A 72,089-nucleotide genomic window follows, 5' to 3' on the forward strand; every position below is an offset into this window, starting at 1 on the left:
AGTTTTGTATCATCTGTAAACTTGCTGAGGGTACATCATGTGCCCCATCATCCAGTTATTATTGAAGAAGTTCTATTCCATTGAAGATGGAATAGAAGAATTCAGTCCATAAATGATTGGCTACAAGACCGGTGCTACAGACAGGGATTCTTTGATAATGGCTGGTTTTACAAGACACCTGTCCAGACAGGGATATGTGGGAAAGATTTATCTCACAGGGGCAAAAGGATGCTGGGACACGAATTAGCAGGGCTCATTTGGAGAGCTTTAAACTAGATTCAAAGGGGGACGGGGTTGTAGCTGGGCTCGCACCAGTGGGGCAGCACTCTAGAGTTGATGAAGGCTGGGAGGCCTCCCATACCCCTAGGGTGAAATCGGTGTTCTCGGCTCACTCTCTGAAATGCCTGTACACCAATGCGTGCAGCATGGGGAATAAGCAGGAGGAGTTAGAAACCTTTGTTTGGTCAGGAGATTATGATCTGGTGGCAATTACAGGGACACCTCACATGGCTGGAATGTGGTCCTGGATGGCTATGTCCTTTTCAGGAAAGACAGGCCAGCCAGGTGTGGTGGTGGAGTTTCTCTTTACATGAGAGAACAACTACAATGTACTGAGTACTCTCCAGGAGTGGATGAGGAGCAAGTTGAGAGTCTATGGGTGAGAATTAAGAGGCAGGCTGGCAGGGGTGATGCTGGTGTGGGTGTCTATTATAGGCCACCAGATGAGGTTAAGGAAGATGATGAGGCCTCTACAGGCAGCTGAGAACAGCCTCCCAGTCACAGGCCCTGGTTGTGGTGGGGGATTTTAACTACCCTGATAATTTCTGGAAGGACTACTCAGCCAGCCAGCCACAGTCCAGGAGGTTCCTCCAGTGCATTGAGGAGAACTTTCTGGTGCAAATGATGGATAAACCAACTAGGAGAGGAGTACTGCTGGATCTCATCCTCACGAACAAGGAGGGTCTGGTTGAAGCAGTAAAGGTTTAGGGCTCCCTTGACTGCAGTGACCATGAGATGATGGAGTTCAGAATCTCATGTGGCAGGAACAGAATACCAAGCTGAATTACAACCCTGGACTTTAGCAGGGCGAACTTTGGCCTTTTCGAACAATTGCTGGAGGAAATGTCATGGGCAAGGCTGTTTGAAAGTAAGGGGGCCCAAGATAGTTGGTTAGCATTCAGGGACTGCTTCTATCAAGCTTCTACCAAGCTCAAGATCAGAGCATCCTGACAGTAGGAAGTCAAGGAAGGGAGCCAGGAGACCTGCATGGTTAAACAGGGAACTGTTGGGTATGCTCAAGTGGAAGAAGAGGGTTTACAGATGATGGAAGGAGAGGTTGGCCACTTGGGAAGAATACAAGGCTGTTGTCAGAGGATGTAGGGAGGCAACTAGGAAAGTTAAGGCTTCCTTAGAATTAAACCTGGTGAGAGGGGCCAAGTAGAACAGAAAGAGCTTCTTCAAATACGTGGCAGAAAAAGCAAACACTAGAGGCAATGTAGGCACACTGATAAATGAGGTGGGTGCCCTGGTGACAGAAGATACAAAGAAGGCAGAGTTACTGAAAGCCTTCTTTGTCTCTGTCTACTCTGCCGGAGGCTGTCCTGAGGAGCCCCGTACCCCTGAGGCCCCAGAGGAAGGCAGGACAATGGAGGAGTTTGCCTCGGTTGATGAGGATTGGGTTAGGGAGCAATTAAGCAATTTGGACATTCATAAATCCATGGGTCCAGATGGGATGAACCCACGGGTGTTGAGTGAGCTGGCTGAAGTCATTGCTAGGTCACTCTCCATCGTCTTTGCTAAGTTGTGGGAATCTGGAGAGGTGCCTGAGGACTGGAGGAAAGCAAATGTCACTCCAGTCTTTAAAAAGGGCAAGAAGGAGGACCCGTGTAACTATAGACTGGTCAGTCTCACCTCCATCCCTGGAAAGGTGGTGGAACAACTTAGCCTTGGTGCCATCTTAAGGCATATCAAGGATAAAAGGGTCACTAGGGGCAGTCAACATGACTTCACCAAGGGGAAGTCATGCTGAACCAACCTCATTGACTTTTATGAGGACATAAGCAGGGGGATAGATGATCACAAAGCAGTGGATGTGGTCTATCTTGACTTCAATAAAGCGTTTGACACAGTCTCCCACAGCATCCTCACAGCTAAACTGAGAAAGTGTGGACTGGATGATCAGGTAGTGAGGTGGATTGTGAACTGGCTGAAGGGAAGAAGCCAGAGAGTCATGGTCAATGCGGTAGAGTCCAGTTGGAGGCCTGTATCTAGTGGAGTGCCTCAAGGGTTGATACTGGGACCAGTACTATTCAATATATTCATCAACCACTTGGATGAGGGAATAGAGTGACTGTCAGCAAGTTTGCTGATGACACCAAGCTGGGAGGAGTGGCTGACACGCCAGAAGGCTGTGCTGCCATCCAGTGAGACCTGGACAGGCTGGAGAGTTGGGCAGGCAAAAATTTAATGAAATATAGCAAGGACAAGTGTAGAGTCTTGCATCTGGGCAGGAAAACCCCAGGTTCCAGTATAAGTTGGGGAACCGCCTATTAGAGAGCAGTGTAGGGGAAAGGGACCTGGGGGTCCTGGGGGCAGCAGGGTGACCATGAGCCGGCACTGGGCCCTTGTGGCCAGGAAGGCCAATGGTACCTGGGGTGGATTAGAAGGGGGGTGGTCAGTAGGTCAGAGTGGTTCTCCTGCCCCTCTACTCTGCCCTGGGGAGACCACACCTGGAATATTGTGTCCAGTTGTGGCCCCTCAGTTCCAGAAGGACAGGGAACTGCTGGAGAGAGTCCAGCGCAGCCACCACGATGCTGAAGGGAGTGGAGCATCTCCCATGTGAGGAAAGGCTGAGGGAGTTGGGCCTCTGGAGCTTGGAAAAGAGGAGACTGAGGGGCAAGGTCATTCATGATCATCAATATGAAAAGGGGGAGTGTCATGAGGATGGAACCAGGTTCTTGTCGGTGACAACCAATGATAGGACAAAGGGCAATGGGTACAAACTGAAACACAGGATGTTCCACTTAAATTTGAGAAGAAACTTCTTCCTGGTGAGGGTGGCAGAGCCTGGCCCAGGCTGCCCAGGGACGTTGTGGAGTCTCCTTCTCTGCAGACATTCAAACCCGCCTGGACACATTCCTGTGTAATCTCATTAAGGTGTGCCGGCTCTGACGGCTCTGACGGGGGGACTGGACTGGATGAGCTTTCGAGGTCCCTTCCAAGTGCTAACATTCTGTGATTCTGTGATGTTAAACAGGAGTGGACCCACTATTGACCCCTGGAGTACACTGCTAGTTGCTGGCCTCCTACTAGACTTCATACTACTGATCACCACTCTCTGGACTGGATCTTTCAGCCAATTTTCAATCTATCTCACTGTCTGCCCATCCAGTCCAGACCTCAATAACTTCAGTAGAAGGATTTTATGGGAGACAGTGTCTTTGCCACACCTTTCTCCTCACATTCTTCTGCTCCGTCGTGGGGTCTCACCCACATGAAATAGGTCTTCATGAACTTCTCCAGCATGGTTCCTTCCCATAGACTGCAGTTCATCGTGAACTGCACCAGCATGGGCCCTTTCTGTGTGGTACAGTCCTTCAGGAATAAACTGCTGCAGCAAGGGTGTCTCACTGATCCACAAGTTCTGCCAGGAGCCTACTCCAGCACAAGGTCTCCATAGGGTCACAGCCTCCTTCACAGTACATCCACTTGCTGTGTTGTGAGGTCCTCCACAGGCTGCAGGGTGGATCTCTGCTCCCCTGTGGACCTCTATCGGCTGCAGGGGAACAGCCTGCATCACCATGGTCTTCACCACAGGCTGCAGGGCAATCTTAATTCTGGTACCTGGAGCACCTCCCTCCACTCCTTCACTGATTTTGGTATCTGCAGGGCTGTTTCTCCCACAGATTCTCACTCCTCTCTCCCATCTTCTGTTGCATACCAGTTTTTACCTCTTTTGAAATATGTTCTCACAGAAGCATTACCACCGTTACTGATTGACTCAGCTTCGGCCAATAGTGTGCTCATCTTGGAGCTGGCTGGAGCTCTGTTGGGCATGGGGACAGCTTCTGACATCTTCTCACAGAAGGCACCCCCGTCACACCCCATGCTACCTAAACCTTGCCATGCAAACCCAATACAGAGGTTGACCAGACTGCCTCTCCTGGACTCTGAGGGTTCCAGGGCCCACCATTAACATTAAAGGCAGAGGCAAAGAGGCTTCTCTCCAGAAGTTCCCAAAACAGAACCCAGAGACTGACTTCTCTGTGAACTACTGTGTCTGTTGGCTGCCTCTGATAGCTGAGCTCTCAGAGTGCAGCTACTGCCGAATGCATTATCCACTATTTGTCATGTCCAGTTGAGGTCACATTTTGAATGCACCTGGAGTAGGTCACACTCTGTGACTGAAAGACAGAGGGCAAAGTGGCTGCTGTTTTTGGGCAACTGCAGACTCTATCATCCATCTACATCCACCCCAAAAGGCTGTGCAGCAGTAAGCATGGCTGTAACCCTCTGTCAGCTGCAGTGCAGTACTGTAATGTGATTGAACACTTTGCAGGTGCTGTACAGATGAAGGTTTGCTGTTTGTATTCATGTTAACTGGGAATTTTTAACTGCATCCTTTGTCAGTGATAGCACTTCTGAGCTACATATTATGTTCAGTGTATGTATAGCATTGTATTAATAAATCCAGTTTGTCACAGGTTCTGTCTGACACTGTTTCAAGCAGCTATCTACCACATAAGAAACAGGTGCTCAGCAGGACAAGGAGTTGAATGACATACACACCTATATTACAAAAATACATATTTGTCTTCCTTTCCTGTTTTTATTCGGATTTATAAAGCATTTTTGTTAGTTCAGATCCATGTGCTTTTGGCACTTACATCAGTTCTGTGACCCCTTTAATAACTTTTGAAATTTGCTTTTAGGGCTTTTTATCTACCTTACAAAGTTCAAGTGTTTATTGCATATTTCAAGTGGTTAAGTTTTTTACTTCAAAGTGAATATACCAAAAGACACATCAGATCCCAAACTTTGGAGCTTTGTTTCATAAAAATGTGAAAAATACAACCAGGGTACAAGATATCTCTAGCAACAACAACAAAAATCATCTGACCTGGTGGTTAAAAGAGGCAAAGTGAATACTTGGAAGTAATCCCCCATCATTCAGCCTTCCTGAATGGTTCCTTTCTTCAGTGTTTCTTTCTTCTTTTTCAACTTTCAATGGCTCTTGGTGTAAACAAATATCATAAGGATTCCTCTAGATTTATAATACGGGCTTCTAATTCCAGCTTAATTTTGGATCTTTCCTCTACCTCAGGCAGGAGTTAGTTCAGCCTGATGCTGTGACTTTGGTCTTTCTTTTTTAAACTCTGCATGTCAAAATATTCTTGAAACCATATTCAGTTGTTATAGGGAAAGGAGCAAGGCCTTCCTCCCGCTCTTCTCATGTCCATTATGGTCAGTCTCATCCTGAGTGCATCTTTAATGATGTATAACTAATATGTTTAATACAGTATTTAATGTGATATCTGTTTGCTAATGCCAATTGAAACCATTATGTGCACAATGCAAAGCTGGACTCTCCTCAGTCCCGTATTAAAAAATCATAGTATAGGGTAACGTGAGCTTTGGTGTAATTATTTTTTCTTAATACAAAAAGATCCAGCTCTGATTCTTATCTAAAAATATTGATAAAAGCAAGTCAGTACAACATATAAAACTTCTCCATATCTCCTGGTGAGACTTTTGAACTTAAGGCCAGTGTTTTGCTTTCCCTGTGACTGCAAAAAAAAAAAAAAAAAACAAAAAAAACCTCCATCTAATATGTTTCTATATTCATTTTGGGTGAACTTGTCATGTTCTGATCTTCCATTCAAATGAAAACATGTTTTTACAATAGCAAGGTTTAAAGTTCAGAATATGGGAGGAGTTTGAAGATCTTTTTCATTGAGACCTTTTATACCGTCTTTATAGAGTAATAGTGACGTCTTCATTTGAGAAGCAATGAACCCCTACAATAAAGTCTGCTTCATCTAGAAGTAGCCAAGGCTTTATCATCTGAACTTCTAGTGCCCTCTCCTGTGATACATAAAACATAAGAAGGAGCAAATGAAAGTGAAAATATTGGAAGAATTCTGCTATTAATGTTCACTGTGGTGAACTGAATCCCCATCTCCAAATCCTGTCATGATTATAATCCTCTGTTCTGCAAAATTTTACCTTTGTTTTTCTCTCCATCATCTCTTCAGAATACTTATTCTTATTTATTGTTTTATTGAGCCTCACTGAAATTTTGAAACGAAGGAAGAAGAATACCTACTGCAAAATTGAATTTTTAGCTGAGTTTAGTGGATGCTCAGTTATACTTAGTGCATCACACCCCATATAATTCCTATTCCAGGAATTTCTTCTTACTAGTTAGGAGAAATACTTAAATGCAGTATGACTTTCAAATATACAATAAAGCCATAACTGAGGAGCAATTTTTCAACAACAGTGTTCTTCATTGTTTGGGTGGTTGTGTTTGTTGTTTTGTTTTGGTTTGTTTTTGTTTTTGTTTTGTTTTGTTTTTCTGAGGTTGCAAGGTAGTAAGGAAAAATCTATGAAATACGAGGAAAACTCTGCGGATACGACCTTGTTTTTAAACTGCATGCTAGCAATGTGTTAGATTATATTATTACCTCTTGCATTTAAGGTAAAGGCTCAACACTGTATCTCAGAAAAAGTTTCACTTTTTCGTGTCTTTACAAGACTTCTGTTCCTTGGGCAATTTTGTAGTCCTTTACTTTCCTGGGTCAGTAAAAACATTGTTGAGGAAACCATGGGTTGCAGTAACCTCTGTGTGTTAATGATGGAAACCCCTTAAAAGATAATTCTGTGATCTTCTCTGCACCAAGTGTCATGAGCACTATAAAACTAATGGTCTGAATACAAAGTCAGATTTTAAATATAAAGAATCCTGAAATCTCTTACTTTAGAGTTCTTGCTTTTACAGACAAACACATTATAAGGAAGGTAAAACATAGGAAAAAGCAGGTCTGAGTCCATTTCCTTACGACAACACACAGGGCATAAAACATGTTAAATCTACAAGATAGAACAGAAACTGCTTTGCTTTCCCATTCCACTCTATGCCATAACCTTTTCTCAGTCACTAGTATTAAGTGCAAAGCAAAATCTTCAACTACCACACAAGGAGGCAGAGGGGAAACCAAAATCACTTTCTCAACCTTGGCAGATATTGTCTGGTAAAATGTGTACCTGTTGTCTATTAGATTTCTTGCTTATACCAAGGAAGAAAAACTAAAACTGTCTGAAATTCTGCATCTGAAAATGATGACACTTCTCTCCTTGCCCCAAATTTGGTGATTAGTAAAATCCAAGAAAAATTTAAGAAGCAATCTCTAAAAATAGCAGGATGTGTTTAAACTACAATAGTGAGGGGTTTCTAAGCCTTGTCATATGAAAGCAATAAAAGCACAGAGCATAAAGAATTATCACAGCTTGCAATTATCAGGATAAGAAGATTAAACAGCTAAATTTGTTTCTTTTCTTTCCATAGCTGAGTTTATCTTCATTCACACAGTAGCTATAGAAGAAGACTGGCAGACTTCAAAGGCAAATGTAAGAGTTTTAGGTTTCATCGTTAATGTTATTTTACAGTTTTATCAGTTTCCCTCCTTATCCCTCATTATGTAAATGTTTTTTTCACATACAATAAATAGGTATTTGTAAAATTTTTGGCATGGGATTGAAAGAAATAAAGTGGAGCTTTTTTATTATCTGAGAATTAAAAATTTTGCTTTTTATATTTTGTTAGACTCTAATAGTGACTATTAAATCAATGGAAGAACAAGTAGTAACAGATTAGTTGTTTTAGAACAAACGTTTCAGTAATAGTTTCCTCCTTACTTATAGCACATTAACAGCTTTTATGCTTGTTGACCTCTGATTTCTGTTGTTGAGACTGAACATTTTGCAAAAAAAAAAGCAGTGTTTAAAATATGCAGTCATATTTTAATGCAATTTAAATTACTTTAGACTTCATAATTGGTTAGTTGCTTATAGGTACTTTTTTTTTTTCTGGCATTCTTTCTTCTTTTGAACTAACTAGTATCAAGAACTGTAGTGAATAGTTTTACTGTCAAGTTCTCTGTTGCTGAATGGATGTCCTTAAAACTTATTTCACTCAGGCAAATTCAGTAGATTTTGAGCGAGTTAGCCCTCTAAGGCAGTAGTGTGCATACGGAAACCTATATGCTGAGGAATTAATAAAAGACAAAAACCAAATTATAATAAAACAGGGAAATCTCATAATGGTTTGAATTCTTTGGAGGTTTAGAAAAGAAATATAACGCTACAGAAGTGGTGGTGTTTCCTTTTATTAATAATTAGATTGCAGTTACAACAATTTAAGTTCTCCTTGAGATGTGTCTAACTTTCTTTTATTCTCTAGCAGATGGGAACAATCTTTTTAATGACCTACTGTTAAACTCCATGCATACTCTGCTCATCTTTCACACCAATGTTAAAAATAATGGAACATCTATCAGTATGATAGTGATGTCAATATGACGGTTAGCGTTTGTAACCACTTGTGTCTAAACAATGCTAGTTAAAAATCCTACATATCTCTGTTGTAACACATGTTAAATTTCTACCCAATATGACCATATTAGAAATGCTTCCTTGCACTTCAGTTTTAATTCTTGCCCTATCAATGAACGTTTTTACATCTGCAGGAAAATTTTTCTGACTTTGAGTGCTGTTTTCTACAGTTAGGTTAACTAATGATGGACTGCCAGCCCAGCACAGTTAGAGTCCTGTTATTTTAGATATTATTGCAGCTTACCATTTTGAAAGATATAGCCTGCTCATAGACATATGTCCTGCCTCTTGGCCAAGTGTTGCCACCTATGTGGCAAGGATATCGGCCACATCATCTGAGTTGAAGTGTAGGGCACAGTACTGCAACGTAAGTTATTCTTGGATGTGGAGGAATCCTCAAATCCTCACCCTGGCAGAGGACAGGACACCTCTGCTGGCCAGCATGGTGCTGCCCCTGATGGCTTCTGCTGAAAATGGGGTTTACCTTCCCCCAGTATATTGCTAAGTTCCTGAACAATGATTTATTGCAGCTTTTGAATGGCCACGAGCTTTGTAACACCTTCAGCTGCTTGGTGTTAATCCCTTTGGCCCTTCTTTCCTCTCTAAGGTACTGCCAGAAAACTAGTGGGTAGGTATCAGCCACGTCCCAGTTCTGTTTTCCGGCAAATCCTTTTGCTTAACTCAAGTTCTTGCCCCAGTCAGAAGTTGTGAATGCATGGCATGCAGTCACCCTTGTTATGGACGTCAGCACCCAGATCTTGATGTTGGATCTGTATCCATCCCTTCAGGTTTGTCCTAGAAGTGATTTTATATTTCAGGAAGTGATGATGTCAATGATGAGCCCAGAGTTCTACATGGTGTTGTAATGTGTTTTCCCAGACATGACTGAGCCACTCCCTAACCTGAGTTGGTGGCCACTGGATAAAAACAGATACAGATCCTGAATTGTAATTTATTTCCCAGCTTCTCTTGTAGTAATTAGGCAGACACCACAGCATTCACCTCCTGTATACCTGTGCAGCTGATCCTTGACAGAGTTGATTCTATGGTTCTGCTTTGTTGCTTCCATGCATCCTATGTCCTGACTGAGGAGCTGCAAGTCCTGGCAAAAATTAAACTAAATTGAGCAACCACCACCTAAAACTAGTGATACATATTGAACGTCCCCATAGGTGTGTCCATCTTGTGATGCAACAGCTTTCAACCTCAGCCTCAAGAAGTTATCAGTGCCTAGTATGGAGAGTGTAGAGTTTGGCTATGTAACCTATACACTGTACATATCAGAACACCAACCTCACCTAGCTTATCCTATACACAACAAATCATCAAATAATACTCTAACCTACAAGTCTGTAGGAAATGTAGATTTATGATTTGCAAGAATCAAAGGGTTACCAGTGTTTCACTTAGGCTTTTTTTATTCAGGTTTGCAATCAGTGATTGGGTGACTTGCTATATGTGTGCATTGTTGCTCATCTTTCTCACTGCCTCAGTAAAGTTTCATTTCTAATGTGTTGTCAGACTGTTACTGTTTGGACCATGAATGTGGGTTTTTGCCTAAGTTAATTAATGAAGGGCTGACAGCCCAGTACAGTCAGAGTCCTGCTGTTTAAGATAGCATTGCAGCTAGACATTTTTAATGATATAGTCTGCCCATGAGTTTGTCAAGACGTTGAACACAATGTATCATCATCTGTATTAATATATTTCATTTATATTTTGTCACTCACTTGTGTTTTTTTCAAAATTATACTTAAGCACTTTAAATTTCCTAGTAAAAATAAGATGCTTTAAAGGGTAAGGTCTCAGAGATGAATTGATTTCTCTATTTAGGGAGTTCAGTTTCTTCTGAATTCCTATTGTTAACTTCTTTCTCATTAGAACAGATGATGAATCTAAAACACATCCTGTAAGTGGTTTGGTATTATACAGATTTTTCTATGGATAAATAGATTTGTAGCATCATATATGATTTAAACTGTGTGTAACTAAAACAATAAATATGTTTAAAGACAGAAAAGAATTAGAGTAGTAAGACTTTTAGCTGATATAAAATCCTGTTGACTTTGCTGAGAATATTCTGATTTTAGTAGCTAAAAAAATATATTTTAAAATATTTAAATGTCATTGTAGTATCACCAGTTTTCTTACTGCACATTTAAAAGGGAGTTTAACTAATAAACTACAACAAATGGATAAAAAATTGGAACTGACTTCTTATACAGATCTAGTTTATGCCTCCACGTAAATGCCTCTGGAAATTTTCCACAGAAGTCAAAGTTTTATTTCTAAATTCTTAACTCTTTCCTTAGCTGGTAAATGGGTTCCTCAGGCATTCCAGCCTAGGACTCAGATCTTTCTATACATTTCAATGTATTTGATTTCTAAATTGTAACTTGGAGGTTAATTACTCACTGATCACATGTTCTGTAGTCCATACAAGTTAAAAGCAATAAAACAGAAAACTAAGTCAGAATGTCTTTCAGCTCATCATCTTGACAACACCTGAGGTTCTCTTATATTTCTTCCATTACTAGCTTGGCTAATACCTCTGGTTTAGTTCTTCCAAAAGTAATAACTGTATCTTTAACAAATTCATCTCCAGACTCCCTGGCATCATCCATTTCCCTGACCTTCACTCTCACAATATTTTTAATGTCCTTATGCAGCCCCAAGACAGGGTCACAGTCCGAGATGGTTTGTATTCAAGAAGTTACAATGACCTAACTTTTGACATAATTAAAGAGTCACATTTAACAAAACTTTTTTTTTTCAGTGGGGTTCATTCATTTTTTTCAACATTTTTTCTATTTACTCAGGATGTCCACCATTCCCCTACTCCTCTCCAAGAAGGAGTTCTAGTAATCAGATATGTGATTTTCTTGGGAACACAAGATCTTATGTGGAAAGGATGGATTGTGAAAAGGGGGAAGAACTGTGAGAATCACGTTTTGGTTTGGAACCAGAACACAGAAAATTAGTCTTTCTTTGCTTCTGATGGAGGATCCTGTTTGTGCTGAGCTGGAAATTCTGATGACATCATAAAAAAAAATAATTCAAATGGAATCATCAATTGCTTTAAGACTTAAAAATACAGAGCCCTTTTCCCCACTAAGTGTATAATTCTAGTTACAGTCAAGTCTTCTGAGGTGCAGAGGAGAAGAATAAGTGTGGAAAGAGAGCAGAGAAGATGTGGTACAGAGTCAATTAAGGATATAAAAATCTCATTTGAAGCAGAAAAAAGAGTGGTGAGAAATGAGGGAGAAAACAGACCCTGGTGAGACTTTGTTGGAGCACTGATCCAGAGGAGCTGATACTACACTTTGCAGATATCTATGCAATCCGAGCACCTGATGCATGCAGAAAGGTGAGGTGGTTTTGAAAAGTGTAGAGTCTGTTCTCTGAATTGGATTGTAGCTTTTCCACAAAAATTGAAGGTTGAGCCATAATTAACATGGTACTCACCTGTGAAAAACAAAACGCTCAGAAATATCCTTTTTATATGTTAAGTCACCTTGAAACTAGTTCCTACTCTATGCTGGTAGCTGTTGTAAAAGTCTGCAATGACTTTTTCAAACAATCTTCACAACTAGCTAGAAAAAGGCAACTGAATTGTTAGCTGATATTCACTGAGCAGATTTTACTGCAGTAACATTTACTTTGCATTTTGTGTGCCCTTTCTGTATGCTTGTTCAGTATTAAGAAAAAAAAAAAAGAGAAAAAGAAAGGAAAGGAAAGGAAAGGAAAGGAAAGGAAAGGAAAGGAAAGGAAAGGAAAGGAAAGGAAAGGAAAGAAAAGAAAAGAAAAGAAAAGAAAAGGAAAAGAAAAGAAAAGAAAAGAAAAGAAAAGAAAAGAAAAGAAAAGAAAAGAAAAGAAAAGAAAAGAAAAGAAAAGAAAAGAAAAGAAAAGAAAAGAAAAGAAAAGAAAAGAAAGAAGACATTTGCTATTAAGGAATTGCAAATATAGTGCCATATATTCCACCATATAATGAGAATTACTCCTGGAACAGTAGTAGTAAAACACTTAATTGATCTTCCAACAACGTAAGACAAAATTTGACCCAATCTAAGAGTCAAAGTTTAATTTTTCTTGGAAACCTTGTCAAAAGAAATTAACAATATCTACACAGGGAAAGAAAAGAAATCTTGATGGTTTTAGATTCCATCAGCCTTTATCTGCTTTTGAGAAACCAGTATAGTTTCTTGTTAGGATGGCTGCATTGTGTTGAGATTAATGGAATCCATCCCCTTTTCTCTTGGTTTTAATAGGTCTAATAGTTCCTAGAAAATTCTCATGTCTCTACCAAACACTGCCTTAAGTTGTGCATAAAACAGATGTTTCACTTCAAAACCTGACTCTTCTTTTTTTTTTTTTTTTGTTTAACTCTTACAGACATTGTTACTGTATCAATATTTATTTGGTATGTGTAGTCTATATTTACTAGTCCCTGTATGCCCAAGAGACTGACATGCAGAAAAACTGCAGTGTGGTACACATCTACCTGAATTAGTACATTCCTGAGAATGGCCAGTGTGCCTTAATTACTTTAGGAATCTTCTGTAGAGGGTATTAAGCAATGCAGATTTTTTTCCGAAAAGTGAGCTAAGTATATAAATATGTCCTAAAATTGTGAAAGATATTAATTTTACATTTAAATCAGTAGATTTATTGATACTTGTCATTTTTAAGCCTATATTCAAAAGTGTTTTAAATTGGAGGCATTCTAGAATTAGAATGCATTTCTATCAGCTGTAATCTACCTGTACCTTATTAAATATTTTTGTGTTAGCATGTTGTTTCTAATGTTAGAATAACAGACATCATTATTGATTTCTTATAATCTATTTCATTAGGAAGGAGGCATAAAGATACATCATTCAACTCATTTGCAGGGGAATAAATAACAGAATGTGGAACATGGATGATGGATTATGTTGCAAGTTAAAATAGCTTAATATGCATCATAAAATACATTCTATTGGAACAGGTATCACTGAGTATGGTTGTACAGTGCTGCATGAGATTTGAACTGGTCATGGCACAGAATGTAGAAGGGAAAGTACTTCAGTGGCTTTTACTGGGGTTTTAAGAAAATTATGAGAATGTTACAATATCTTACAGGAAGAGCAAAAAAAACCATGCATTCGAAGTAAGGAAAAATTAAGAGAGTTTACATTTATTTCACTCCTACACAAGCAGTGAACTGAACTACCAGTTTGACCGGGTCTGTTGCTGATTTTTGCTTTGCAGTTCCATTTTAAAATCTCTGCTAGCTTTCTTTTTTTTTTTTTTTTTTTTTTGTTTCTCTCCTTTCTTAATTACTTTTCTTCTGTCTTTACATTTAGTTGGTCACTAACTTCAGTTTTAAACCAATCCTTTTACCTCTCATTTTAAAAATCACTTCCTCCTCTTCTTCTTTTAAATTCCATTTTTCCCTATTAAGGAAATACTTTGAGGTGAGTAACCTTTTCTTTGGTCAAAGATTTTACAATGTACTACTCATTTCTATATATGTTATTAATTATTTTAACAAAATTAGTTACCTTAAATTATTTCTCTTGAAGTTCATGTCTAGCTGTTTAAGGTACATGGACACCAAGGTACAAATAAGAAATGCACTGTCAGAGGAAGGTACTTACTCCAATATTGCTAGTAGTAGATCAAGATCAGAAATGTTTGCACAGACATTCATTAGAGTCATGCAAGTTGTGAGGCTCCAGAATTTTGTAGCCTTTCATTGAAGTGGGAGTTGTAAGTATATACCCAAGGCCCGTTTCTTTGGGTAAAGATAGAAATTATGTCTACAGTCTATACTGATGAGCACTTTTTACATATCCAGTGAACATTTTGCATATTTCTTCACTAGTTGTCCCATTACAGAGATGTAATGAAGTTATGCAGAAGTGGGAAGAAAGTGTATTTCGATAAGTGTTATGTGTCAGATTTACATTATTTAGACTACTGAAGCATTTTTTTTTCCAAGGCTAAATCAATAATTGAAGATGATTGTGTGCCAAAGATGCATTTAAACTGACTTGGTGCCCAGCGATAGGATGAGGGGCAACGAGCACAGGGGGAAGCAAAGGAGGTTCCATCTGAATATGAGGAAAAACATATTTCCTTTGCCTAGAACAGGCTGCTTAGAGTGGGTGTGGAGTCTCCTTCTGTGGAGACGTTCAAAACTGCCTGGACACCTTTATGTGCAAACTACTCTAGGTGAACCTGCTTTAGCAGGTGTGTTGGACTAGGTGATCTCCAGAGGTCCCTTCCAATCCCAACCATTCAGAGATTCTGTGAAAGGAGAATAATTACTAATTATTCAATACAGTGTCTCTGTGTATATGCAGGGGCATAACATACATGAGAGCTTATTGTTAATGAAATTCAGGGCACAGAATGGATGATGAAAAGGAAACTATTATCCTGCTACAAGAAACAACATTGAAGAAATGAAGGGATGGGAAAGTTGTTCTGTTGCAATTCTTACAGGTTTTTTCAGAACAAGGTAATTCAAAGGATTCCTAAAAACTGTTTCAGATAAGTGGTATACCTTTGTGACCTTTAGTTTATCTTTCTTATCAGGCAACTCCAAACATCTTAAGAAATATCTGTTGGATATTTGTCAAGGAAAGAGAGCTCTAAGACAGTATCCAAGGCTCTTTCGACTTGGTGAAAGCTCCTTAACAAGACATGGATGAAGTAAAATGAGTAATAACATGACAAAGCATTTAACAGGTATCTTCTGTATACCAAAAAGTGGAGAGTCAAGCATGACAGTATAGAGTGCTTTTTCTAGAAAAGCTGTGAAAAGGTGAGAGATACAGCACAGCTTTCAGGCATGTGAAAGTATTTTATCCTTTCAACATTTAACCATTTTTTCTTCTGTAACTTCCCTTTGTTTTTGATTAATAAGAATGATTCATCTTCTCTTTCCCAGGCTGAAGATATCTAGCTCTCTGATTTTAAAATTTAACTCTCCAATTATTTAATATTTTTTCTGTTTTTCCTGACAACCAGTATATTGCTGTGTAATCACTTCCCAACTAATGCTGAACAGAATGAAACTACTCTGCTAATTGTTTCAGGCATGTGACAGCCATCAGTACAGGTCTGGAACTGTTGAAACATCAGCACTGATTAATCTCTTACTAATGTGAACTGCTCTGTTGAAGGAGCAAATCACATGAGTGAGGCAAAATTCATCCTAGAGTTGGCCTCCATACCACAGGGTGAATATGGGCTGGCATAATTCATAGTCAATCTCTAAACTGATAAGAGCAATTAGAACTAAACATCAGTGTAAAATTGTTGGGAAAGATAACAAATAACTCTAATCTAGTGTCAAGCAACTTTAATTTATTTGTACATTTTCAGAAAGATCAGCTCTTGAGATTAATTCTGTATATCTTCAGAAATCTTAGTGTTGTTAATGGGACTGCTCACATTTAATGTGTAAAATCAGATTCACATTCTGTGTGATGTAGAGAATAAAAAGGGGTCTCACAGAAAAATCACTGGGGTTTCAAGCAGAACAATGGTGTGTTATTTTTCATCACTACTTAGATCATTGTTTGTGAAATCCCATTCTATTACAACTTGGCTTAAGCCAGGACTTTAATACAATATAAAAGGTAGACTTCCAATACTAAAGAATTTTATGGAGTCAAACGTGGACTCTCAGCCTTTAAAAAACCTTATAAAATTTTGATCTATTTAACTTTGTAAAGTGGAAATAAAAAAATCACCACTGTCTCTTAAAAATACACTTTTCTGTTAATGTATCTTCTGTGTACAGTTGATATTTAAATGTTCTAGAATCATATTTCTTAGAAAATAAATGTCCTTAAAATGGCTTCATGGTAATGAAATGCCATAGGTCAAATGATCTAATTTAGGTAGTCATAATCAGTTTATCAGCAATTATTTCTTTGAACTTTTCTTCTCCCATCAGATTCAACCATGTGAAATAACAACACTACATTGCTTCCAGGAAAACAGATTCTACCGCAGTCTGAGACAAAGTGAGGGATTAGCTACAGAGATATGTAATTCTTACTATCTCAACAGAAATCCAGTGAAGATAAATATAAGTTTGGAAAAATCATTAAATTTTCAGTGAACACAAGGATTCATGGCTTACCTTTCCAGATTCATGTCTCTTTGCAAATCAAATGTTACATTAACTTCCTTTGAGTAGGTAAAGAAATATATTTGAGTAAGCTAAAATAATTGAGTAAATATCTGCTGCTGGTTGTTCTCATTATTTCTATTACATTTCACTGGTTTGTGACAAAAAAGATTTTTCTGCCACTTATTAGCTTTATATTGTCATGTATTTTGCTTTAATAATGATTTTGAAGACTCTTGTAAATATTAAGTAGAATCTGGGACCTGAAAGTAGGAGAAGATAGATCCAAAGACCACTCATCATACTGATATTTTTCATTTCTCACTGAATTTATTTTTTCTGAAACCTTAAAAAACACCATAAGGATTCATTCTTGGGTGGTAGATGTTTAAAATGTTCATTTGATCCTCAGTCCTGCAATTAGGACTTCATCCTGCAGTTATCTGTCAAACTCAGTGGGGAGGTATACAGTGAATGAGAATCTCAGCCTTGGTGTTAAGTGGGAGAAAAATTCAATTCCTACCTAAATTCCTGTCACTAGTCTCCTAATGGAAATGAGTAAAAGAGGGCAGGCCTTCTGAAACCAGAGAATAAATTTTTATTTTATCTCATCAAATCCAAAAATGATATGTGCCTTCTTTTACATGTTTTTCCCTCAAAGTAAAAGCAAAATACAGACATACAATACAAAGATACCAGACAATTCATCCTTAAGGCTTTAATTTAAATCAGAAGAGATTTAGTAGTAAGGGTTTTCACACACAAAGCCAATGAGTATTTATGCTTTGAACTATGATTTTCATACGTGAGCTGTTATTTACCTTAAAAATACTGCTTTCTGTTCAGAAGAAACAAGAACAAAAAGTTGTGGATCCTAAGCAAAAGGAGGTGACTGAAGGTTGAAGACTGATCACATCTAGATAACAAGCAACCTCGTGTTTCTGTGGTGGAAAGAATTTGTAAAGGAGGAACACACATTTTTGTTTTCCAGTCTTTTAGTTCCAGTGGTTTCAGTCCTCTTCCCAGCTGTGAATCTCTGCATCAGCAACAGTTCCGTTCAGCTGCAGTTTCCATATGTGTTATGGCAAGCCATGTAATGTAAGAAAAACAGCAGGATTAATCCCCCATTTTATCAACTGATTACATGTAGTATAGTTTAAGAGAAATAAGAAATTATTGTAGCTTCATTTTGGTACTTGTGATTTTTTTCCTCTATTCCCGTTTGTTAGTGCCTTTTATCACCCTTGTAAAGACAGTATTTTCTTCTTGTCTTATGCTGATGAGAAGTACCCAGAAGAGTCAGTAGAAAGACCACACTAGGAAATTTTAAGGTGATCTCTCATGATAATAAATTTTTGGTGTTTCCTCCTTGTGCTCATAAATTACACTTATCATTGAAAAATGATTAAAAATTTGTGAGTTGAACTTCAACATTGTCCTTGTTGCAAGGAGTGCATTTTAGTTTTTACAAAGTGTAAACTGCATAAATGCTTGATGGTTGAACACACATTCTTTGTCTTGTTCTGCACTGAAATAGATCATGACTCTTGTTCCCTGCTAAGTTTAGGGTAAGAGTGTAATCACTTGAAATATCTGTGATTGAACTCAGAATGTAAAGTTCCAAAGTACTGAAGAAGCTGATTTTTACCTTAAGATATATACCACAAAAAAGCCACACACCTCTTTCTGTAGCAGACAGCCATAAAATATCTCTCTCTTGACCCATCACTAAAATGTTGGAGCTGCTTCTGAATTTCTGTCAAACAAGATGTAATATGATACCCTTCCTTAGGTGACTAGCTATGGGGAAGTTTATGACTGATTCTATATTTCATTTGAATGTGAATACATCAAGACCTACATACCCAGTGACACTATGTCATAAGTTCTACAGTGCTGCGAATCACTGATTTTAAAGTAGACCCTCCATAAATTCTAATTGTTTATTCATGGTACTGTTAAAATAGATCTTTGCGGTTTATTTTATTTTATTTTATTTATTTTATTTTACTATTTTCCTTTTGTAATTATGTGTAGAATTCATTTTGTCTGTACATGGATGTTCACAAAATGGTGCAGTGAACATATGCCTTAACATCAAATTTTGCTTAGGTTTTCTCCAAATCTTCTCTTTAAAAAATCAGAATTATTTTGAAACTCTTACAGTATTTATTTATTATTAAATTTGTGGAGCAATTTAAAGACAAATCCCATAATATATATCACCCTATACTGGTTGAAGTTAGCCTCTCATAAAACATTATTAACTCTAAGTAGATGAGTTGTGCACCTTAAAAGTTGGTTATTTTGCATTTTATTGGAACAGCAGTGGCAAATTATTTCTGTAACTGGAATTTCACTGATGACAACTTTACACCTCTTTAAGTTCAATGCAAGGGACTGTTCAACCATAGCACTGTAGATTTCAGTTCTTAGGTTCATTCATGGAAACAGAGGCACTAAATTAAAGTGTTAGAGATGATCATAAACTCTGAAAATACAGATAGCATTTTTTGTCTAAAAGTGTTGGCCACATTTGCCAGGTAGTGCCGTGCTGATAATTGTGCCTCTAGAAGTTTCATCTGGGGTGAAAAATTTGAATGTGTCTTCTGGTAAATGGAACAAACACAGAAAATTTCACTCAGCTCAAATAACTTGTTACACAAAGTCTTGCTGTTAGCCATTTTGACATTTTACTGTTCTTAGAGAATATTTCTCAGTGACATGTAAATGTAAAGATAATCTGCCTGATTCTTCTTAATAAATGTAGTCCTGATCCTGGTAAAATGAGTTTAATCTTCAAATTACATATATCTTCAAGTTTGCTCTTTTTACTAATTATCAGATTCTGATTTTTTTTTTTTTTTTATACTATTTTGGTCTGAGACATAACCTGCCATTAGAATTCAGTTCTACAAAGTTTTTCTGCACTGCATTGATTTCAGATGCTCTTACTTACTTTCATGATATACAGTATCTGTAATATTGAGTAACTTAACAACAGAATATCTCTTTTTAATGTCCAGGTCATGCTGAATATCTGTTCTCTCTGCTGAGCTGTTTTCAGGTGGGTGTGAAACATCCAACATAACATTACTCCACTGATGTCATTTCAGGGTTAACTCAAATAAAGCTAAACTTGTTTAGATCTTGAGGACACAAAAGAATCTTTGCTGTTTTCAGACAAAGCTGAACAGTTAATACAGGTAGTTCAAGAAGTTTTGTGAGTTCAAGTAACTGGCTGTGAGATAAAGTGTGATTTCACAGAATCACAGAATTGGCTAGGTTGGAAAAGACCTCAGAGATCATCAAGTCCAACCCTTGGTCCAACTTCAGCCCATTTACTAGATCATGGCACTAAGAGCCATGTCCAATCTCAGTTTAAAAACCTCCAGGGACGGTGAGTCCACCACCTCCCTAGGCAGGCCATTCCAATGCCTGATCACTCTTTCCGTAAAGAACTTCTTCCTAATATCCAGCCTAAACTTCCCCTGGCAGAGTTTAAGCCCATGTCCCCTTGTCCTATTGCTAACTGCCTGGGAGAAGAGACCAGTTCCCACCTGACTATAACTTCCCTTCAGGTAGTTATAGAGAGCAATGAGGTCACCTCTAAGCCTCCTCCTCTCCAGGCTGAACAACCCCAGCTCCCTCAGCCTCTCACCATAGGTCATGTGCTCAAGTCCCTTCACCAGTCTTGTTGCTCTTCTCTGGACCCGCTCCAGCACCTCAATATCCCTCCTGAACTGAGGGGCCCAGAACTGAACACAATACTCCAGGTGTGGCCTCACCAATGCAGAGTACAGGGGAAGGATCACTTCCCTTGTCCTGCTGACCACACTATTTTTGATACAGGCCAGGATACCATTGGCCTTCTTGGCCACCTGGGCACACTGTTGGCTCATGTTGAGCTTGCTGTCAATCAGTACCCCCAGGTCCCTTTCTGTCTGGCTGCTCTCCAGCCACTCTGTGCCAGCCTGGAGCGCTGAAGGGGGTTGTTGTGGCCAAAGTGCAGGACCCGGCACTTGGCCTTGTTGAACTTCATCCCATTGGAATCAGCCCATTTTTCCAGTCTATCCAGATCTCTTTGCAGAGCCCTCCTGCCTTCCAGCAGGTCAACACTGCCCCCCAACTTGGTGCCATCAGCAAATTTGCTGATGGTGGTCTCAATCCCCTCATCTAAATCATCAATAAAGATGTTAAACAGGACTGGACCCAGCACTGACCCCTGGGGGACACCACTAGTGACTGGCCGCCAGCTAGATGCAGCCCCATTTACCAGCACTCCCTGGGCCCAGCCCTCCAGCCAGTTCTTAACCCAGCAGAGAGTGCACTTGTCCAAGCCACGGGCTATCAGCTTTTGAAGGAGTATATTATGGGAGACAGTGTCAAAGGCTTTGCTGAAGTCTAGATAGATCACATCTACAGCTTTCCCCTCATCCACTAGGTGGGTCACCTGATCATAAAAGGAAATCAGGTTGGTCAGACAGGACCTGCCCCTCCTAAACCCATGCTGGCTGGGTCTGATCCCTGGTCCATCCTGGAGGTGCTGTGTGATTGCATTCAGGATGATCTGCTCCATCACCCTGCCAGGCACCGAGGTCAGGCTGACAGGCCTGTAGTTGCCAGGGTCAGCTTTGCAGCCCTTTTTGTGGATTGGGGTAACATTTGCCAGTTTCCAATCATTTGGGACCTCCCCAGTGAGCCAAGACTGTTGGAAGATGATGGAGAGCGGCTTGGCGAGCTCTTCTGCTAGCTCCCTCATCACCCTAGGATGGATCCCGTCTGGTCCCATAGACTTATGAGGATCCAGATGGCTCAGTAAGCCACCAACTATTTCCTCTTGGAATACAAGGGGACTATTTGGCTTCCTATTCCTGTCAACCATCTCCAGAGGCCAGTTATCCTGAGGGCCATCTGTTTGACTGGTAAATATTGAGGCAAAGTAGGTATTAAGTACCTCAGCTTTCTCCTCATCTTTGTTAACTATATTTCCCTCAAAGTCCAGTAGAGAATGGAGGTTTTCCTTGCCCCTCCTTTTGTTATTAACATATTTAAAGAAGGACTTTTTATTATCCCTAACAGAATTGGCCAAATTAACTTCAAACTGCACTTTTGTTTCCCTGATTTTTTTCCTGCACGATCTAGCTATTTTCCTAAATTCTTCATAGGTAGCCAGCCCTTTTTTCCACAGTCTGTAAACTCTCTTTTTATTTCTGATTTCCTTCAAAATCTCCCTGTTTAGCCAAGCCGGTTGTCTTCCCTGCCGGCTAGCCTTTCGGCGCACTGGTATAGCCTGATCCTGTGCCCTCAAAACCTCCCGCTTGAAGTATGTCCAACCCTCCTGGGCCCCCTTGTTTTTAAGCATTGTTTCCCAGGGTATGCTCTGAACTAGACTTCTGAATAGGCAAAAATCTGCCCTCCGGAAGTCCAGTGTAGAGGTTTTATTGGTGGCTCTCCTTGCATCTCTAACTATTGAAAATTCTATTATTTCGTGGTCGCTATGCCCCAGGCGGTCGCCAACCACTACATCTCCCACCAGCCCTTCTTTGTTTGTAAACAGTAGGTCTAGCAAGGCCTTACCCCGGGTAGGCTTATTTACCAGCTGATGAAGGAAATTGTCCTCTATACACTCTAGGAAATTCCTAGACTGCCTCTTCTGTGCAGTATTGAGCTCCCAGCAGATATCCGGCAGGTTAAAGTCCCCCACAAGAACAAGGGCTGTCGATTTTGAGACATCTGCCAGCTGCTTGTAGAATAATTCATCTCCTTCATCATCCTGGTCGGGTGGTCTATAACAGACACCCACAAGGACATCAGCCTTGTCGGACTTGCCCCTGATTCTGGTCCACAGGCACTCAACCTTGTCACTACTGACCTCAAGTTTAACAGAGTCAAGAGACTCTCTAACATATAAAGCCACCCCTCCACCTCTCCTGCCCTGCCTGTCTTTTCTGAAGAGCCTGTAGCCACCCATAGCAGCACTCCAGTCATACGAGTCATCCCACCACGTTTCTGTGATGGCAACTATGTCATAGCTTTCCTGCTGCACGATGGCTTCCAGCTCCTCTTGTTTGTTGCCCATACTGCGTGCATTAGTGTACATGCACTTCAAGTGGGCTGCTGATTTCACTCTTAATTCAGGCTTTTTGTCCTTAGGCTGATCTTTGGAGAGCCCAGTTTCAATCCCTTCCCCCTTCAAACCTAGTTTAAAGCCCTCTTGATCAGTGCTGCCAACTTATGGGCTATAGTCCTCTTGCTCTTCCCAGAGGGATGAAGCCCATCTGATTTCATGAGACTAGGTACCATGGAGTTTGCCCCATGGTCAAAAAAACCAAAATTTTTATGGTGGCACCAATCCTTTAGCCATCTGTTAATGAGATGGGCTTTTCTGTTTCTCTCTTTATTTGCCTCCTCATCCATTCCAGATAGCACAGGAACTGAGGCAAATATCACCTGTGCTCCTGTCCCATGAACTGACTGACCCAGTGCTTTAAAGTCTTTTTTAATTGCCCTGATACTTCTTCTGTTAATGTCCTCACTGCCAGCTTGGACTACTAACAGGGGATAATAATCTGTGGGCTGAATTAGCTCCGGCAGTCTTCTATTGATATCCCTCACCCTGGCCCCAGGAAGGCAGCAGACCTCCCTGTGGGATGGGTCTGGGCGACATATAGGGCCCTCTGTTCCCCTCAGAAGGGAGTCGCCGACTACAACCACCCTTCTTTGTTTTTTCCTTATAGTTGCGGTTGTAATTCTTTTTGTAAATGAGGTCTGTCTAGGAGGCTCTCCAGGCAGATCTTCTTGGCTGTTCTCTGATGGACTTTCTGGGTCCAGGGCCTCGTATCTATTTGTTAAGGGCACCAAGGGTGGTGATGGTGTTCGAGAGAGTGCTCTTTTGCCTCTCCGATCAGGGACCCGTTTCCATTCCCCCTCATCAGCTAGTTCTGCTCCATCCGCCTTATGGCAGGAAGGATGGGGCTTCACCATCTCTGGTTGCACACCCTTAGGAGCCAAGAGGGTTTGACTCCACCAGTCAATTTCCACTTCACTTTCCCTAATGCTCCTTAGTCTCTCCACCTCTTCCTTGAGCTCTGCCACCAGGCACAGTAAGCCACTGACCTGCTCGCATCGTACACAGGTGCCTCCCACACCATCCTCTGGTACCAATGCCAGGCACAGACACTCTGCACAGCCAGAAACCTGGGTGGCTGCATCCTTCTTGGAGGGTAGTGTCTGTGTAGACACCTCCTGTGTAGACACACTCTTTGTATCAGCAGCAGCAACAGCTTTCCTTTTTCTAGAAACCATTACTGCCTTTATTTAAAAACAAACAAACAAACAAAAAAGACCACCCAAACGAAATGAAACCCCCAACAAACTCACCTAAAAGAGCTGGTTGTGTCCAGCCTACCTGCACTGCCACGCCCCAGTCTGTGTCACCAGCAACAGGTGAGAGGTCTAACAGCAAGGGGGAACAGAACCTCTGCACCCCACTGCACGAGCTACCACCGTCGTTGCTGCGGCAGAGCGTGGGTAGCACCCTCCTGCCTCACAGGCTGGCTCACCTCCCAGCACCCGGTGGGCAGCGCGTCGCTGCCCTCCCACAGGCTTTTTCAAGGCAAAGTGGAGGGGGCGTAACCACCGTCACCGTGGTAACGCCCACGCCACGTCAGCCGCCTCCGCAACGGCTGCCGGGGGCTTCCGGGTAGCGAAATCGAAAACGAAAACGCGACCTGAAACCCCTTTCTTTACCCTCACCCACCTCTGTAGCGTCGAGATTTCGCTCGCACTCCGGTCGAGCTGGCTTCAGGCAGCTGATCCCAGGAATGTTTGCTAGAGGTAAAGATACAGATGTAAAGGTCAAAGTTGTTTTCTTGAAGGCTCAGTTTCATAAGCTGCTGATGACTCAGAGATAGTGATAAGGTGTACATTAACTCTTCTGTTTAATTACATTTAATCTCTTGAACAAGAAAAATTACTGTAAAGCTGTGAGATGTGTTCTCATACTGTATAAACAATTCTTGTTCATCCTGGCACTTACAATAATATAACACTGATGTTTTTATGAACAGTGAAAGGAAAATGGGAGATCACTACCCAATGCACCACAAGAATTAATGGACCATGTCACTGCTAAAATTTAACAAGTACTGGCATAAGTATTCCCGCCATGCAGAGGAATCATTTAGAAAACAACTTGTCAACCCCACATGCTTCGGAGTATGACCTGTTAGAACATTCATTAGGCATTTGCTTGATTATTTCTGGTAGGAACAAACTCCTTATGGAAGATGTGAAAATGCATCATAAAAATAAAGAATGCTTTATTCGTACATGTTAAAAATCACATTCATGGATGCAAGTCTGAAAGCAATTTGAGAATACTTCATTTTTAATGGAAACATGACCTAAGCCTTTGAGCTGTAGATAATGCAGGCTATTTATTAATCTGAACACAAGCTTCAATGGCTGATCATCATTTAATATATTTACTGTTTTTTCTTACTGATCATTTTTTGCACAAATTGTAGTGTTACTTTTTAAGACAGTTTTGTACTTTTATTTGAAATATTGTTTATTTTTTTCTTCAGTAGAGCAGTCATCCATGAAATGGTGAACTTGGTAAATACTGTGTCTTTGGGACATCAAGCTTGAAAAGCTTGTCAGCAGAATCAAGTCTTCCAGTTTTCAGACTGTTCCAGTTCATTGACTGGATCTGTGAGGAAAGAACAATTTGAGCACAGGTCAGGATCCTGCTGTCATTATTGTTACAGCAAGTTTCACCATCGTGCTTGATCTAAAGTGATACTCTGAGAACAATAGAACTGGTGTGGCACAGGGCTAGTGTGCATGCAAGGAATAATTTGACTGCATCAGATGTAAAGGGAAACACTTGGACAGGTAACGTATGTGTTAGGAACTAAAAATTTTCACGTGGTTAACTGTTCAATGCATAAGAAATTCAGGTTATTTAATTAAATAAATGTTTCATATGAAATAAAGTTAGGGGGAACAAATAAAATAATTGTGAGATAATGGAAAATATGTTTGAACTGTCACATTGAGTCTTATCAACAAGAATGGAAATTACTAACTCTTACTGAAAATGTGGTAAGACGAGAAGAGAATACTCTATCATATTTCATATAATGGATTCTGGGTACTCAGAGAGAAATATTCAGGTTTCTCCTGGTACATCAAAGAAAATGGGAGACTCTTATTATGGAATATTACCTGCACAGAATATATTCCACATCTGCCTTTTAAAGTAGACACATCAGATTCATGACAATAGTATCAGATTTCTCACATATTAGATTAATTTGAACCTGAACAGACAGAGTTTAAAAGAAGGAGAAGGTTTCATCTGTTTTGGCCGTATTTGCATTGACAACAGTATTATCTCCGATTTCACTTTCTTCAAAGAAAGTCTTCAAAAATGTGTATATTTCCAGTCTGAAGAACTGATAAAATGGATATACTCAAACAGGTCTTGCTGAAGTTAAAAAACACCAAAGCTGTGTCAATGTTCATTTTTTTTTCAGTTGACTGAATCTTGGTAGAAATAGGTGAATGATGTAGGTGCAAGCAAATACTTTCTCTTTCTTGTTAGTCTCTGCTTGTTCTTAATCCCTGAGAGCACTTGCAGATTTCTGTAAGAATGGCTTATGTTTATCTCTTTAAATGGCAAGGTGGAATATGTCTCTTTTTGCAAAGCAAATTTGCCTGTCATTAAGACCAGCTGCAGTGTTTGCAGAGTCAAAGACTACCAAACTGGAACTGTCAAGACTGATGGTGCAAGGAAGGTTGGCAAAGTCATGGATGATGGCCAAGCTACGTGCTATTCACAGGATTGCTTCAAGCTCTGTTTACTGGCAGACATCCTCCTGCTATTACTTTCCTCATGCCAAACCATGCCACCAGCCAGCTTCCCTCTTCCTTTCCAAATCCTGCTATATAAACAAATTTTATTGTGCTTCTGGTGCTTTGCAAAATTATATGCTGGGTTTTGAGAAGCAGGCCAGAACAGGTGTGGTGGTCTCACTCTTGGATTCACACCTTTTCTCTCTTCCAAAAGCAATTTTTCTTGTGGTTGAGTCCCACATGTAGTATTTATAGGAAGCTCCAGGTCACCTTCACATTTTGTTTTGTTTCAGACCAATACCTTTACACCTTGATTGGTGTTCAATTTTACACTTAAATACTTTTGAATTATGACAAAATTTGCCAAACAGACCTTGCAATGAGGAGATGGGTAGTACCATTATTGCCATCAAGGAAAGATGATTACTGGAATAAACATGGCAACCATCTGACGATAAGCTATTTATGTACAAAAGGACATAATATTATTAAGACGTAGTGAGAATAATGGAAAATGTATGTGCAAAACTCATCTGTTCAAACCAAATACCCAGTCAATAGTTTAATACCCAATTGCTTGACAATATATAATCTCGCATAGGTTCATCTACTATGGGTTTTATTTCTGTAAAATCAGGTTTATTGTGGAGGCATATATATGTGTGTATGAATTAAATTGTCAGAGACTAAAAGCACAGTTAAAAATCAAAAAACTTAAAAGTTTAAGATGAGAACCTGTAAATGAAATCCAGAACAATACTTCTGCCTGCCTTCTCTTTACAGGAAGTCTCACAGCAATAAAGACAAGCTCCTCCAAGTAAGGAGGCAGGACATGCAATCAAAATGAAAATAACCAAAAACAAACAAACAAACAAACAAACAAACAATTATGTCAGTCATAAACAAAGGACCATTGATCCCTTAAATCTTGATCTGGAAAGAGGACTGACATAGTTTATTGGTAGCTTAGACTGAGGAAGACAGGTGATCAAAAGCTGATTTTAAATGGTCTTACCAACTTTGTCAGGTTTATAGTGTAGAATCATAGAATTATAGGATTCTAGAATCATTTTGGTTGGAAAAGACCTTTAAGATCATCAAATCCAACTGTTAACCTAATACTGCTAGGTCTACCTGTTATGTAGTAGCATAATTAAAACAAAACAAAAAGTATATATAAAAAATTTATTTTTTTACAGTAGTTGTTCACAGCGAGAATGGTAAAGACCTGAAACAGTGTTTAGAGTGGTTGTGGAGTCTCTCTTTCTCTCTTGTAGATTTTTGAACCTTGACTGGACGAGTCCTGGCAAATCTGAACTAACTCAAAAGTTAACCCTGCTTTGAGCAGGGCATTGGAAGAGAAGCATCCAGAAGTCCCTTCTAAATCAAATTATTCTAGGATCCTAACTTCTATTCTTTTGCTCCAGTGTGGTAGATTATCGCCAGCTTGATAAATTTGTATGTACACGTATAAGTCTACATATACATGGCAGATATTTTAACCTACATACAATTTTAACTTTCTTATATCTTCCAGTAACTAATTCAGATATCGAAAAGACCACTATTGCAACAATTTAATCAGTTTCAAGATTATCAGTGAGGCAAAATGTAACTTTAGTGACTCTAATGGACTTAGATGACCACCACAGAAATATCTGCAAAATATTTCATAGATATTTTATGTTGTTTGCAAGCTGACAATTTGCATAGCATTAAGGTCTGTTCATACTTCATTCTGAAGCAGTGACTGGAGCTTTGGGAGTCTGGCTAACGGAGTTTTCAAATATTGTCTATCCTTAACTAACCTGTTAGATTAATTTTTTTTTTTCTTCCTTTGACACATATGAAATGAAATTTTAATCCACACCCTTTCTATTAAGCCAGAAGCATTACAATCCTGTATGTGTTTTCTACTAACAGTTTGGACTTTGGATTCAGGGAGAATCTAGTTTCGCTGTTAGTGGCACATAGTAACTTCTGCAGTGTTCCTTTGTCCCCACTTGCTTGTTTCTCAGATCTCCACTACACCAGAAGAGATTTTCTTTGTTTGATTGTGGGGTTTGTTTGTTGGTTTGGTTTGGGTTTGTTTTTTTGTTGTTGGTGGTGGTTGTTTGGGGACTTGTTTGTTTGTCTTAATCCTATACCTGAACCAAATCACTTTAAAAACAGTTGAGTTCATAGCTCTGACTGTTCATAGTTGGCTCCTCTGGTTCAGTATGAGCTACATATAGAGTGGTCCTGCTACAATAGAGAATATAGTCATGGGTAAGAAGGAATTGGAGTGAAGACAAGGTATTTTAGGATGGAAGTCTCGAAGGAAATGAAAGTAAGATTGCAGTCAACAGCAAGAGGCAGTTTCAGATATGAAGAGTGAAAGGATAAAAACTTTTTTATTACAATGAGGATAAAATTATTGATAAAATTGACAGTAAGATTTAATAGGGATTAGTGAAATCAGAATTTTGCCAAATTCTCCGGAGTCAAAACTGGCTATGTTTATTTCTTTTAACTTTTTTGAGATACTTAGAAATTAAAATTTGACTTGCAAAAACATTTAAGGTAGGTTGGCTTATAGGTGTGTTAAATCATTCACTATGCTATATTTGTGGAAGTGTTTCAAAATAGTTCTCCTGATTTAACTTTCAGGTGAAATCCTCTTCTAAACAAAACAAAACAAAACAAAAATGCCATAAGGAACAAATATGCATATAAGGAGCTACTGAAAATACATGCTTTGATTTAAACTTCTGCATGAGTGCAATTAAAGTCACATGTAGGCATCAGCAGACTCATACCTGAACATCACATGATTGTATTCTAATATCTCAGTTAGTTCTTGACTTTTTTTTTTGCCAAAGTTTTGACTGCTATACAAAAATTGTTTGGAAGGCACTGACCTAAAGAATGTCACATGAGAAGAGTTGCCATGGACAAAACAGGATGACTTGGGGAAACTAATTTAATTCATTGCAAATTAAAATACAATTGGATGGTAAGAAATTAAGACAAAACCTAAAACTCCTCATACCATAACAGTTCCTCTCTCTCGCTCCTTCCTCTTCACACTTTTCCACTGCTCTAACGTGAGTCTTTCCCACAGGTTATAGTCCTTCACAAGCTGTTCCAGTGTGGATCCCTCCACAGGTTGCAGTCTTCCAGGATAAACATGCTCCAGTGTGGGCTCTCCATGTGTCACAACTCCCATAGGAAATATCACCCTTCTCCTACATGGTCTCCTCCAACCTCTCAATATTTTAGCTTGGTTTTTACAGAAGATTATGATGTAATATATTTACAATTTTTTATATTCCACAGTAATGAAATATGACCTACACACACCTCATCATCAGGGTCACAACATGGTGTTTCTTCCAAATAATCTCATGGAAGAGGTTCTACTGAGACTGAAGCTGGTGAAATTCTGTCTTTACACCAGAAGCACATTTACCCACTTCATTGTAACAGAAATTAGTTGCTTTGGGATGTCAGATCTTTCTCTGAATGAAAATGTTAATTCAAATGCTAGTGAAACTCCATTCTCAACATGAGTCTGTTATTGATTTTAATACTGGCAACTGCTCAACTTAAGGTACTTCTCTGATCAAGCTTGTGTTCACTTTATGCTTGCTTCCTTCTTATACTCATTCCCAAACATTACCTTCTGGCCAGCATGTGAAGTGACTGTTCAAGCTGAAGCAGTTTGACCATTTTGAATTTCATTACAAATATTATTTCCTATGCCTTTTCAAACATAATTATCTTTATAGTTGTACAGAAAATAAAGAAATTATGTGTTAGAAGATGCTAGAAGATCATTGGGACACGATTTTAAATAGTCAAACCTTCCTAAAGCTTTGGGAAATTGGTGACAGTAAGCATATTTCAAAAAGCTAACTGCACTGTAGTGAAAAAAATTGCCCTTTAAATTCTTGCAAGTGTTTCTCTGAGTTCCTCAGAGTTTGTCAAGGGGGCAAACACTATCCTTCTTTTAGCAATTACTTTATATGACAGGAAAGTCTTGCTTGACAAACTTAATTTCATTCTATGACAAGGTTACCCATCTAGTTGATGAAGGGAAGCCTGTTGATGTGATCTTTTTGGATTTCAGTAAAGTCTTTGATACTGTCTCTCACAGTATCCTCTGGACAAGATGTCCAGCACACAGCTGGGTAAACACATAGTGCAGCAGGTGAGCAATTGGTTGACGGACCGGGCTCAAAGGGTTCGAGTAAATGGAGTCGTGTTGGGCTGGCAACCAGTCACCAGCAGGTTCCACAGGGATCCATCTTAGGGCTAGCACTCCTCAATGTCTTAATAAATGAGTTAGACTCAGGACTTGGGGGATTGCTTAATAAGCTTTCTGGTGACACAAAATTGGGGGGAACTGTTGACTTTCTCTGCTGCAGAGAGGCCCTGCAAAAGGACCTAGACAAACTGGAGAACAGGACAATCACCAACCACATGAAGTTTGACAAGGGCAAGTGCCAGATGTTGCACCTGTGACACGACAACTCTGGCTGTACAGACAGACTGGGGGACAAGATGCTGGAGAGCAGCTCTGTGGAGAGGAATCTGGGAGTTCTGGTCAATGGCAAGTTGAACATGAGCCAACAGTGTCCCTGGCAGACAAGAGAGACCTGTGTCCTGGTGCATCCCACCAGGGCAACTGGGGAAGGAAGGTGAGTGTCTTGCTCAGCACTGGTGCGGCCTCACCTGGAGCACTGTGTGCAGTTCTGAGCACCACAGCGTAAAAAAGATATTAAGCTACTGGAGAAGATCCAGAAGTGGCTACGAATTTGGTGAAGGAGAAGCCGTATGAGGAGCAGCTAAAGTCATTTGGTTTGTTCAGCCTGGAGGAGACTAAGAGAAAACCTTATTGCACTCTACAGCTTACTCACAAAGGTGCCAAATTCTTCTCTCTGTTTACCAACGACAGAACCTGAGGGAATGGCAGGAAGATGTGTCAGGGGAGGGTCATGAGGAAAAGGTTCCTCATCCAGATGGTTATGGACACTGGAACAGGTTCCCCAGGGAGGTGTCACGGCCCCAACCTGACAGTGTTTAAGAAGAGACTGGATAATGTCCTCAGACACATGGTGTGAACTGTGGGGTTGTCCCGTGCAGGGACAGGAGTTGGACTCCATGATCCGTGTGGGTCCCTTCCAACTCAGGACATTCTGTGATTCTATGACTTCTACAAAGGTTTTTATATGATGGTGCATTTTGTATAATGATTCATGACCAGATTTTTCTACTATAAAATTAATGAGTAATATCTGTTCATCATCATATGTGAGGACACACTATAGTTTCTTCAACTGCATTGCCTTTGGTGGGAGGCCAGCAGACACAGCAGATTAATGAACACCTTGTTCAGAATAAAAACACTGTCCTAACCATACCATCTGGATATCTGTTGGAATCAACTTGAGTCCAACTGATGAGAGCTGGAGTTTGGTTGATGATTAGTGTCCTCTACCAGAGTCTTTAAAAAGGGCAATTAATCAGCTGGATGGATGATTGGTTAGTATTTATCACATAGTTTCATTAGGTCAGAAGCTTGGGTAGCAAATGCTTTAAAAACTCATCACAGTGAATATAGGCTTTTTAGGGTTTTTTATTTCAGCTAATAAACAGTGACCCTGACAATCAACTTCCTTGTTCTGCATAAATTGCAGTCCTATATAATTTCATCAATTTAAATCCACAGGCATAGGCTCATTTGTGCAATCATTTGGTCTTTTGTTTCCTAGGTAACAGACTTGTCAAGAGACAAAACATGGCCACCCACTTTCTTATCCTCTATTACTTGTTCTCATTCTAATCCATACAATTCATTAGTTTCTTTCTCCTCTTCCTCTCTCTCCTCTTCCTCTTTCTCCCTTTTGTTTAGTTGAATGTTGTGTAGCACATTAATTTAGACCTTCATTTGTATAAAAAATAGGTAAACCGAGCAAAACTAAGAAAATTGAAAATGCTGTGTTTTTACCTATGTTCCTTTTTAATATAAATTATATAAATTTATATAAATTATATAAATTTAGAACCACCGTTTCTCTACATTAAATTTTAATTAGTATTTGCACTTGAAAATAATAATAAACTAAATTTAGTAATCACATTCTATATTGTCTAAATGTTTTTATTGCTTGGAAAAATGATTTATCTTCTATATCCAGATAAAGATATATTTGCTATTCTGTATCAAACAAGTGTAATTGTCAAGTTTACATTAGTATCTCTGTTGGTGTTGATACTTTTGAAGAAGATGATGCTCTCCATAGTTTAGAAATATCCCTAAACGTTTTCATTTGCAACTTTTTATTCCTTATCAACACTTAGAATTTTCCCCAGAGAACACTGATTTTTTACTCATCATTTAAAAGCTCTTATTCTCACAACATGAAGTCTGTAATTCCTTTTCTGATACGCTGTTTTCACAAGGCCATGTTAATTGTTCCATGATAAATCTACAAGAAACTATAAAGCTATGATAATCACAGCATCACAGAATGTCAGGAATTGGAAGGGACCTGGAAAGGTCATCCAGTCCAATTCCCTCACCAGAGCAGGAACACCCAGCTGAGGTTACACAGGAAGGTGTCCAGGCGGGTTTGAATGTCTGCAGAGAAGGAGACTCCACAACCTCCCTGGGCAGCCTGTTCCAGTGTTCTGTCACCCTTACTGAGAAGAAGTTTCTTCTCAAATTTAAGTGGAACCTTTTGTGTTTCAGTTTGTACCCATTACCTCTTGTCCTATCATTGGTTGTCACCGAGAAGAGCCTGGCTCCATCCTCCTGACACTCCCCCTTTCCATATTGATCCCCATGAATGAGTTGCCCCTCAGTCTCCTCCTCTCCAGCTCCAGAGCCCCAGCTCCCTCAGCCTTTCCTCACACGGGAGATGCTCCACTCCCTCCAGCATCTTGGTGGCTGTGCTGGACTCTCTCCAGCAGTTCCCTGTCCTTCTGGAACTGAGAGGTCACAACTGGACACAATATTCCAGATGTGGTCTCACCAGGACAGAGTAGAGGGGCAGGAGAACCTCTCTCAATCTACTAACCACTCCCCTTCTACTACACCCCAGGATGCCATTGGCCTTCCTGGTCATAAGGGCCCAGTGCTGGCTCATGGTCATCCTACTGTCCACCAGGACCCCCAGGTCCCTTTCCCCTACACTGCTCTCTAATAGGTGGTTCCCCAACTTATACTGGAACCTGGGTTTTTTCCTATCCAGATGCAAGACTCTGCACTTTCCCTTGTTATATTTCATTAAATTTTCCCTGCCCAGCTCTCCAGCCTGTCCAGGTCTCTGGATGGCAGCACAGCCTTCTGGCATGTCAGCCACTCCTCCCAACTTGGTGTCATCATCCAAATCATTGATGAATATATTGAATAATACAGGCCCCAGTACTGACCCCTGAGGCACTGCACTAGATACAGGCCTCCAACTGGACTCTTCTCCATTGACCATGACTCTCTGGCTTCTTCCCTTCAGCCAGTTCACAGTTCACCTCACTACCCGGTCATCCGGATCACACTCAGTTTAGCTGTAAGGATGCTGTGGGAGACTGTGTCAAATGCCTCACTCAAGTCAAGGTAGACCACGTCCACCGCTCTGTCATCATCCATCCATCTTGTTATGTCCTCATAAAAGTCAATGAGGTTGGTCAAGCACGACTTCGCTTTGGTGAAGCCATGTTGACTGCCCCTAATGACCCTCTTATCCCTGATATGCCTTGAGATGGCACCAAGGATAAGTTGTTCCATCAGTTTCCCAGGGATGGAGGTGAGGTTGACCGGTCTATAGTTATCCAGGTCCTCCTTCTTGAGCTTTTTGAAGACTGGAGTGACTTTTACTGTCCTCCAGTCCTCAGGTACCTCTCCCTCAGGCACCTATTCCGATGATAAACCTTGGATCATGATTGTTGAGAATCCTTTCCTCAGAATATATAATTATAACAGTTGTTATTTATCACCAAATGATCCAGCTCATCAGTGCAAGTTAAGTTCTGTTCAGCAGTTCATTTAGTATAGCTTCATACTAGTTTTCTGCCGGTCATGGAAAATCAGATGGAACTAAAAAATCACGAACATTACACAACACCATGGTGAACTAGACCTTTTAGTTTTCTCTGCTTTCTCAAGCCTTTTCATTTTGGGGTGCAATCCAAATACTTATAATGTAAGCACATTAATTACAAGAATGAAAAGCCAAAATGATGTTCTTTAAATTTCTTTGAGGAGAGTGTCTCACCCAAACCACATTCATCTTTAGCACAGAAGAGACATAGAGAACATTTAGCTAATTTTAGTATTTTTTTATTATTATTATTATTATTATTATTATTATTATTATTATTATTATTATTATTATTATTATTATTATACTGTGAAGTGAAATAACTTTTAAAAGGTGGAAACCTGGGAATCAACAAATGATAGCCAAAGAAAACATCCTCTTTCAAATATTTTATTTTTCATATAGATATTCTTTCAGAATGTATAAGGAATAAAATAATATGTCCAAAGAGTATAGGACTGCATCAAGACTTCCCCAAAAGAAAAAACAAAGTTTTCATATGAAAATGATTTCTACTTTATTGTATCATGTTTATATAACATTCTGCCCATGCTTTTGAGCTTTCATTTATCATCCGTATTTAAGATTTAAGATTTTTTTTCCTTGAAATATAAGCTTTTTTCTCTGTGTTCTCTGAAACACCACCAATTGTCTTTTAAGACATAGGATTCAGAGTTGGGGTAATAACTGGTTTGAATGACACTAAAATATCTCTACAAGCTGCTTAGTGCATCTGGTTTGCAGAGTCAGCATTCAGAGCTGCAGATTTTGATCAGTCACAGATTATAGAGTATAATTTGTTGTAATGTAGAGTTCATAATGTGATCCACTTCCCAAGGTCACCTGGAAGTTCTTTTTAACACATATTCTGATAGTCCAGGCTCTTCAAATACATAGTCAGTGCCCATGACCTTGGATGTTTGTAGTGTACTAGTATTTTGATATTTTATTAAATTGTGTTTATCTCAATCCGAGTTTCTTCCTTCCCTATTGATTCTCTCCCCTATTTGGGAGGTAGAGAGTTGGATGAGCAAGCGGCTATCATGGTTGTATTGCTAGCACAGGTTAAAACATGACATAAAGTCATCATTTTCGGGTAAAATGTAAACTAGTGAGATGAAGGAATTTGCCTAGTGATTCTTGAATGAGTCAGCAGTACAGGACAGCAAGCTACTAGACTCTTGACTTTCTATCTGTTTCTGCTACATTCTAGCTTTCCCTCGTGTTTGCTTTTTTTAATTATCAGAGTTTTAAAATTTCACCTCACAAGGACAGATAAAATGTTAAGACAAATAATAACATGAACATAGATTGTTTTCGTCGGAAAGAAAAGAATACAAAATAGTGAACTGTACTCACTCCCCTTCAGTAATGTGCTGAGAAAATAATAAAATAAAATAATATAAAATAAAATAAAATAAAAAAATTAAATTAAATTAAATCAAATTAAATTAAAAACCATGAGGGTGTGTGAGGAAAAAGCATTCCCTATTCACCACTGTGTTGCAAACAGATGAGTAGATTCACATACTAAAGATGAATATACCCATGTCTATACTAGCAGGGAGCTGTCAGTGTTCTGGCTTGAGAAATAACCTGCATTCAGACAAAGAGGGTAACAAACATATGCTCTCCTGTGGATTTTGTAGATATGAGTCTTCACACTCCCTTCCAAGAGACACTTTCCAACACATTCTGGATTTATTTTTTCCATTGCAAATTCATAGTTGTGCCTGTCATTTCATAGTTTAAGTCTGTCTTTGAAGCTCTAGACCACCTCCTGATATGATATGCTGTTCCTAAAATCCATAAAATCCAAACTAAGTTTATGACTTTTCTCCTGTAGCTGATGAATTGAAACTGTTTAATCTATAGAAGGCTATTTTATCTAAAAAAGACGTTCTTCTAATTCTTCATCTTTGTAAGGTGTTTGCTTAAAAGCAAAATATGTAAAGTTCATATGGGAGATTGAGATATCAAAATATTTTCCCCCATCTTTTCTGCCTGTGCTGGTTTATCTGAAGTTGAGTTAATTTTCTTCAAATATTTAGAGTCTTTTCTCCTTTACAGCTAGCACAGTCTTTTGTTTTGGATTTAGTATAACACTAATGAGATGATGCTGCTTCTTCCCTGGAATAGAGGTAATGTTTTCCTTCTAGTGACTTTCTAGTGTTTAGGATTCAGTTCAAAAAGAATATAAGAACTCACCGGTTGTTGCTGTTGGCTGTTGCTAAGGAAACCAAAGGCTTTCTTTCATCCATCAAAGAGGACAGAGGGATTCTGCCTGTGTGCAAAGTGAAGGTGCCCAGTATGGCAGGGAGAAGCACCTGCCACCTTGAGAAAGTAATGAAGCTCCTTGGGAGCTTCCGTAAGTTGTGCTCAGCAGTACGAGGGTGGTGCTAATGAAAAATTATTTGGCTCAAAACCTTTTGTCAGTTTTTAGATTATTGGTTTGGTTATGGATTAATTTCCCTGTAGATATTTTGAAGTCACTGTCCTGCAGTAGACTCGAGTATTATCTTCTGTTGCAGTTAAAGTTCATCTGCAGTCAACGGCTCGGATATAAGTCCTCCTTTTTTTGGTTTATAAATTAAATCACAGGGTCTTTTTATTCCTTCTTAACAGAAATTGTTATGTTCAAAGTTTAGGAAACACACCACTGCAACTTTTTTTTTTTTCTTTACCATGGTGCAGTTTCACAGTGACATTTATTTGTCACTTTCAAAGTAATGATCAGAATTCTTTACATTTGTTCTTCCCCTCTGGTGACTTCTGCTTAGCATTGACAGCTACATTGAGTCTTTCATGTAATGATAAACAATAAAATCTCTGCTGGGTTCCTTATACAATAATCTAAGGACACTTCATTATAATCCTGCATAAATGTGACTGAATTATGAAAACTGTGTCTTTAAATAATTTTAAGTCACTATATAAAAGAAAAGTGTTGAAAGAGAAGACAAAATCTGAAGGAGCTTTGTATATTTTTCCTCTAGTGGGAATAAATCTACTAATGATTACCCTTCAGATGAAAATTATAAAGTCTATTTTAAATTGAATAAATTAACTCAGACCATTGTGGTTTTGGGTCATTGTTTGTTGTTTTGTTTTGTTTTGTTTGGTGTTTTTGTTCTTGTTTCTTGTTTCTTTGTTTTTATACAGAGCCTCAGATGTGCTACTCTTTTTAACATTATCCTGTTCTCATCGAGAAAGATCATCTGATACCTTATACCATATCCTGCGCATTTTCTGCTATCATCCCTCACTAGTTGATGAGTCTAATTTTTAATTATTCAACCCTGGAAATTAATTGTGGACAACTCTTGTGTTGAGAGAGAATAGGGACCATTAGTGAGGCAGAATTAAAGTTAGCAGTGTGATTGGCTATTTTTTTAAGGACACAGTCTTCCATTTCTATTCTTTTCCTCTCTCTGAACCAAATATAATGCATACAGGAGTTAGTGAAATTATTTCCACTATGTCTCTACTATTGCTAAGGTTGTTTAAGCAACTCCTCTGTATTTTAAGTTTATTTTTGGTATGTCTTTTCACATGCCAAACAATTTTTTGTGTGCACATGAACTTCCCTTTTTGAATCTCCCTCTCTTCTGATTCAGAGAATGTAAATGTCATGTTTTTGTGATTGAAGATGCTGGAACTCAATGTATCAGAGCAAACATATGTCAACGTCTGTCGTGGTTGAGACGGACAAACAACACAGACCAAGTTCTTCCAGGATGAAAGTAGTAGATGCCATTTATTGCCACAAGTGCATTTTTATACAGTTTTACCAATTCATGTGTCTCTTCACTATTGGTTACAAGTTACAGCAGTAACATCTCATTGGCTAATTTTGCTATCATCAATGTTACTCTTCTACTCCCTTCTCTCTCACGGGTACATCCTTAACATCTCCGGATACTCCTTTACTCCCATCTTTCTCATGGGTAGGCCTTCATATCTTCAAGGCTAATTTCTGTTCCCATACCCTCTGTCAGGGAATCCGCGGACCCACCGTAGTCCCCCACAAACCTCTTAACTCCTAAACTTTCAAAATGTTATAATTACAAGAATAATTCTACTTAGAATACTGCTGTTAATAAACTGACATGATATTCTTTGCTGGACAGTAACTATTAAAAGTATTTTTTTGTATATCAGTTTAAATTTAACAACTGGGTTAATTTTAGACCATCACCATGACTGATAATGATCACATCACTATTTACACTAAATATACTTACTTTCCATGAGCAGATCATACATTCGCCATAGCAGTCTTTTGCCCCAGCAGAACGATGTGCAATTGTATTTGTATCCCTTCTTACACTAGCCTTTTTACTTTAAACAAGAAGAAAAGTTAGCCGGATAAAAATTACACTAGAACTTTAGGGTTTAGAAGATTTTTGTCCATTTTCTGATTTTCTGCTAGTTGCTTTGTGTGGCAGTTGCACACCCCGCTCTCTCTCTGGCTTCCCCCCACCTCTTTCGATGTGGAAGGTGCATGCACACCTCCACCCTCTTCCCTAACACCTCCTGCCTCTCCTATATAGGTTTTTGTTTAACCGCCTGTCAGTTAGCCAGGAGAGGGGAAGAGGCGCTAGAGAGTCGGGAAGTTTCTGGATGCCCACAGCCAAAGTGGGGGGTGCCAAGAAGTTTCTGGGCGCTTGCCGATTTCCTCACAGGATTTGTGGGTGTTTTTCCTCGCTAGACAAAGTGAAGATATTCCATGCTTAAACATGAGCACGTGTATTTGTTTCCTGAAGTCAGGGACGGCTCTGATTATTTTTTTGGGGATGACGTGTATGCACACTGTGGATCTCCATTGTTATTATTTGATGTACCCCAGTAATATCCTCAACTGATATTTGAACCTGTATTTATGTTATTGGAGTGCTAAAATCCCGTTCCTTACCGGTTAATTTCCTGCACCTTTTTGACCAGAATAAAAGCTTGTTTTGGACCTTGTTGTCTGCCCAAAACTAACTTTGGGATGCCTCTGTGACACCTTGGCTAGAGGACACTTTTTTTTTTTTTAACTTGTCTGTCTATTTTTTAGTTTGTTTGAAGGTTTTCCTTAGTCATTGACAATTAGGTCACAAATATGCAGTGCAGTATATGCTTATAGTTGTTAGAGTTCAGAAGGAAATTACATCTCATGATATTTTTTGTCTTGCTTCATTTTCCATCCCATGGGGTCAGGACTTCACATGGCAGTGTCTGTTTGCAGATTTGCTTACTCACATCCTTTCTGGACAAATTTAGATAGAAAGTGAAAATAGATTTCACAAGGAGTAAGAAGAATGGCAGACTGTTTTAGAGTAAAATTTGTTTCAGTCAGTATCCAATGCCCAAGAATAGGGAAAACAAACAAACAAACAAACAAAACCAAAACCAAACAAACAAAAACAAAAACAAAACAAAACAAAAAAAAAAAAAAAAACAACCAACCAACCACCACCAAAACCCAAAATCAAAACCAGAAAAAAAAAGCAACCAACAGGGAGGGGATTGTCCTGCTCCGCTCTGCACTGGTGCAGCCTCACCTGGGACACTGTGTGCTGGTTTGGATGCCACACTATATAAAAGACATTAAGCTACTGGAGAGTGTCCAGAGGAAGTCTGTGAAGCTGATGAAAGGTTTGGATATGAGTCTGTATGAGGAGCAGCTAAATAATTTGGTTTGTTCAGTCTGGAGAAGGGGAGACTAAGAGAAGACCTTATCGCAGTCTACAGCTTCCTCACAAGGGGAGGGGAAGGCATAGGCGCTGATCTCTTCTCTTCGGCAACCAACAACAGAACCCAGGGAATGGCAGAAGATGTGCCAGGGTAGGGTCAGGTTGGACATGAGGAAAAGGTTCTTCACCCAGAGGTGCTGGACACTGAACAGGCTCCCAGGGAGGTGTCACAGCCCCAATCTGACAGTGTTCAAGAAGAGACTGGACAACGTCCTCAGACACACGGGGTGACATGTGGGGTGTCCTGTGCAGGGACAGGAGTTGGACTCCATGATACATGTGGGTCCCTTCCAACTCACGACATTCTATGATTCCATGATTCTTGAAAATTAAGACAACATTTGCCATCTTTCAGTTGACTACGACCTCTCCAGACTCAAAAGACTGTTGAAAAATAACAAAGACAGGTCCTGAGATGACATCAGCCAGTTGTTAAGAAACATTATATAATACAAAATATGATAAAGAAAATGGAATCAAATAATTCCCTAGATATGAGCCAAACATAAATATTAGAAGGAAAAAAGAAGTGTTTACTTCAAAAGGCAAGTAGCAGAAGTAAACAAAAAGAGGAGAACTGTTAGGGTTCCAGTCAGAACACTAAGCCAAACAGTACTGTGGAAAAGATGGATACAATTTTAGCTTTTTTATGCTGTTGAATGACTCGTTGTTGTTTTGTAGACTCTATTAACTGTAGCCTAGTAAATATTTTTTTTCACCATTACTAGGAGAAAGTCATTAAAAATGAGCAGAACAACAGAAGATAGGAGTAGGTACTAGGAAATTTCTGTTTAACATTTCTAACTGCATTCCTAGTGAAACTTCTTTGTATTAAGTAGATAATTCAGAAATTTAAACTGTTAAAACATTGGTTGGGTTTGTAGCAGATTTTTAGCTGTGTTATAATTGGTTTGCTCACTTTTCCCCTGTAAGAAACTCTTGAGCATAACGTAACATTTAAAAATTGTAACAAAAAAAAAAAAAGGAAAAGAGATGTTTTAGTTAAAATGTATATACACAGTAAAAACTGTAGTGGTAAGCTATTAATTTTTCTTTATTACAAGGTGACATTTTGTCTATTTAGGCCTTAAGGTGTACCTACAGTGTTTAGTAATAGGTAATTTGTTCAGGAACATCTTTATTCTAAACAGTACGGTTCTATATTCACCCCAGGCTGTAGGCTGAGTCAAATGCATCACTGAGTTGAATGGTACACATGTAGATCAGAAGTGAATATGATTTTATATTTCAAAGAAAATATTTGATTGCAGCATTTACCAGTAGATTAACAACTGAGAAAAATATTAAGCTTTATTTTCTTCTTAGTTCCCACTGAACAGCTGTTTAGTTACCACAAGAAAGAAAAAAAGAAAAAAAAAAGATTTTTTTTTTTTTCTGAAAGACAGTATTATTGTGTGAAGCCTTGTGGACCATGCTGCAAGTATGAAACAAACAATATAGTATTTATTCTTAACTGATATGACTTTCATAGTGGTTCAGTTCGCAAATGCTTTTTCAGTGTAGTCAGATTTTAGGAGAAACAACCTTTGACCTTTCAGATTGTCTGTACGTATAGCCAAATATATGTAGTTTTACTTCTGTGAATGGTTAAATAGTAGTATTCTGAAACTAAGAAACAAGGAAACCAGGAGAAAAGTAAATATAATAAGTGCCTACAAAATTAAGATCTGTACTTGGAATACAAAAGATTTTTCACTCACTTCCTTGCAAAAAAATGTTCTTATCAGATAACAACTTATGGAATTACATGTAAGTGTACTGGTTATTATGAAAGCAATTCCATGTTTTAAGCTATTTGTTTTATCCTACGAAGATAAATTTTAAAGAAATTTTGCAAAACTGTGATTTTTTTTTTTTTTCTTATTTTTCATGTAAGTATCTGTGGAAATTCATGTTAATTAGTCAACAATTCTCTTGTCTGGACAATTCAGATGCACTGATATTTAACAATCATCTGAATACAACAGAACCAAATTGTTGTTATGGAAATGCATTTTATTCCATAATTAACACGTGAATTCTATAAATAAAATAAGTTTCTATAGAAACACTGGTGTTGAAGGTACGTCAGCATTTTCTATTGAAAGATTTTCAATTTTGCAACCCAGATAACCTCCAGCTACAAGTCGGATGTTAAATTCTGAGCTCTCATGAAGTTTTACTTAAAATGAAGACATTAAAAGACAAATTATATTATTTTATATATGAAATTCTTAGGAGGTTAATGTCTCTGCAGGGCTGCACTTATTTGTTTGTGAGTCCTAGAGACACCTGGAGAGGGAAATTACTTTGAAAATTTCTCTTATTGAGAAATGTCTCTACAGAGGTTTTCTTGCAGGTAACTGTTTTGTCATAATAATATTTTGTAGCAAGGACTACGAACTTCTGTCTGACCTGCTGTTTAAAATTATGACGGTGAGATGTACATAAAAAGTGTTTTCAAATGTTGATCTAGCATGACACATGTTCAAATAGTAGGAATGTAACTGTAGTAAGTTATGGTAGAGAACACAAAGCTGCCTCTGGTGAGCTCAGTACCATGGTCAATCTCCTTTTCGCTCAATTTAAAAATGGCTTGAAACTCTTTATTCACTTCTGCCACGGAATATTTTTAGATTGACTAGGAGGAGAAGATGAGTATGTGACATAAAGTCACTTCAGTGCTATCCAAGGATTCCTTTTGGAAAGGGAAACACAACAAAAGTTTTATTCAAATTCAGAGGTTACTCCTACAATGCACTCAAAAGGTTGATTTGTAAATGCAATATAATTTTATTATAAACATGCTTTTAAGTCCAAGTTTTGTCAATCTAGTGATACTACAGTGAGGAGAAATTGCACAACAGTAGCAGGGCAATATTTTAGCATTGAAGTAATGTTTCAACTTCATAATATGGTCTACATTTCTTATAAATTACAGATAGATCTTTAAATTCACATGACCCAATTTGATAAGTTTATAAAGCTGTGAAATTCTATAAAAGCAGTGTCTAGTCAATGATATGTCTTTAAAAAATTCTGTTCATTCTAGGATTCTTTAATTAAAATGTTAAAAGCAGACATTTCTCTTAAAATTACTTTGGTAACAACATGCTATACCTAAAGATTTAATAGTGTAAGGTTTTGTGTTTTGTGGTTTTTTTGTTGTTGTTGTTTGTTTTTGTTTTTGTTTTTTTTTTTATGAAAAAATTGGTATCATTGTATTAATTTCACACAAATAAGGCAAATTCTTAGCTCTAAGCCATACAGTGATTTGGACACAAACTAGAAACTAAAAAAGCAGGTTCAGAAACCCTGCCCTTAGAGGGTCACATTGTATTTCTTTATTTGATTGCTTGTAAAATTCTTACAGTCTATTTGGTTAATATTACATATATGATTTCCTGTAAGGTTTTAAAACGTAATCACATGATGATGTATTATATCATTGTGAACTATTTTGAAGGGAAATATATACATGAGCTATGACTTTTCAAGGTCAGCTTGAATTACTGGCTTTGACAAGATTATACAGGTTTCCTGACTACTTGAAATCCATCCGTTTCATCAAAAACACTCTTTGAACTTTATGTGTTGGTTAAATATACAGCCTTCTTTTTATAGATTACAAAACTTCTTGAAGGAAACTTGTATACATGTACATTCTGACAGTAAAAAAGCTTGAGAATCTTAAAATACCACACCTGCTATGGATCTTTTCCTGTTCTGTGTGGTCAATGCAACATGTCAGATTCAACATTTTCAACTATTAAAAATTGTTCTATTATGCATAATAACACTACAAGACATTTCTAGAACTGGCTCCAGCCACGGAATAACAGAAAACGGAAATGGTATGGAGGTGACATAATGAGGCTACTGTGAGAATATGACATCTATTTTTGCTCTTTTTCACTTCAAGCTGAAGAGTACATCTAATTCTCATCTCAGTCATCAAGTATTTCAACCACATAGACTTAGTCAATACAAAAGATCTTAAGAGTCCAAGGGGGAGGTAGGGATCCCACCGAAATAGAAAATTCAATGTTAGATTAGTCCTTGTTTTTTTTTCCTTTAAAGCAATAGAAAGCAATAGTTGAAAATCTGGACTTCAGCTTAATTTATTTAAAGTTTTAGTTGTTGAAAACGTAGGTATGTTTTTCCACAAGGTCAGGTGATACAAAGTGAGATTCGAAACTATCAGACAAACACCTCCAGAACAAGATAAACAAGACAAACTGAGAATGCACAGCATCCTATCATACAAATCATAATAAAATTGTTAGCTAATATTGGCTCCAGTTATCAGTCCCAGAAAGACATTATTGGAAACTGATCCCTACTTGGATGCTTGGCTACTGATCACCACCCTTTAAGCTCTTAAATCCAGGCAAATTTCCACATGATTTATATTCTGCTATTCTAGTCCCCATCTCGCTAACTAAACCCCAGTTACTATGGGATACCATATGTCAGAGTCCAATATTCTTAGACTAGTTCCTTTTAGACACTTCACACATTAAGTATGTAATGTTTAATATCAGATTACTTATTTGAAGACAGTTGATACAAAATGTACTGAAAAAACAATACAAATATAAGTTGTGTTTAGGGAAACACAGCAATTGCAATATCCAGTTCAGTCACATTCCCAGTGTGATCCTCATTACTGGTGTCTTTAATGCGTTCATCATCGTGGCACTGGGCATCCCGAGTCACGAGGAAGGAATACATCGGTTGAAGTCAACTCAAGCCCAGTGCTCTCTTCAGAATTCTTTTACTAGTTGTCTAGTTTTTATACTCTAGGTTGGGCTGAACCATGTATCCATCCTGTCCATGTTTGTCTGGTTAACTCAGGGAGACATCCACACTACTGTTTCATCCACACTACTGTTTCATCCACTCAGCTGTTGAGAGGTCTTTATCTAAAACAAAGGCCACCCTCTAGTCTCCTTTGTGGTAAGAAAAAGTCAGCTCCTCTGCATAATTTTCTGAGCTTCATGTGCACATCACCCTTGCCTTTCTCCTCTGATCTTTCTTCCATTGCCAGGGTTTATTCAGCAAGTCACATTCCACCTCTAGGGGTTTAAACAGGAATACCACGGCACAGGCCTTGCTAATGTCAAGGTGTACAACATCAGTTGCCCTCTCCTCAACCACAGAGACATTCATATCATTGTAGAAGGCAATGAAGATAAGCGATTCACCAGTTTGCCCTTGGTAAACCCATGTTTGCCATTTCTAATTCACTTCTTGTCCTTCATGTGGCTATGCACAGCTTTCAGAAGAATTTGATCCTTAATTGACTGAAATGAGTGTGAAAAGATTGTAACTCTCAGGACCCTCCTTCTTGTTTTTCTTAAGGAGGGCTGTGATATTTGCCTTTGCCCAGTCACAAAAAACTTGTCCTGATCATTGCGAGCTGTCAAAGATAACAAGAATGTGAACAGTCTCACAATGACATCTGAGAGTTCCCAGAGCACCCTTAGATATATCCCATCTACTACCAGGGATTTGTGTGTGGCCAGCTGACTTAAGTATTCCCTGACATCTTCCTCATCTGTGAGTACTGCTTCAGGCCAGAAGGCAATGTTTACCCATATTAATGAAGGCAAAGACAAGACTGAACACTTCAGTATTTTAAATTTTCTTTTGTCTATCAGTCCCTGTATTGGGATTACATTGTCAAGTTTTGATAGTGATAGGGGGAAGGTTGGGGGATTTACAGGGGTGACTTTTATGAGAAGAAACCAGGCAGTGCCCCCATGTCCAACAGAGACACTTTCAGCTGGCTTCTAGCCAGTCCCACTGCTGGCCAAAACTGAGTTAATCAGCAATGGTGGTAGTGCCCCTGTGGCAACATATTTAAGAAAGGGTAAAAAAATACTGTGCCATAGCAGCAAGAGAGAAGCAAGAAAACGTGGGACAAACAGCTGTGCAGACACTAAGGTCAGTGAAGAAGGAGGGGGAGGAGGTGCTCCAGGCACCAGAGCAGAGATTCCCCTGCAGCCTGTGGTGAAGACCATGAGGAAACAGGTTGTCCCCCTGCAGGCCATGGAGGTCCATGGGAGAGCAGAGATCCACCATGGAGGCCCATGGAGGAACCCATGCCAGAGTAGGTGGGTGTGCCCTGCAGGAGGCTGTGGCCCCTTGGACAGCCTGTACTAGAGCAAGCTCCTGGTAGGACCTCTGACCCCATGGAGAAGAGCCCACACTAGAGCAGGTTTTCTAGAAGAACCTGCAACCCTTGGGGGACCCACACTGGAGCAGTCCATTTGTGAAAGACTGTACCCCATGGAAAGGACCCATGCCGGAACAGTTCTTGAAGGAATTCAGCCAATGGAAGGACCTATTTGGAGAAGCTCATGAAGGACTACATGCCATGGGAGGGACCCTACGCTGGAGCAGGGGAAGAGTGTGAGTCAGAAGGAGTGGCAGAGACAAAAGTATTATGAACTGACCACAACCCCACTCCCCATTCCCCTGCACTGCTTAGAGGGGAAGTAGAAGATCTAAGAGTGAAGTTGAGCCTGGGAAGAAGGGAGGTTGTATTTAGTTTTCTTCTTATTTTTCACTATCCTACTGTGTTATTAACTGACAGCAAGTTAATTTCCCCAAGTTGAGTCTGTTTTGCCCATGATGGTAAGTGGCAAATGATCAGAGTGTCTTTATCTCAACCCACAAGCTCTACATTTATTTTCTTCCCCTGTCCAGTTGACGGAAGGAGAGTGATGTAGCAACTTGGTCGGTACCAGGTAGCCAGCCAAGGTCAACCCACCACAGTCCTTTTTTTCCATCAATCAGCAGGTCTCCATTTTCTTTAGTCTTCCTTGCAGTGCTGATGTTCTCACAGAAGCCCTTCTTATTGCCTTTCCTATCCCTTATTATTACTACTTGCAATTCCTGCTCAGTGCTTTCTTAACTCCATTCCTGCACATTTAGGCAATGTCTCTCTGTTCCTCCTGGGTAGTTCATCCCTGCTTTCACTTGTGTTTTTACCACATGTGTTTGAACTCAGGCAGGGTTTTCCACTTCATCCACACTCACCTTTTTCCACACTTACTTGACTGCTTGAATACTGGACAGTACTTGTATTCTGAGGAGGGATCCCCAACCTCTGCTGATCTTTTTCACCATCCAAGGAAGCTTCACATAGGATGCTGCAAACAAGATCACTGAATGAGAGCTATTCTCCTGAAATCTGAATGATTCATGATCAATCTTTTTGTCTCGATCATTTATGTCAGAACATGAGGTTTCACAATATTCTGGTTCCTAAAGCCAAGACTGCACCCATTTTCAAATCTTGAGTCAGTTCTTCCTTTAGTTGAGGAGTAAGTCCAGCAGAATATCTCACCTAGTTAATTAGTTGATAATGAAGAACAAGAAGTTATCTTCAATGTAAAGTGTAAATCTCCTATGTGGCTTGTACCCAGCCATATTGTCCTGCAACTGTGCACAAACTCCCTATTCTTCCTATATGCTTTCCATGCTGTATGAACTTTTATAGGAACTTGAAATAGATTCCAAGTCATTCTGGTTTCACAAGGAAAGTGTAAGAGTCTTGGACACTGAGTTGTCTCCCAGACACTTCCTCACTGCCTATGGTGCATTAAGTTCTCCTTAAAGGATGATGCACCTATGTAAGTACTTCAAAGCCCACCTCACACAGTTAGTGAGACTACTGGCAAAACCAGTCTTGGCCAATCCCATCATCTGCTCAGTAGTTCATGTTCCTCAAGGAAAGATCACATTTTTAAAAAGCAAGTTGTGACACCAGCCATGCTGCCAGGTGTTCACCCACTCCAGCTGAGCCTTTCCCATTTACTGACAGAAAAGACACCACCACCTGGTTGCCCATGCCCTTCACCCTCACTCCAGAACTCTTTAGTCCCTCTTGAAATAGCTCAGGTCTCCTCAGCACTGTCATTGGTGTCTACATAAATGAACAGCAAGGGATAACAATCAGTGCTCCAGACAAACCAGTTTCTCCTTAACTGAATCTGAGCACGCAGGAAACAGCGAAGGTCCCAAGACATCAAGTTAGGTCAATAGGTGGTTTGCTCTGTACCTTTCAGGAGAGTCTTTAGTAGCAATCACCCTGCTTTTCTTCATGTGGTAACTTGTTTGAGAATCAGCTGTCTCTGATGTTTTCCTTGACAGAAGGTCATCTTCCTTAAGAGTTCCCTGGGAAGGACATTGTCTGTTTGTCAGTTTTTCCTGAGACTGAGATGTAATTAAACATCTGGTTCCTAGAGATTATTTTTTCAAACACAATTAAGAGATTATATGTGCAGTTTTTTTAAAGCTTCTAAATCCTCCAGGACTGAAAGGGTAAGGAGAATTATAATTCACAAAACAAAAATATGCAAAATTATATTAGTTACACCTATGGAATAGCCCTAATCTACAGTACATGCTCCACTGTGAACAAACCAATGGCAAAATACATACAAGGCATCAAATTTTATAGAACCATTTCACTTCTAATGGAAAGCATGGCTGTAGATGAAAGTCACATAAAATACTGTGTTAACAACATAATTGAATTTTCTGGACAGATAGAAGAAACTTATAATAACTTCATTGTAAAAAATCATGACATTCAGTGAATAATTTTTGTTGTTTTAACTGAGCATACATAACCTCTGCACATTCAAACAAGCTAAGCCATAAACAGAACTTGCTTTTATTTCTGTATGTGCCAAACAATATATTTAAAAGCTTAGCTCTGGGCTACCAGCTTAGAAATTCTCTGTCCACAGGATTATAAATAATAAAACTCAGGAACAGAAATCCAGTCCACTTGAGAGATTAAAAGCCCTTCCCAGCCATGGAAAAATATTGGTAAATTTTTATGGGGTAGTATTGGTTTGGATGGACATAATCCGAAGCCCACGAAAATTAGGGGAAGTATTGCCAATTATATCTGGTTTAACTACACGCAAATTGGATGAAAGCAGTAAAGGATATATTACAGCATAAGTTGCAGAAATGGGAGAAACAGATCATATAGCCATAATAGGCGAAAAAAACCCACATTGATAAGCAAGTTCAAGTACTGTCCAAAGCAATGCACATTTGTGCAGCTGATGCCATTGTCCTTTGCTGAACAAATTGTATTAATACCACTGTGTGATAAAAGTAACTGATGTCTAAGTAACAGTGGTTAGCAGTTTCTCTTCCTCTAATGGATCACCCCCTTCACCTGCTCTAAATAATGAATCAAGACACAGAATATGCAAAGCTCAGCAGCAACTCTTACATAGTACATGGAGCTCTGGCATGCACAGCTATGGCGTGCTACAGGGCAAGAGGATAAATTAGCTATAGCCATAGGGGAAAGAGGACGTGGAAAAGAGATTTATTCTATTCACTGAAACTAATGGCAATATGCCAAATACATTACAGGCTCAGTGATTCATCCAGGGTAACTGTTCTCTATTTCCTTGAACTTTAAGACTATTAAAAACAAAACAAAACAAAAACCAAAACCAAAACAAACAAATTAACAAAACAACCCAACAAATAAACAAAAAACAAAACAAACAAACAAACAAACAAACAACACAAAAGTCAAAACCAACCAAACAAAAAAAAAAAAGGAAAAGGAAATAATGACTTGGGATTCATATATAAAGAAAACGGGACATTTACATGCTGTCTCAATCTTGCATAGCTTAGGAGAACATGTCGCATTCACAGAAATAACCAAGTAGACTAGAAAATTCACACAATTTTGCAAACGTTATAAAAGGTAGAGGGAGCAATTAGGAGGCTATCTTTGGTCTCCACTTCCTGGCCAATTTCCTTAGTTTGCTTTCTGTTTCTTGATTACTCAACCTGGATTGGCAATAACAGCAGTAGGCAGAACATGGTTTAAATGTAGCTCACAGAAAAGAACTTATTGTGATGGTTTGACTGAAAGCAAGTTAATTTTCTTCATGCATTTAGAAGCTTTTCTTTTTCGCAGCTAGCATGGTCATTGTTTGGATTTAGTTTGAGAACAAGATTATAACAGCCTGGGACAGAATTAGTGTTTTTCTACAAGTAACTTTCCAGTGTTTTCGAGTTGGAAAGAAGAGAATGTAAGAACTTACTGTTCTCTTAGTTGTTTTCTGGGAGACCAAAGTCTTTTGGGGCCTTTTATCTGCAGGTGTGAGGCAACTGGGAAGGGGACATGGATGGGACAGACCTTGACTGACATCCAGATTGATCAATGAGAATATTCCATCCCATTAGTGTCATGCTTCATATTTAATGAGAATTGAGTTTTCTGATAGGGGAGACCCTTTCCAGTTCAGCTCCATTTTAGTTGAGTTCTTTTCAGGAGTCCCTTTTGTTCAGCCTTTTGCCATTCTGCCATTTTGCAGAGGCCTCTAGGCCTTTCTACCTCTTTGACCTTTTTCTCTCTCTCCCTGGGATCAGCTGTTCGGGAGCAGGCTGCTCTCTCTTCCCAGGACTGACTGCTTGGTGTGAACAGAATTTGTGAGGAATTGAATTGAGTATCTTTTATTTTATATCCTATTTCCATTTTACATATATTAGCAGTAGTAGTAGTATATTAGTATTATTCTGTTATTTTATTAACCTATTTTTATCCCGGTCCTTGAGTTTCTCCCTCCTGTTTCAATTCTCTCCTCTATTTGCAGGAGGAGGCGTGGGGAGTGAGTGAGCAGCTGTCGTGGTTTTGATTACTGACTGGGGTTAAACTGCAATGCTTATTTACCAGAATCATGTTTTTTTTTTCTAGGTGATGGCCCCAGTTACCTCTTTGTGAGACCTTATGACAAAGTACAGCTGTTAATTAGCAACTGGACAATCTACTGAAAAATATCTCCAGATTTTTAATAATTTTTTTGAGGGTGGGAGATTAGGTTACGGGAGGTGCAAAGATTCTTAATGAGTTAAAGATGAATTCAATGGGCCTTGTATACACAGGTGAGGAAGCATTAATTTCCTAAAGATTGTTCTTTTCTTGTTTTCAATCTGCGCAGCATTACTTCTTATTCCAGAAGTCATATTATTAGATTAAATGGCTCTCATTTTCCTGTAAAATACCATTCTGTATCAGCAAAGCTACTGTGTCCTGGTTTTAGCAGAAAAGTTACATTTATTCTCAGCGTGAAACAGGCCATCATACAGCTGCACAGATTTTCATGTGTGGAGAACACAATACTGCCACAGGATCCCTAACCTTTTCGGATCACGTAAACACAATTCTGTCAATTGGACTGATGACAACTGGGAATGAGACTGCTTCAAGCATCAGGAAGCACCTGGTACAGAAATAGGTACGCACTGTTTTTCTTAGTTGCCAGAGTAACGTTTGGAAACCTTCAGTCTAGTAATATAGTTTAGCAAATCTACTTTAGTTATTTAGTATTACCATATTAGTTAAAATAGACCTGCAGGAAGAATGTAAGAAGTACAAAGACAAATGAAAGAAACTACAGAAAACAAGTCACCATTCAGCTTTGAGAAAAAATGCTATTTTTCCTTCTGGAAAACTAATAACTTTTACTAAAGGTCACCCTGTGTCATCAGTCTGAAATCACATGTAATTACTCTGCAAGTTCTTCTCTGACGTGTTTTATTTTTCCTGCTTTTTATCAGAGCATTCAATCTGAGAAGATACAATAGCAATATTTTGGGAAGCTTTCACTTTTCTATGCAGATTCAAAAGGATGTGAAAGTGGGCTTCCGGTACATGTGTAGTATAGAATAATGTGTGCTGGTAGGTTAATGGGATTTTCACATTCTCTAGTAGACAGATGCCCTATATTTTCTCCTGGAGGACCTCCCTGTTTCCATAGCCAGCCACAACTCTTGTTCTTGCCTTAGTGTTGAACAAAACATGGAAAAGTGTGAAAGGGGCTTCTTACCACTGAAACAGCAGAACTCTTGGCATATATCATGATTCAGAAAAGGAAACATCACAGCCTAATCTTGCACACTTCTTCTAACTCCTACAGGATCACAGATGTGGCCTGGTGTATCATCGGGGTGAATATTGCAGATTTCCAAAATCCAGTTAGTGCCAAGACATTTTGAAATAACTTGTTTGTCTAATAGAAAAGTCAGTTAAAATTGGTATAACTACACAATGTTTTGTGCAAACTGTGCAGTCTTTCTCCTTGTTTTCCATCGACGGAATAAACAGGAGTCACTGCTGAAACTGTTTGAGTTCTAATTTTTGAGAAGGATTGTGCAGGCAGTAGTAGGGAATTATTGCTTTCATTTCGACCAGTTTTACTGGCAGAAGAGGTAAATTTTGAATGCGTTTGAAAATTTCTTCTTGAGTGGTGGAAGGACTGGAAACAAGTTTTTAAAGGATTTAAAAAATTTATTTATTTATTTGTATAACTATGGCAATTGTTCCATCCATTCAATGAAGTGGCCAGATACTCCTCTATTGAAGACAGAAATCAAGTCAAATGATAAAAATTATTTGGGTTAAAATAAGTTAGATAAAAATTATATCCTAAATCATGCATCTGGAGAAGTAAGTCCAACTTTTGGGGAGAGGAACAAAGTTTTTAGAATATTATAAATGTTCTCTCCTTTATAAACAAGAATCACAATAGTTCTGTGAAGGCCACTTGTACAAGGTTTGGTTGCACTACAGTCAATTTTTTTTCATAGCAGCCCATATGGTGTGTTTTAGATTTGTGATCGAAACACTGTATTTGGACTGCTGTGAAGAAAATTAACTTCATCCTAATCAGACCCAGTACTCTGCTGTTTCTCACTGATGAACTTTGACAAGAGAAGTTTTTTAATTGTGACACACAGGTATGTGAACTCCATAAGATTGTGCTAAATACAAAGTCCTAACAATTTAATAGAATCTCTGCCATTAGCAAATTACATATTCATTGTTTTCAAGGTGTCTTCATAAAGGTACAGTCAAAACCATCTGAATTGGAGTGCAAAAACAGTATGGACTGAAGGATCTTTTAACAAAGGTACGGCTTTTTTCACTGACAAATTGGGAAAAAAATGTGTATAATACAACCTGCAAAGTTTGAAGCATGTTAAATAATTTTGGAATTAACTTAATGTAACATGAATTTCTGGCTCAATAAATTATTGCCTTAAGAATACACTCTAATTACTCCCTGAGCAAAATTATATTGCAGTTCAATGGACAGTTTACTGTTACTGCTAAGGATCACATGTGTTAAATTACTTAAAGAGTACCTGACTGATGTTTAGAATCACAAGAGTGATGTTAAAAGATTGTATTATACTGAGAAAAACTGAAATGTTATGTTGTGACAAAATAACATACATTCAATTGACAGAAGTTTTATTTTTCAGCAACTAAGACTGATCCTTTTTTTTTTTTTTTTTTCCCCATTGGAGTCTTATGTTATTTTTAGGAAGCTTGACAGACATCTACATGTACAAAAAAGTTTTTCTGGAAGCAAAACAACAACTATAGAATGTAGATGAAATATATATTAATGTGTTTTTACATTGAAGTGTGAACATTGAAACCAAAATCACATAAATACATTTACAAATACATTTCGTGACTTCAGAGAAACTTCAGTATTTTCTCTTTCATGGCCACTGTATATAAAACTACTCAAGAAAATTGTTTGACAGACAACATTGACAATAAATGTCTCTTTTGGAAACAATGTAATTGAGGAGTTTAGACTTGCAAATTTCACTTTTACTTTAAAGCATTTAAAGAAATTATTTTAAATTATGCTACTATCTAATATCTAAAAATAAGGACGTAAAACTAATAAATGGTATGAACATAATAAACAGATTCCAAAATACAGGAAGTTTGGCTTTTACTGAACTAGTCAGAGAATATTCTAAATGTGTTCAGTTAATTTATGTTGTAAGAATTAAGACGGGGGGAAAGAGAGGATCACAAACACTGTTTTATATTCCTTTTTCCTTTAAGACCATCACAAAATAGTTCAGTATCTAATCAGTCTAGACTGGGAGCAAGATTTCTGTGACAGAGTTACAGCTTCGGTGGATAACAGAAGATCGACTGACATCACCTACCTGAACTTGTGCAAAGCATTTGACACTGTCTCGCACAACTTCCTTGCCTCTAAAATGGAGACACATGGATTTGATAGATGGACCAACAAATTGGCTGGATGGTCATACTCAAACAGTTGTGACGAGCAGCTCAGTGTCCAGGTGGAAGTCAATGACAAGTGGTGTCTTTCAGGGGTCTGTACTGGGACGAGGATTATCTAACTTCTTTGTCAGTGGCATGGACAGCTGATTTGAGTTCACTGTCTCTAAGTTTGTAGATGACACCAAACTAGGTGGTGTGGTTAATACTCTAGAGGGAACGGATGGCATCCAAAGGGACCTTGGTAGGTCAGAGAGTTGGGCCCATGCAAACCACATGATGTTCAACAAGGCCAAATACAAGGTCCTGCAGCTGGGGGGGCAGTCTTCAACACAGATACAGGCTGACTGATAAGCAGATTGAGAGCAGCCCTGAGGAGAAGGACTTGGAAGTACTGGTGGACGAAAAACTGAATACAAGTCAGCAACGTGTGCTCACAGTACAGAAAGTCAAACATATCCTGGGCTGTATCACCGGCAGCATGACCAGCAAGTCAAGGGAGGGGATTGTCTCCCTCTGCCCCACTCTGTTGAGACCCCATCTGCTCTGCTGCATCCAGTTCTGGGTCCTCCAACATAAGAAAGATGAAGCTGCTCAAGTGAGTCCAGAGGAGGACCATGACAATGAACAGGGTGCTAGAGTACCTCTCCTGTGAGGACAGGCTGAGAAAGTTGGGGTTGCTTAGCCTGGAGAGGAGAAGGCTCCAGCATGACTTTGTAGTAGCTTTCCAGTACTTAAAGGGGGCCTACAAGAAAGATGAGGAGGTGATACAGAGAATTAACAATTAACTAATTAACACTTAAAGAACTAAGGAGCTAACATTTAGAAAGCTAACCTTTAACCCACATCACTCTTGCCTAGCCTTGCTTAGCTTTGTGTAACTTACTGTACAAGAAACTGGAGTTCGCTGATGCCTTGCAAAGATAAAAAAACTTGGGTGAACTAGATAACAGAAACTTGGGCACAGGACAGGAGATATGCCAGTTTTAACCAACTCAGCAGTCTGAGACCTAACCAACTCATCACACTGGACCAAAGGTAACCGTGTACAGAGAAAGAGGACCTGGGTTCACGATCACTGCGTAGCTGCAACCAGGAGGAGTCAGAGGTGGAGACTATGGAAATGGTCTCCCAGAACTCATTGTAATAAGAACCGTCTTCTTGGGGACAGGTTATGAATATGTATAGGCGTTCCTAAAACTTTCATGAATATGTAACACTTTACTGCATTTAACCGAGCTCACAGCTAATGAAAATTTGCACACATATTAGGTGAAATTATTCCCTGTGTGTCCAGCGCTGTAAATACATACCTTCTTTACAATCTCAAGGGTTGTAAGGTCATTTCTGTGCCTCAGAGAGATTCTTTATCAGGCAGTGTAGTGACAGGACAACAAGTAATGGCTTTGAACTCGAGGAGGGTATACTCAGATGAGACATTAGGAATAAGTTCTTCACTATGAGGCTATTGAGACACTGGGACAGGTTGCCCAGAAAAGCGGTCGATGCCTGACCTTCAAGGCCAGGTTGGATGGGACTTTGAGCAAGCTGCTGTAGTGGAAGATGTGTCTGCCCACGTCAGAGGGGTTGGAACTAGGTTATCTTTAAGGTGCCTTCCACCCCAAACCATTCTATGATTCTCTTATTCTCTGATTCCATAATTCTACAGTTCTACTCTTCTACGATTCTATGACTTAGACCAGAGGAAATCACAGTTGCCTTGGGTAAAAAAAAAATCTCCTGCTGCTGAAGAATATTAATCTATAAAATTCGTCTTGAAATGTACTGTTTCTTAAAGAGTTTAGTTGAGCATATTTCAAAAAAATGATGATTTGTTGAAAGATTTTGACCAGTTCCAGCTCAAGGGCAGAGAGGCCCTGCGGAGGGACCTGATTTTCATTACACGTTATACTTTCACCTTAGTAAATAGTTTAAAAAAGACATGTGGAATGTGTGTGTGTACAGGTGAAAGAAGTTCTGTAATCACCACTTCTCTTTAATATCTTCCTGACATCCTCGGGTATAAAACCCTCTTTTTTGCTGGTCTCACCTATTGATAAATGTAGAAGCCAGTCAGTAGAAAATGCGCAAGCCAATCAAAACTGAGAAGCTGACATATGTACTATGTATTGATTATTCAGATGGGAGAGACATACTGGCAAGTAATTACATGGTGAAAAGCTCACCTTTGACTCTGATTATAGGAGACATTCCTAAATGAATTTAATTTCCCATGTCATTTTTGCAACTGTGCAAATACTACTATCCACACAAAATGAGACCGAAATAATATATATGCAGATAAAATGTATTTGGTGTGCTACCACATAAATGACAAGATATATATGAATACAAAGGATAATTTTAAACCATTAGTGATAACAGATTTCAAAAAAAAAAAAACAAAATCATTAGGGATAATAATAATGCTTCTTGGCTTTCATCTCTAGAAAAAGTCTGTAACAAACTTTTTTTTGGTCTGTGATGTTCCAAAAACAATAGCAGTTACATCAGGAATAGTGTGGCCAGCAGGACTAGAGAAGTGATTGTGCCACTGTACTCAGTACTGGTGAGACCCCACCTTGAATCCTCTGTTCAGTTTTGGGCCCCTCACCCTAAGAAGGACATTGAGGCACTATGTGCAGAGGAAGCGACAGAGCTGGGGAAGGGGCTGGAGCACAAGTGTGATGGGAGCAGCTGAGGGACCTGGGGGGTTCAGCTGGAGAACAGGAGCCGAGGGGAGACCTTCTGATCTCTGAATTGCCTGAAAGGAGCTTGGAGCCAGGGGGGTTTGTGCTCTGCTCCCAAGTAGCAAGTAATAGGACAAGCCTCAAGTTGCACCAGGGAATGTTTAGATTGGATATTAGGAAAAAACACTTTGTAGAAAGGGTTGTCAGGCATTGGAACAGGTTGCCCAGGACAGTGGTGGAGTCATTATCCCTGAAGAGGTTTAAAAGGCATTTAGATAAGGTTCTTAGGGATGTGGGTTAGTGCTAGAATTAGTTTGTGGTTGGACTCGATGATCCTGAGGCTCTCTTTCAACTGAAATGATTCTGTGATTTTCCTTTCCATCCAGCTGATAACCTGTTGCAAATGTGGATTTGAAAGCTGCTCTGGGCTCAGCATGTTTTATGTCATGGTTAAGGTTTCTTTAAATTATTTTCCTGTAATAGTAGGCACTTACAGCTACATACAGGTAACTTCAACCAGATGATTATTTTTGAACAGTAATTAACAGAACATTTCTTAAGAAATATTTTTCATGATGATTACAGTAGCTATACTTTCATTCTCTTGAAATGCTAAGTGTTGTAATCATCACCTGCTCACTCTCATGGTTATTGCTCCACAAACTATTAACACTGATAACACCATTTAACTAAAGCTTGATTCCTAATGAGTTGCTAGTAACAGATACATTATAAAATGATCAACCAAAGCATCTGCTGAACTGTCTGAAATGTAATATACTGTTTGTGAACAAGTCATGCAGATAATTTTTTTTCTCTTTTCAAATGCCTTCAACTCCTTAAAATAGTTGCAAAAAACTTGCACAGAAATAATAATTATAATAGGTATATATAGTTGAGAATTTAACAATTTTCCTAATCTTGTCAGAGATTCAGTTATGATGGAGTTGTGATTAATGAATGAGGATTCTGATCTCAGTTCTGTTGATACAAGCTTATAATAAACGCAGTGAAGCTATACAGGGTTAGTTCTCCAGAACTGTATTGAGACAGTTGTGAGCAGAATCAAGCTGATGAGACTTATACCCACTTCTGAATATGACAACCATGTCCCTGCTTGTAAGTAGCAGATACTGTGTATCTGACCAGCCATCTGCTTGGGTGTGAGAGCATTATAAACAGCATTGTAACTGTGTCCAGCAGGATCTCTTTTAAGACCATTTGAAATCTTGCTTGCTGAGGTAACAAATCTATACTTGTTATTAAACACACCCTCACAGATTCACTACTGTGGGACCTTGATACATGTTTGTAGTTAGTTCATACAGGTCCCCATGGGCACTTCAGCTTAGATGAAGACATCCTTACAGTTTAGAAATCTGTCCTAGTTTGTTAGTTTAAAGACTGATTATTAGCCATTTATTCTGAACTGTGAGTAGCTATTACCTAAAATAATGATGTTGGATTACTCGTACAACTACCTGCATGCCAGTCTAAGTGGTCCAGTACGCAGCTCTTCATCAGAGCAAATATTCAAAAGTGATTAATTGTGTTCATAAGCTAACAAATTTTACAGAGTCCTAGCTAAGCAGACTTGTTAATTTGATGTACCTATAACGAGCTGACCATCTTTCATTTTCTCTGAACTTGTTTATTACAGTAATATGTCCGTTTAGTAATTTAATCTTGTCAACATGATTGATGCTTAATATAGTAGCTAAAAGATTATTAAGAAAAATAGCTATCAAGAACATAATGGAATGAATAAACCCTTCTGCTGAAGGACTCTTTTGAGGAAGAGTCTCATTTCAATACCATTTTAAGATTTGGTTAGCAGTTGCCACCTGAACATATGATTCCCAGAAAACTCCATCAAAAGGAAGCTAAGACATTGAAAAAAATTTGTGCAATACAAAAAATAACAATGCAAAGAGTACAAAAACTGTAAGGAGAGTGAAATGATTCAGTGGAAGCACAGATTTAGAGCACTGAGCAGGTACAGCTTTCAGCAGTTGTTCAGCTAAACTACTGTCAGTAATAGAAGTCAGTTTAAAGCTATTAATATATCTAGGTCTGCTCCATTCACCAGTCACAGCAGTACCACTGCTTGGAGACAACAAGTGCCCCAGCTTTTCTGAATGCCCCTTTGCTCACATCTTAAATCCACAGTGTCAGAAAACACTTCATAAGTGTAGCATTAAATAACAATGAATTATTATTTGCATGTTCTTGACTGGAAAAAATCTGATAAGCAGACTCAAATGAGAGACATGAGCAACATTGGAAAAGTTATTTGAAAACAAATTAGGCCTTTTCATACTTTGCAAAATGCTCTGCTTTTGCAAATGAGTTTTGCTTTGATTACATGCTTGACCAAAAAATTTTACAGTGTCCATCAGTTTATATTACCACACTATTAATGGTATGTTTTTTTTAATCTGAATTTTTAATTTGACAATGTACAACAGAATTAATTTACGTACTTTCCTATTAGTTTTCGTAAGTTTTGACTTCACTTAGTTGATTAATATTCAGTGTATCATTATTAGTCATACTGTCATTATTCATGTTATGTAAGGCTTAGATTTCTGAGTGCTCAATATAATGTGACTTCCACAAAGGATCACAGTTATTTTAATTGTGATTTATTAGAAATGACAATTCAATGCTCACTACATTTTAATAATATTTTCAAATTATAATCAATAATTGGGCTAATACATAAAAGGATATTACTTCAGGGTATGATATGGATCAGATTTTTATCTGATGTAGTTTTGGTTACAGTCACAGAGTAATGTTGGATTATTTGAACTGAGTAAATGGTGCACAATTGGAAACTGCTCTGAGTTTATGGATCTGGAAACAAAATGGGACCTAATTTATCTCAGAAGTTTCTGTAGTGATTCATTTTCTCCGGTTCATTAGCTGCTATTATAATCTTAACAACAGATTTTTCAGTGTGATACCTTATTTGAAACTTCCTGCTGTTGTCTTATGAACAATGTTAAACTTCCCCTGAGACTGTTTAAATCACACTGTGCTACCTTCTGCGTACAAGTAGTATTTATGACAAAGAAGTTAGTACTCGTGTTACTGACTAGTTTGCAGGAGTGCACAACCATCAGAGGATTTGTCTGATATTTCAAGGTAAACAAAGTATTCACAGATGCCTTGAATAATTTTTGTGTGATGTCCATATTGTCTGATAGCCTGAAGTATCCTACCCTAGAGCTTCCTGTGGCACCTCTGTAGTGTACCCAATCCTAAGTTCTTTTTCATGCAAACAGCCTGTGACCATGCCCGTGCAATGAACAGGAAGGTGAACCACAGAAACTGGGACAATGGGAGAGGAATTTTGGACAGGAGAGTTTCCTAAACATACACTGCAAGAACTAATGATTTTTTTCTTGAAACTCTTGTTCCAGGAGTCTGAGATGAAGGTGGCCCCTACAAAAGTCTGTTGTGTATATATATGTGAATTTCACAATATTTCTGAGTTCTTCCATACGTATCTCTTTGCCATTCAAACTATTGTTTCATACCTACCGATCCAGAGCTAGAATAGGGTTTGGACCACTGAGAGCTATTTTTGCCACATGAAAAGTGCCAAGTACAGAAGGTAATTATGTTTCTCCTTGATAGGGTCCAGAAGCACAAAATACTACATCGTTGCCCCAGCCCTCATGTCCAAGTGATCTATATCCAATGCAAAGTTATGCAAATTTGTATGGGAAACTGCAGACTAGATTATTTCCATTTAGACTGTGTTTCAGAAAGGTTTCTCTGAGATATGTGAACATGATGGCACTGAACCTGGGAGAGAAGGGTTCAGGGTCAGTCCTGTGACTTTCACAGCTCTGAAGCAGACTGGAACTGAAGTTTACCATAAAGGAAAGTAGGAAGACACATCAAGTAGGACAAGTGAGGAGTGTCTGGTGCATTCTTCTTCATGAGAGATACTATTAGCACCTCTCCATGTCTCCTTGTAGCTTGATTTGGGTGTAAATGGATTAAGAACTTCTTGCTCTTTCAAGTACCATACCACTCATTAAGAAAACAACCTAGATCACAGCTTTGGTATGAAATAATAGAGATAAATATGAGTAATTAGAAAAGTAGGATCCTGTACAAAACAGTGTGTTTGTATAGATGTAGCTATTAATATTATTTTAAAGAGTATGTGTGGGAAAAAAGAGCATAGGTCACATTAAAACATGACAATTAGCACCAACTTTAAAATACAAGTTAAAATATACTTCAAAATTTTTGATCTAACATTTTTCTTTCATATACTTCAAATTACATTTTAAAATTTTGTTGTACTTAAGCAATGCAGACAAGATATTTTGAACGCTGACTTAGAATCCTCCAACATACAAAGATACATTAGTAGACAACTTCTTTGTTCATTATCAGTAGTTAGTTTACATTTAAGGTTCTTAATGAAATTTTGTTTTCCTTACTAATTTAATTATGATATTTGAAAATCTTGCACCAATGCTGCTGATTTTTATAAAGCCAGATTGTCCTAATTAGAGTTTAGAAATTCCTTTTGACAGTCTCAGTCTTTCCCTCATTCCTTTCCAGTGTATTTGTGAAATGAGCTCTCATTAGTGAAATCCTAGTAGTCTGAAACTACTGGCAATTCATTACTGTTCTATGGTTGAACAGGGTCAGATCAGAACAGCTTACGTGTACAAAAGTAAGAATTACATAAAAGGGCTTGTGAAGTGTTTCAAGTCATATGAGAAGTATCTAAAAAGCTATATCTAGAAGAAAATTTAGCAAGCAGATCTATTCTAAACTGCAAATGCTGCACAGGTATTTAGGAGCGAGGAAGAAAATGTGTAAGAAACAGTCCTGTGAGCACCAACATGAGAGAGAAAAAGGAGGGGGAGGAAAAGCTCTGCAGGTGCTGGAGCAGAGAATTGAGAAAAAAATGTAGATGTAAACAGATGAAGAAGGAAAAGAATGAAAAAAAAAAAAAAAAGGAGACATAAACAATTAAAGAAGCACTTAGGGAAACATCTTTGCTTCCCTTCCTCCTGAATTCAGTCGAACAGCTTTCCTGCCCCTTTCTCACCTCAACTTTCTGTGGTTTTGCTGCATGTCCTGGTTACTTTGGTGAGGCAAAAAGTGGTGCAGGTGGTTGGAATCAGTGTGTAATGATATTTTTTTTTCTGCCACACCTTGTTTCTTACTCATTTTCCTACACTGATCCATAGTTCTTGCTTGTTTCCTTTGCTTCAGCATAGGTCCCATGGCTGCAGTCCTTGAGGCATGATAGGTCACTCACAGCTGCAATCCCTCAGAGTTGTGCCTGCTTTGATATGCAATAACTCTGTCCAAGAACACATCTCCAACCGTGTCACCACAAATTCCACTTCCATGTGTCTCCCCATGCTTCCTTACTTCTCTCTTCTGTGTCTCCTCCCTCCAGTGGCTGCCACTCCTAAAATATCTGAGCAGAGACAGCAGGTATTCCTGTGACTGGTTGTGATTTTAGCACACAGTAGGGTGTTTACATCTGCTTCAGAGTCAGCAGCAACAAGCTGTGAACAGCATGGAGGAGTTTATGGTGTCCCACCACTCAGGGCAGTCTGCAGGCCTTGAGACCAAATCCATACTTATAAGGTACGGGAAGTCCCGTGTGGAAACTGCATATACCTTCTCCTTAGGTGGCAAGTCAGGGGACAGCAAACAAGGAGAGTATGATCCCGTTCTGTAACTTAATGGAGTCAAAAGCATTGCCACTAACATCATTCAAGAGGGAGCATGATGGTGGGTATACAGAATAGAAAAACTGAAGGTAAAAGAGAACAAGGAGGCGTGAAAGGTAAGAATTCTTGAAAGGGAAGTCACTCTTCTGCATGTTCATTTCTTTTCACTCATTGCACTCCTTGAACTCAGGGGACCTGTATTCTGCTCTTTCTCCAGAGTCACCTTCAGCGTGGACTCCCACAAGCTTCCCAGACGTTGTTCCTCCTTGCCACGGTTGTCCCATCTGTTTCTTTGACGGGTTTTGAATTCCCTCTTGTGGAGGCTATCTCTTGCTATTTATTTGTTCCATGCTCAGCATGTTGTGTTTAGGCACTTGGCTGAAAACTTACTATGAATGGGATTACCCATGTCTCCAACTCCTGACACATAGCTACATCCCTTACCCAGGGACACCATAAAGATTACTCTCACATTCTGCCTGGCAATTTCAGCTGCTGCTGGTTAATACTCTCTGTTCACAGAATTTGCCAACAAGGTTTTCCAAAGTTGGATATAATAAAAACATTCATATATCTTAATCTGTATGTGTTGTATTATGTTTTCACTCTACTGTCCACGTCTATTATACTAGATAACTGAAATATGAATTTGTAAATGAAATAGCTATAAATTAAAATTTTTTAAAGGTTTAGAGAAAATAATTTCTAAAATGTTGATCTAAATATTGTAGTTGTATTTGTTATTGTAAAACAATGTTGAAGGCAAGCTTGATCATGTTGAGAACAAAATATGCTGCAGGAACTTAAGCAGAGGTCAAAGAGGACCGATCACTCTTGAAAGGTAAAGAAAAAGAAAATATATGGAACCTGAGGCAAACACTAACCTTAAAAAGGCAGAAATGGCAAAACCTTGCATGAAAATGTTCACGCCCTCACAGCTGTCTGGTGACCACCACCCAAAGAACCGTTGTGTCCAATGAAACTTGTGAAAAGTGTATTTCTGATGTAGAATTCAGAGTAGCGATGAATTTGTGTATGTAGATGTGGAGATTTTAGCCATATGAGTTACCAGGATGTATTCCTACCAAGGATATAAATTACTCTTTTTATCACAGGATGAAAAAAATTAATCAGAGATGAACATGTGGAATATCTGAATTCCTGTTACCTCACCAGCTGATTTTCAAGCTGAAAGTTTTAATCTGTTCTTCCTGTTAATACTTTACAATGCTATCATTTATTGTACAGGGTGTTTCAAAAGGATGGACTCACTTTGAAAGTGTTTCTTCTTTGAAATTGGGTCCATCTTTTGAAACACCCTGTATTTTCATCCTGAATTATGCCATCTTGAAGCATTTTATAAATGGCGGTGCCTAGGAAAACTGCAACTGAGCACTGGAGAAAATAGTTTCTTTGACAATTAGGTTTTGCAATAACATAGAAATAATGGAATTAAATTATCATAACTTCTTTTGTTTACTTTTCATTTTTATGTGGGTGCAAGCGAAGCCTCCTGCAAAATACTGAAGTGGTTGTAGTTTTTACTTTTTTTTTTTTTTTCCTAAGCATCTTGGGATTGTTCATTTCACCCCAACTGCTATCATTTTTAGCTTTCGCATCTATGCAGAAAATAATCTGTGGAAAAGCCTCATGAGATAAAATAGACCTTAGTGTCATGGTAGATTCTTAAGGCATGTTACAGAATTTGACGCAGACGTATACCTGTGCTACCGAATATTTTGGAATAAATGATGTAGTAAACGGCTTTACTGAAGTTGATGACTCTTCAGAAGTCCTTGAACTAAAGAAATGCTAAAAAACCCAGCATCTGCATTAAAAAATATTTGTAAATGTTGACAACAACTTATTCCCTATTAAATTTTACCATATGGATTATCTCTATTTAAATAATTATTTTATGTTTTTCCTATTTATGTTTGCCCTAATGCAATTTTACTTTCATTCTGAAGTGAATTCCAGGAAATCTTCTGAACAGCTTAAAAAATTATTTTAGTAAGATATCTATCTCTAGATATATAGTCAAAACAGATCTGGTGAATCCAGTATTACCCGTAACCTGTATGCATCACTGATTAATTATACCTCAATCTGATGAAATTTGGGAGCAAACACCAAACACCCATTGCAGGTCTTTCCATCAGTAAAACAAAAGAGTCAACATGTATCAGGAAAATAGCATTGTCTCTTCTTAGGAAAGGTTTGGAGATATTATCATTTGTAATGGTCACCTCAAGTAAATGGAATGGAATATTTTGTCCTCTATATAAAAGACTCTAAACCAAAACAAATATGAATTTTTTAATTCAATTTCTTCTGAGAGACAGAGAACAGACAATATGGAGATCCAGAAGTCTCACTTCGAACTTTGGATTCCTTTTAGCAGTACCTAGAGAGTATAAATTGCTGTGTCTAAGTTATCACAGTCCAAGAGACTTTAGGCAAGCACTGAAACTCTCAGGTCTGCTGGGCCACTAGCAGATCTGATCACACACATAAGCACCTAAATTTTCTTTTAATTCAGCTTCAGAGCTGAAGTCATATTGTGGATTTGATACTTAGAAGTGAAAATGTAAACTCCCAATGTAAAAACACTATAAATAAGTGCAGGTCCTTTTTCCATGAACTTGAGAAAGTACAGTGCTGGCTCCATAACTTTCCCAAAGACTAATTAATTGAAATTAAGAGTTTCTGTTCAGTGTTGAAAGCTCTGTTCAAATCATATGGGTAATTTATTTATTACAATGCAAAAAAAACCTAAGATAAAATAGGTAAAATGAACATACCTAAAAAAACTTTGACCCCATGAAAAATTCCCTTTCATATTTGATATTTTGTGAGAGATTGTGTTTAAATTTTTAGAGTAAAAAGAACAGAAAACATCAATATTATTTTAACTGAAAATTAAAAATCAGTGTTTTTACTTAATTTTTCTGACATCAAAGATTTTTTTGCAGGCTTTTGAACATAAAATTTGGTAAATCAGAATGACTTCATGGAATATCTTGATATTTTGAAATCTTCTTTCCCTGACTAATGATAATAAGATAATACAATCATAAACCATTTATTTCTGTTGTGTTGGGAAGTTATTTATGGACAACAAGAGTGCTAAGTTTCTGAAGTCTTACTTCCTATGAAAGCAGCTAGGGTCATATAATTCTATACATGTCTTGAATAAAGTGGTTCTAATCAATTATTTCAAAATGTCTAGATAATGTCAAACTTTGTCCTAGCTTACACAATTACATAATAGACGGTCATGCTCTCAATGTGTCCTGCAGAGGTGAAATTATGTTAATATTTTTGGGAATGTTTTTTCTAGCTAGATATTTATAATTGTGAAAAATTTAACACATGGAATATCAGTATAGATGAAATAAGACTTCTACTCTTTAATACTGGACTATATCACAGAGAATTACATTATGTTATTCCCTTTAAATATATTTTGAAGTGAAAAGCTGGTGACAGGTTTCATCATTCCAAGTGGAATGTATGCTTTATTCATTATTTGATCATTTAAATTGAAAGATAAAGATTATAATGGTAAGACAAAAGAACACTAACTCTTGGAGTATTAATTAAAATGTACCACCTCAATAGATCTTAGTTCATTTTCACATGGAACCTCATTAAGGCAAAATGTTCTGTACAAATCAGTCTTTCCAAATAGAACTACTGGCAATTCCTAATGAGGTTTCCATGTGAAGCATCATCTGCCAAATTACAAAACCTAACAGATCAAGTATATAGATGTCTAATGTCTATTTGCTTAATTGGGATATCTGTTCATTTTTTAACACAGTCTTGTATGTATACATGTGACTTCAGGATTTGCTGACTTGCTTGCATTGGTGTCAATATTTGGATGTTTAAATTTTATTTAAGCTGATATATAGAATGGTTACCATGATAGACTTTTGTCTGCATTCTGTTCACATTTCAGGCAACTTAAGTGTTTCTAACAGGCAAGCAAACAAAGTAAAGATGAAAAAGAAAAAATTCCCACAGTTAAGAATAATTAAAGATTAAAATTAATGGACGATATAAAGCCAAGTGAAAAGAAAAAAAAAAAAATTATCACATTTAGGACCAGATCCTGTTTGGGTCTGCCAGATATAATGAGAAAAAAATAGGTCCTTTTTTTTTTTTTTTTTTTTTTTTCCTGATTCTAAAGGGTGGAACTAGGGGTAGAAGGTCTTCATTAAAATGTGGGGTTTTTTCAATTCATTGTGCCCATGAGGATTATGGATTTTTTTAAAATGAAATATTATTCATATTCAAGTTTTGAATCACACCCTGGATTATGACTAATCAGGCTTAAAACCCATTTATGCCTTTCCCATTACCATACATTAACAGATTATACAGACGAAGTGTGGAGAAATCCTTGTAGACAAAAATCTCTCAAATTAGGATTCTAGAGAATCTAGAGAAGGGACCAGAAAATCCAGGTAAGGAACCAAATCACTTTTCAAGCAGTTATAATGCATTATTATTCAATTCCATGCCATAACAGAGCACATTCCTATATTTCCCAACCCAAAATATCTAGGAATGAAGATGACATACTACCTTTTTTTTTTTTTGTCGTGAGTCCAGCTGGTTCTCTGTTTTGCACTTTGTTTTATTTTAGTATACCAGGATTTTATTTAATAAAATTTCACAAAAGTTGCAATTTAGTATAAATATTGTACTATAGTACTTTATAACTTGGACATTGGATGCAAAATATCATTTGCTTGATTTTAATGGAGAGTTTATTACCTTTCAAACATATTCTTTAGTTCCTAGGAATTGTTCCTCATGAAGGAAGAATAAGGGTACAATGCAGCTTCACAGTACTTTTCTGCATGAGATTATCTTTAAAATAATTCTAGGAAATACAGATAATTATTAGTATATACAGTCAAATTTGGTCCTGAGGGCCTTTTTTTTTTTTTTTAAGTTTTTCAGATAAATAAAGTTTGTCTTTGAAAAATTCTTACAGCATAAATATTTTGATAGTGTTTGTTTGATCTTCAGCAGTATGCAAGTACTTGATTTGATAGCTGAAGCAGAACAATCAAGCACACGTTTTGGTTCAAACTGAAACACTGCTTTGCATTTACATCTTCTGATACAGCTCTGTAATTTGTTATTCTTACTCTTTTGTAGAACATATTTTTTCTGTTGCTTTTATATTGCAGCAATACTTCTACCTGACATCTTGCTGTTGCCATCCTTTTGCTTGCACGCTGCAGAAGTAGTAAGTTGCAAAAAAATCTTTTTTCACTTATGATTATGAAATGTTGCAATATTAATACTGGTATATTGTTGGAAATTTACATTACTTGGGGTTTGGGACTTCACAGGGTTTTAATCAGATAAGGAAATAATGATTTAGCTTGTGGTTATCTATAACAGCTAGGTATGCTTAATGGCATCCTCTCTTGCACCAGTCTATTGGGATCATCTGGCAAGGTTTTGGTAGGGGGTGGGGCTGCAGTGGTGGATTCAATGAAAAGATGTTGGAAACTGTGCCCACGTCTGATGGAGGTTGTTCTAGCTGGCTCCAAGATGAACCCACTGCTGGTGAAAGCTGAGCCAATCAGCTACGGTGGTAGCACCTCTGTGATAACATATTTAAGAAAGCGTGAAAACTGCTGTGCAACAGCAACTGAGAGGAGTGAGAATACGTGAAACAACTCTGAAGACACGAAGGCCAGTGAAGAAGGAAGGACAATTTTTGTTCAGCATGTTTAAATCTTTGTTGAAGTTACTTCTTTTCTTGCCTTTTTAAAGTTATTTTGCAAAAAAAAAATCTTTTTTATTTCTAGAATTAAATAATCTGGTTTCTCTCATAATATTTATTATATATACATTGGTTTATCAGACCCTGTGCACTGTTTTCACAAGGTACATAAGCACATACATAAATGCTCACGTACTTCGGTATGCAGTATAAAATCGTCTATCTTTAAATCATCATTAGGTGAGGTTTTACAAATTGTTCTTTTTATTCAGGGAAACTAATATGACAAAATTAATCTTCATTAATCTAATTTCTGAAACTGAATACAATAACTAGGTATAAAATTTACACCTTGGCAAGTCTGAAGAACAGCATAGGAAGAAAGACAACTGCAGTACACTAAAGAATCTACAGTTTATGAATGTAATATTTCCCTCGTATTTATTTATTTTGTCCTAGTAATAATGCCTTACACCCATGTTCCTGTCTTCTCCATTTTGTGCATTAGCCTCTCTACCTTCCTTCATGTTTCATAAACATCTTTCATTTTTCTCCATTTAATCAATATTCTTACTTTATTTTATACCATACCATACAGAGGTGTAATTTCAGTCTTCCAAAGAGCTGTGACACAGTAGTCACCACTCCTCTTGTTCCCATATTAAGGTGGGCAATCTAACGATTTGTAATTCTTGTTTTAATGACTGGCTTGCTGTTCCAAATTTTGCGTTCTGTTTTGTAGGGCTTAACAAAGGCATTTATCTTTGTGGTATAAACTACCTGCAAAAAGCAGGAGATTTTGGTAATTCTGGGTAATTCACCAGCTAATTTGCATTTTCTTAGTGCTATCAATGTAAAAACACTATATTACTTAATATACTTAAATATTTATACTACTAATGTATTTATTCCTTCCATTGCGCTAGTTATGTTTTGGGATTTTTTTGTTTGTTTGTGTTTTGGTTTTTTGCATGTTTTTTTTTGTAGTTTGTTTCATTTGTTTGTTTTTGATATCTTCTCAGCCTAAAGGATCTTTTTATTATAGGCATTTTAATTTTTAGGGAGTCTCAAGGTATTCACACTTGAAAAAATGATCTTTTTTTTAGTAATCTATTATGTCTTCACCTTGAAAAAAAATATCATCCTTCAGTTTCTGTTTTAAAAGATTTTAACTTGAAGAGTGATTCTCCTGCTGTCAGATTATCTCTTGAGTGACTGGACTTTCAGAGTAAATGCTGCCAGGTTTCTACTATTGCCTTAAATACAGCATTCCTCACTCCTTTCCTGCTGTAGAAGTTATGCTTACATTGAACATTGTCCTCCATGCCATTTTTAAGACATTCTTTTCTTTTTTTCCTGCCTAAATATTAGCTTTTTCTAATCAAATGTATTTTAAAGTCATGAGCATATCCATTCTTCCTGTTCAGATTCCTTTTCTAAATTTTAGATAGAGAGCAAGATTTCTCTTCTTTCATATGTCAAATTTTAAGGTTGCTGTGCAAAATACTTCCACAGATTTTACAATTAGACACAGTCCTGCAAAACCCAACTCACGTTTACTTTTAAGCATGCCATTAAGCTAGCTTGCATGCTACTAAGCTAGCTATTGCTATTTAAAACAATCTTATACATGTGCTGAGACAGGAATTTACATGGTGGCCTTTCAATCTCTTACAGTTTAAAGTAGAAATATAAGATCAGTTTTAAATTCATCAGAAAAACAATGCAAAGCAATACCAGGAATGACAGCCAGCAGTGTGAATGACCCAACTTACTTTCAGTTAAAAAATTATTAGCAGGAATTCTCCTGAATGAAATACACAGTACACTGCTTCCAGTTTACTAATATGTGTCCCAGTAGATTGCTTAACTATAACTCTAATATAGAATAGACAGTTTATTTTTATTCTCAGGGCAAGGACTTTGTTCTTCCTTAGCTTTGATCCCCAGAAACCAACTGCAAGCTGAAGTCCATTTGTAAGGTAGTGAGAAATTTGCATTGTCAATACTCTATTTGAGCCTACTTCGTAGATAAATATGTATTTTCAGTGCTGATAGATTGTCCTATTTCATATGGACTGTCACTTTCTTTAACATTACAATCTTCACCTTAATTTGGATAGTTTCAAAAAAGTGGTGTGAACTGTGGGATTGTCATATGCAAGGACAGAAGTTGGACTCCATGTGGGTCCCTTCCAACTCAAGACATTCTATAATTCTATTATTCTAAGCCAGGAGAGTTACACAAATATCAAGGTTAAAAAAGTACCAGTGACTCACATTGCCAACACTGCTAATTGAAAAAAAAAAAAAAAAAAAATCATGTTCACATTGATAACTTCATGAGTGGGAAACTGCAAAACTAATTTAGAATCAAAAACCTCATTAAAATTAAGACATTTAAAAATACAACTACAGGAGACATTGTGACTGAGATTGTGGGAGAAGGCATCTGTTCAGTATTTCTGTGAACTCTGACTGCAATTGGCATAACCAACCACAGTACGCAGGAGAACGACAAATGGTGCATCATTTTGGTTGTGTTTCAGCAGCTATGCAATAAAGCTTACTTCTATATTCATAGAAAAGTACCCATTCAAATGACCAATCCACCTTGTTATTGAGGAAAATCAGTGCATGTTGTGAAGATCATGCCTTTCATTTTATTTACATTTCTTTGCATTTTAAAGTGGGTTTCTCCCTAGCTGTTTGTTTATTATACAATTAAAATAATGTAATTTGTCCATTCTTTAGCCAGTGCAGGTGAAAAGACTAAACAAAGTACTATGTTGTATTGGTAGGAAATGAGATTATTGGTGGCAGGTTACTTTTTAAAGGATAAAAAGTTCCGTTAATAACTTTCTCCTGGGGCTTTTTGACCTTTTTTGCTGAGATCTTCTCTGAGAAGATACAGATATCAGTTTTGACCTTATCACTCAAGGATGTAGTTTAATGAGCAGAAGTTCTTAAGGTGAAGAGGACCTTAGTTCATGAACTGAGCTATGAAACTTGTAAGACTCCTTCCAGAATAAGGGCAGGTTTTGTCATTTATCAGACCTAGACCTCATATTTCAAGATCAATGTATTTCTGCTTCCCAAATCACATAATCCAATGTATCGAGATTACCCACTGTCTTGGATCACAGGATTGCTGTGGTCTGCTGTTTAAGGATTTCTATTTAAGGTCTTCCTGAATTTTGATGATAGTATTGCGGTAGGTTGGCCTTCAGCAGTCACGAGCTGCCCACCAGGCTGCTCTCTGATTCTTCAGCATGATAAGGGAAGAAAATAAGGTAAAAAACTCACAGGTAAAGATTAAGGCAGTTAAATGAAAGAAAACAGAGACTGCTCATGCAAGAATAAACAAACAAACAATATATA

This window comes from Patagioenas fasciata, chromosome 6 (assembly GCF_037038585.1).
Source record: "Patagioenas fasciata isolate bPatFas1 chromosome 6, bPatFas1.hap1, whole genome shotgun sequence".
NCBI lineage: Eukaryota > Metazoa > Chordata > Aves > Columbiformes > Columbidae > Patagioenas > Patagioenas fasciata.